This window comes from Entelurus aequoreus, linkage group LG14 (assembly GCF_033978785.1).
Source record: "Entelurus aequoreus isolate RoL-2023_Sb linkage group LG14, RoL_Eaeq_v1.1, whole genome shotgun sequence".
NCBI classification, from domain to species: domain Eukaryota; kingdom Metazoa; phylum Chordata; class Actinopteri; order Syngnathiformes; family Syngnathidae; genus Entelurus; species Entelurus aequoreus.
In genome coordinates this window covers 29,711,729-29,783,817 of record NC_084744.1, presented here as the reverse complement: position 1 = coordinate 29,783,817, position 72,089 = coordinate 29,711,729, and the positions used below count along the sequence as shown (strand labels likewise).

Genomic DNA, 72,089 nt, shown 5'->3' with positions numbered 1-72,089 from the left:
TTCCAGTTAAAAAAACAACTTAATTTTTTGTCTTGATTAAGAAGAATGTTTTGTCGGTGCAACGGTTGAAATGCGTTAAAAAATTTGGAAGGAGTAGTCGCCAGAAAAAAGGGTGGAAATAGGGCTTTGGAAAAGCAGGAATTCCGGGAAATCCTGGAATTTTTTTGGACTTGAAAAAATGACCGTTTGAATTTCCAGAACGGTGGAATATGTTGAAGGTGGGATGCTTCGAATAGGTTGGAAAATGTGGAAATGGTGAAAGTTTGAAAAATGGCCAATTCATTTTGAATGGGGAAAATGCAAAAAAATAATAATTATGGGAAACCCGGGATTTTTTTTTACAATTGTTGAAGTAGAGCCCACAATTTCTGAACAGGCTGACTATTAAGAAGTTGGAACAGTTTAAAATAGATGAAAAATGTGGAAGTTGTGGAACTTTGAAGAATGTCCCATTGATTTCAATGGGAATTTCAGAAAAAATTGGGAATTTCGGGAAAAGCGGGAATTTTATTGAAAATGGTAAAATGGGCTGAATTGGTTGAAATGGTTGGTGTTGGAATTTTTCAAATCGGTCGAGAAATGCGGAAGTAGTAACATGTTGAATTGAGAAATGGTATTACGGAATTCCTGGAATTTTGGGAAAACTGGGAATTTTTCCAGTTAAAAAAACAACTTAGTTTTTTGTCTTGATTAAGAGGAATGTTTTGACGGTGGAACGGTTGAAATGCGTTGAAAAATGTGGAAGGAGTAGTCGCCAGAAAAAAGGGTGGAAATAGGGCTTTAGAAAAGCAGGAATTCTGGAAAATCCTGGAATTTTTTTGGACTTGAAAAAATGACTGTTTGAATTTCCAGAATGGGGAAATGTGTTGAAGGTGGAATACTTTGAATAGGTTGAAAAATGTGGAAATGGTGAAAGTTTGAAAAATGGCCAATTCATTTTGAATGGGGAAAATGCAAAAAGAAAATTTATTATGGTAAATCCGGGATTTTTTTTTTTATAATTGTTTAAGTAGAGCCCACAATTTTTGAACAGGTGGACTATTAAGAAGTTGGAACATTTTAAAATAGAAGAAACATGTGGAAGTCGTGGAGCTTTGAAGAATGTCCCATTGATTTCAATGGGAATTTCAGAAAAAATTTGGAATTTCGGGAAAAGCAGGAATTTTATTGAAAATGGTAAAATGGGCTGAATAAGTTGAAATGGTTGGTGTTGGAATTTTTCAAATCGGTCAAGAAATGTTGAAGCAGTAACATGTTGAATTGAGAAATGGTATTACGGAATTCCTGGAATTTCGGGAAAACTGGGAATTTTTCCAGTTAAAAAAACAACTTAATTTTTTGCCTTGATGAAGAAGAATGTTTTGACGGTGGAACGGTTGAAATGCGTTGAAAAATGTGGAAGGAGTAGTCGCCAGAAAAAAGGGTGGAAATAGGGCTTTGGAAAAGCAGGAATTCTGGAAAATCCTGGAATTTTTTTGGACTTGAAAAAATGACCGTTTGAATTTCCAGAACGGTGGAATGTGTTGAAGGTGGAATGTTTAGAATAGGTTGGAAAAATGTGGAAATGGTGAAAGCTTGAAAAATGGCCAATTCATTTTGAATGGGGAAAATGCAACAAAAAAAAATTCATTGTGGGAAACCCAGGAATTTTTTTTTACAATTGTTGAAGTAGAGCACACCATTTCTGAACAGGCTGACTCTTTAGAAGTTGGAACAGTTTAAAATAGAGGAAAAATGTGGAAGTTGTGGAACTTTGAAGAATGTCCCATTGATTTCAATGGGAATTTCAGAAAAAATTTATAATTTCGGGAAAAGCGAGATTTTTATTGAAAATGGTAAAAAAAAAACAAAAAAAACTTGAATGGGCTGAATGAGTTGGAATTTTTCAAATCGGTCGAGAAATGTTGAAGTAGTAACATGTTGAATTAAGAAATGGTATTACGGAATTCCTGGAATTTCGGGAAAACTGGGAATTTTTCCAGTTAAAAAAACAACTTAGATTTTTGTCTTTATTAAGAAGAATGTTTTGACGGTGGAACGGTTGAAATGCGTTGAAAAATGTGGAAGGAGTAGTTGCCAGAAAAAAGGGTGGAAATAGGGCTTTGGAAAAGCAGGAATTCTGGAAAATCCTGGAATTTTTTTTAACTTGGAAAAAATTATCGTTTGAATTTCTAGAACGGTGGAATGTGTTGAAGGTGGAATGCTTCGAATGGGTTGAAAAATGTGGAAATGGTGAAAGTTTGAAAAATGGCCAATTCATTTTCCATCCATCCATTTTCTACCGCTTGTCCCTTTTGGGGTCGCGGAGGGTCCTGGAGCCTATCTCAGCTGCATTTGGGCGGAAGGCAGGGTACACCCTGGACAAGTCGCCACCTCATCGCGGGGCCAACCAACACAGATAGACAGACAACATTCACACTCACATTCACACACTAGGGCCAATTTAGTGTTGCCAATCAACCTATCCCCAGGTGCATGTCTTTGGAGGTGGGAGGGGCCTATCCCCAGGTGCATGTCCTTGGAGGTGGGAGGGGCCTATCCCCAGGTTCATGTCTTTGGAGGTGGGAGGGGCCTATCCCCAGGTGCATGTCCTTGGAGGTGGGAGGGGCCTATCCCCAGGTTCATGTCTTTGGAGGTGGGAGGAAGCTGGAGTACCCGGAGGGAACCCACGCAGTCACGGGTAGAACATGCAAACTCCACACAGAAAGATCCCGAGTCCGGAATTGAACTCAGGACCTTTGTATTGTGAGGCACATGCACTAACCCCTGTTCCACCGTGCTGCCTGGCCAATTAATTTTAAATGGGAAAAATGTCCAGGAAATCTGGGAATTTTTGGAACTTGTCAATGGAAAGCTCATGATTCCCGAATAGGCTGAACAGTTTGAAGTTGGACCATACCATGAATTGATTAACGTGGATCCCGACTTAAACAAGTTGAAAAACGTATTCGGGTGTTACCATGTTGTGGTCAATTGTACGGAATATGTACTGTACTGTGCAATCTACTAATAAAAGTTTCAATCAATCAAATGGAACGGTTTGAATCGGGTGAAAAATGTGCAAGGTAGAGCGCGCCAAAATCTGGAGAAGAAGAAGTTGTTGAATAGCTAAATTTTGGTGTAGAAAACCATATGTGTGAATGCTTTGGAGTACCACTACCCGGTCTTTTCACTTTGTGCGGAACCCCCCCCCCAGAAAAGATGAATAAGCACAATTAATAAATATATGAGAAAGTGCCACTACCACCAGTAGATGTTGTGGATCGGCCGTCTCCAGATGGTGGCTTGACTTCTCTGACTGTGGACACCAAAAAACAGGAGTCAAATACAAGTGTCATATTCATATGTCTCATAACTTACGGCAGTCTGGGGCCGCCGTCCAGTTGCCCCCGATGCAAAAGATGGCCTTCTTGATGTCTCGTCCTTGTACGTTGTACCCGTGTTCACACTCATACAGCAGCTCCGTATCAGAAGCATACACTTCCTGCTTCGGGTTCTGATTCACGATGACAGCATGGGGAATTCTTGGGGGTTCATCGCACGCTTTGGGGCTTCCTGCAACGGCACATCAAAAAGACGAGTCGAAGAAGCACTGTAGATCACCAAGAATCCGACTTACTGTCACAGACTGGCAGCGAGCGCCATGTTCCGTTTTCACAGCGAGCTGTAGCGTCGTAGTTTCTGTCCATGTATCCCGGGTCGCATGTTAGCCTTTTTGTGTAGTGGTTCTTGTACCAGCCCACTGGGCTTGGCGTGTGTGAAGAATGCGGGACGGTTGGCGGGATGCAATCCTTGACGTCTGAGGGACAACCAACAACGGATTCAGACGTCAGAGTCGAGATCTTGGGACACAAGGATAAGAACTGTCTATGGCCGTCCTCATTCATCCAGGTCATTGTAATCTCAGGGGCATTCAATCGATCGCAACCGGACTAGTCTGACCAATCGAAGCCTAAGACTAGATCTGACCAATCTACAAACCGAGACCAGTGAAGTTGGCACGTTGTGTAAATCCATCCATCCATCTTCAACCGCTTATCCGGAATCGGGTCGCGGGGACAACAGCTCCAGCAGAGACCCCCAGACTTCCCTCTCCAGAGCAACATTAGCGACTTCCTCCTGGGGAATCCCGAAGCGTTCCTAGGCCAGAGAGGAGATGTTATCCCCCCATCTGGTCCTTGGCCTGCCACGGGGTCTCCTCCCAGTGGGACGTGCAACGAGGACCTCCCTAGGGAGACGCTCGTGAGGCATCCGCACGAGATGCCCGAACCACCTAAACTGGCTCCTTTCCAAGCGAAGGAGCAGCAGCTCTACTCCGAGTCTCTCTCGGGTGACTGAACTTCTCACCCTATCTCTAAGGGAGATGCCAGCCACCCTTCTGAGGAAACTCATTTCGGCCGCTTGTATCCGCGATCTTATTCTTTCGGTCATTACCCACACTTCATGACCATAGGTGAGAGTAGGAATGTAGATAGCTCGGTAGACCGAGAGCTTTGCCTTCTGGCTCAGCTCTCGTTGTGTAAATCGTAAATAAAAACAGAATACAATGATTTGCAAATTCAATTGAATGTGCTGCAAAGACAAGATATTGAAATGATGAAGCCTACGTGGATGAGAGGTGAAACGTCTTCTAAGACAAACCAAACAGTCCAGTCACGTTTGATTGAAGGCCCCGAGAAGGGTAAGAAAATACTGATTTCTTGAATAAACATCATGAGGCCAAACAACTGATGTTGGGATTTCTATCTCAGCATTTCTGTTCTAGTTCCTCCCAAAGGTGTTTGATGGGGTCCATGTTAGAGTTCTGTGCCAGTTCATCCACACCAAATTCATATGGTCCAACTTGGAGTCTTCAATGAACCTAAAAACGCAAAAGTGCTCCTGTTGTATAGAGGACTCTGGACCACTGTAATTACATTGGCAGATCCTTGCATTGACATCTTGCAAGTGTAGTGTCTGCTACACTACTAAATAACATGTTGTTTTTTTTCAATATAGTCATACTTGCCAACCCTCCCGTTTTTAGCGGGAGACTCCCGGTATTCAGCGCCTCTCCCGATAACCTCCCGGCAGAAATTTTCTCGCGACAAACTCCCGGTATTCAGCCGGAGCTGGAGGCCACGCCCCCTCCAGCTCAATGCGGACCTGAGTGGACCTGTTCTCACGTCCGCTTTCCCACAATATAAACAGCTTGCCTGCCCAATGGCGTCATAACATCTACGGCTTTTAGAGAGTAGAGTGCACAACTGCGTTCACAACAAGGAGACGAAGCAGAAGAACGAGGAAGTTACAGGCATGGCGACGCCGTCGACGAGCAAGATGAAGAAATACACTTGCAAGTTCCAAAACGAATGGAAACAAGAATTTCAGTTCATCCAGGACAGTTCGAAGGGGAAGGGGTATGTTGCCTGTACATTTTGTAGAACAGACTTCTCCATTGAACACGGTGGCCGAAATGATATACTCATTCATGAACGGAGAAGTTAAACAGGACAATGCTGCCATCTACTGGATAGCCTCTGGGACACAGAAATTCAAGTATTTATTTTATTGATATGTATAATAAGATATATATATATATATATATATATATATATATATATATATATATATATATATATATATATATATATATATATATATATATATATATATATATATGAAATACTTAAGTTGGTGAATTCTAGCTGTAAATATACTCTCCTCTTAACCACGCCCTAGGCTTAGTAAGTCTAGGCAGTTCTCTAGGAGCACCAGTCTCCATGCTTAGAGTATGTCAAGGATTAGTTATGACAAAAAGTCAGACTCTTATATACTTATATACAAACGTGCCTTTACATGGATGGGCCTGATGGAGTCAACTTCGGTACAATGAACCTAAAGACCGGAGATGAAAATATTTCGAGCTTTAAGAATTGGCTGCCTGGCTGTCTGAGACCAGGGGCGCCGCTAGGGATTTTGGGCCCCATGAAAATAATCTTTACAGGGCCCCCATTATTTTTTCTGTATTGTAATTTCATCATCATTAGGGGCCTCTCTGGGCCCCCCTCCATCATGGGCACCTAGAATCCGTCTCCTTTACCCCCCCCCCCCTTTTTGGCGCCCCTGTCTGAAACTGCAGCACCTGTTGTGACGTTTGCTTGTCAACAACCAGACTTTGTTCAACGTTCATCACCGTCGTCTCCCTGAACCCCGTCACACACCAATGCCACCCTTCTGCCAGCTGCACACCACACAATCATACAACACTGACGGTCCAAACTTGTGATTTACATAACTGAGGCGTTTCTGTCTCTGTTTAATTCCTTGCTTCTTTGTTTGTTTGATAGATGTCATCAGTGTTTTGAACCTGACATCTTCTTGGTCCTTCGAGCCGGATTCCAACACGTCTGACGATTCCAGCAGGGTGAGTTAAACCAGAGGACCATGACAAACATTTCCTGATTGAGGAACTGCTTTTCTTCACTCCGGCTGGAATCTGAAGATTGACGGAAAACCGAGGACAAGAACTGGTGCTTTTTCAAATGTTCTTGTAATCAGACATTATTTTAGTTTTTTTAGATATCAGATGGTACAAAATTCCATCTAATATACCGAAAATATGGTCTGATTACAAGAAAATTGGAAAAAGTATTCAAATAAGAAGACATAATGAACCTTTTTGAGCAATATTTAACTGGTGGCCCGTGAGTTCAGTTTAAACAAACTTTGCAGTAGACTTGAGACGCTCCTCTTTGTTTTGGTCACTGTTTACTTGTAAATTATTCCAAAATGCAATACAATAAGGATGTACAGTAGAGATGTAAAGAGCCTACTTGCCAACCTTGAGACCTCCGATACCGGGAGGTGGGGGGTGGGGGGCGTGGTCGGGGGTGTAGGGGCGTGGTTGGGGCGTGGTTAAGAGGGGAATATATTTAAGCTAGAATTCACCAACTCAAGTATTTTATATATATAAATATATATATATATATATGAATATGAATATGAATATGTATATATATATATGCATATGTATGAAATACTTGACTTTCAGTGAATTCTAGCTATATATATATATATATTTATTTTATTATACATATAAATAAAAGAAATACTTGAATTTCAGTGTTCTGGAGGCTATCCAGTAGATGGCAGTATTGTCCTGTTTAAGAGTGTCACAACATTGCTGTTTACGGCAGAAGAACTGCTTTACGGTAGACTAAACGTGACTGCTGTTGTTATGTGTTGTTACCGCGCTGGGAGGACGTTAATGAAACTGCCTAACAATAAACTCACATAAGAAACCAAGAACTCGCCCTCGATCATTCTACAGTTATGACGTCATTGGGCAGGCACGCTGTTTATATCGTGGGAAAGCGGACGTGAGAACAGGCTGTCCCCACTCAGGTCCGCATTGAGCTGGAGGGGGCGTGGCCTCCAGCTCCGGCTGAATACCGGGAGTTTGTCGGGAGAACATTTCTGCAGGGAGGTTATCGGGAGAGGCGCTGAATACCGGGAGTCTCCCGCTAAAAATGGGAGGGTTGGCAAGTATGGTAAAGAGGGGCCACCTAATAGAATTCTGCTTCAGGCCCCAATTTTGTCGGGAGCGGCCCTGAACTTCATAGAACTAGAATGAGATGTTAATACCTATCCAAACGAAAACTTTTTCATCAGGCAAAAACGGCTTTCATAATCCCAGCAATTTATTTTCTAAAGCTGTTGAATAACAGCCACAGTTAAAAACAAAACATGCTTCTAAATATGATGCAATAATAATGTTTCTATTTTTTTTTTCTTTTAAACCTATTTTTCACTCACACTAATTGTACTGTACTATTTTTTTCATTGTAGTGGAGAGAAATTGTAAGTGTTTAACACATATTTTGAATCATATTACCGTATTTTCCGGACTATAGGGCGCACCGGATTATAAGGCGCACTGCTAATGTGCGGGTCTAGTCAGGTCTATTTTCATACAAAAGACGCACAGGATTATAAGGTGCATTAAAGGGCTCATATTATGATTTTTTTTCTAAATGTAAAACACCTTGTGGTCTACATAACATGTAATGGTGGTTCTTTGGTCAAAATGTTGCATAGATGATGTTTTACAGATCATCTTCAAGTCGCTTTCTGATAGTCTCTTCAGGATGCGCCGTTTTGTGGGCGCTCTTATTTACGGGGCTCACCTTGGACAGCGTCTTCTCCCCGCCATCTTTGTTGTAGCGGTGTAGCGTGCAAGGACGGGAGTGGAAGAAGTGTCAAAAGATGGCGCTAACTGTTTTAATGACATTCAGACTTTACTTAAACTAATAACAGGGCAGCATCTCCTCATCCGTGGCTCACTAGTGCAACAACAACGCCGGAAATGTGTCCCGTGAAAAACCGTCCGACCGGAACTCTCTAATAACTAAAGTTCCTTGGGTGAATAATGTAAACTCACTACACCGGTATGTTTTAATGCTTTAATGGTGAGTTTACTGCCAGATATAAGTAAGAACTTTATACTACTTTATATTAGAAATGGCAACAGCGGAGGATGAATGTCCCATAACAAGTAGATAGAGTAAAAGAAGCTTATCAACTACGGTGTCATCACGGACTACATAGGCCGATTCGTGCAAATTTTCAGGACTTATGCAGATCCCAAATACAGATCAGCAGGTACCAGGAGGTAAGAAAAGTTGCTTTTGCATAATATTGCAAAACAAGACGCCAGATAATATGTCTTACCTTATACACACACCATAATAATAATTGTATGTTGAAGCACAGTACAATCCATCAAGCGGTGCGGCTTCATAGCTTACCAAAGTCGTACTAAAACATTTTGATAGATTTTTGAGCGCCGTGTGTAATGTTCTACAAACCCCGTTTCCATATGAGTTGGGAAATTGTGTTAGATGTAAATATAAACGGAATACAATGATTTGCAAATCCTTTTCAACCCATATTCAATTGAATGCACTACAAAGACAACATATTTAATGTTCAAACTCATTAACTTTATTTTTTTTTGGCAAATAATAATTAACTTAGAATTTCATGGCTGCAACACGTACCAAAGTAGTTGGGAAAAGGCATGTTCACCACTGTGTTACATGGCCTTTCCTTTTAACAACACTCAGTAAACGTTTGGGAACTGAGGAGACACATTTTTGAAGCTTCTCAGGTGGAATTCTTTCCCATTCTTGCTTGATGTACAGCTTAAGTTGTTCAACAGTCCGGGGGTCTCCGTTGTGCTATTTTAGGCTTCAATGGAAGACAGGTCTGGACTACAGGCAGGCCAGTCTAGTACCCGCACTCTTTTACTATGAAGCCACGCTGATGTAACACATGGCTTGGCATTGTCTTACTGAAATAAGCAGGGGCGTCCATGGTAACGTTGTTTGGATGGCAACATATGTTGCTCCAAAACCTGTATGTACCTTTCAGCATTAATGGCGCCTTCACAGATGTGTAAGTTACCCATGTCTTGGGCACTAATACACCCCCATACCATCACACATGCTGGCTTTTCCACTTTGCGCCTATAACAATCCGGATGATTCTTTTCCTCTTTGGTCCGGAGGACACAACGTCCACAGTTTCCAAAAACAATTTGAAATGTGGACTCTTCAGACCACAGAACACTTTTCCACTTTGTATCAGTCCATCTTAGATGAGCTCAGGCCCAGCGAAGCCGACGGCGTTTCTGGGTGTTGTTGATAAACGGTTTTCGCCTTGCATAGGAGAATTTTAACTTGCACTTACAGATGTAGCGACCAACTGTAGTTACTGGCAGTGGGTCTCTGAAGTGTTCCTGAGCCCATGTGGTGATATCCTTTATACACTGCTGTCGCTTGTTGATGCAGTACAGCCTGAGGGATGGAAGGTCACGGGCTTAGCTGCTTACGTGCAGTGATTTCTCCAGATTCTCTGAACCCTTTGATGATATTACAGACCGTAGATGTTGAAATCCCTAAATTCCTTGCAATAGCTGGTTGAGAAAGGTTTTTCTTAAACTGTTCAACAATTTGCTCACACATTTGTTGACAAAGTGGTGACCCTCGCCCCATCCTTGTTTGTGAATGACTGAGAATTTCATGGAATCTACTTTTATACCCAATCATGGCACCCACCTGTTCCCAATTTGCCTGTTCACCTGTGGGATGTTCCAAATAAGTGTTTGATGAGCATTCCTCCACTTTATCAGTATTTATTGCCACCTTTCCCAACTTCTTTGTCACGTGTTGCTGGCATTAAATTCTAAAGTTAATGATCATTTGCACAAAAATAAAATGTTTATCAGTTTGAACATCAAATATGTTGTCTTTGTAGCATATTCAACTGAATATGGGTTGAAAATGATTTGCAAATCATTGTATTCCGTTTATATTTACATCTAACACAATTTCCCAACTCATATGGAAACGGGGTTTGTATATATATATGCATATATATATATATATATATATATATATATATATATATATACATTATTATTATTACATGTATGCCTTTTTTATTTCATTACCTAAGAGTAGGTACACGTTTTTACGGCCTGATAAAGATGAATGTGGTGACTTATGTTCATGTTTCCAATTGTCCTGTAAGGGCTTCTCTAAGCGTATGAAATGAGGTCAAACAAACACAATAACTTACTGTACCTATGCATTGTGGTGGAGTGGACCATTCACCGTCCTGACACGTTGTTGTCGCCCACCAGTCCTCCGCGGCCGGCTTCAGTCCATTTTCACATGCGTAGAACAACGTGTCTCCATTGGAATACGTGTCTTGTTGAGGGACTACATAACCGCCATCCAGTGTCGGCGCGGGACACAAACGACTCGCTGAAACAGAAATCAGGAAAGTGAACCCAAGATAAATCTTCCAAGATGTTCCCGTTTGTGGCATGACTAAAAGCTTTTCGGCGTGGAATTCCGTCGGCAGAATGAAGGTGACTTTGGAGCCTGGATGTGTCCCACAAATAAAGCGCTGACCTTTCGTCACATCAGCTATGAGGAAATAGTAAACATTAGTGTCAATAAATGGTTGCTGGGAATTTAACACACAAATACGCAAACAGGCAATGTTCACTTTATTGTGTGACTCAAATCAGACGGGAATGCCCAGTTACTCATTAGTCCTTAGCGTGGGACACGTTGTTCAATGTCCCTCCCAAAATCAATGCATGTGGAAAGTCTACATTCTGGACTTCAACATGGCTACCCAGAGAGTTGTGATCAAAACAGAAGAGGCATTCACAAACAAGGTACTCCTTATTTAAGTATGACAACAACTGAAAAGGAATCACACAGACCGAAACTTTTTTCACCAAGTACCACCTTAGAAAACACTTTCCTCTCCAAGTCCCACCATAATAACCAACATTAAAATACAGTAGCATAATAGGCCCAGGTATTTATTTAAAAACATCAAAAAGGTACTGTTAAAATTTGGGCGACTGAACTGCCAGGATTTTTTACAGTAAAATCTAAAGATTTTTTTTGTACAGTGTACGTAAAAAAAACTACATAATAATCAAATGCTTGGGCAATTATATACATGTATTATATATGCATTTATATTCACATATTATTCTCTGTTACAAGTCATCATCGTGAAGATGGCAATGATGTTGGAAGCTTATCAGCTGTCTTTCTTCAAATTCCAATTTGCTCTGTGAATAAGAGGGCGTGTCAAAGATTTTCTTTTATGTACAGTATATATATATATATATATATATATATATATATATATATATATATATATATATATATATATATATATATATATATATATATATACATGTATATATACACACGAAGTTGGGTTTGTGGTCCTTCAATGTGATGAAGGCTTCCTTGTTGGCTGTAGTGTCCACCCTGTCCTCGATGTCCAGTTCAGCCGCGATCCACGCGATCATCATCCACGCAAAGAACTCCATACTCATCCGCAACGGTACACCATGGCAAAAAAAGAACAATTCGACGTCACTATGGGGAGTTTTGACGGAGCAGAAACGTGCAAACTTGTTGGGAGTTTCCTCCTCTCCCAGCTCGCTAGCCTCAACCTGAACCTTGGTATTTACCGTGATGACGGACTGGCAGTGTGTCGCGCCTCGCCAAGGAGCAGCGAGAATACCAAGAAGCGTATATGCCAAATCTTCAAAGAGAACGGCCTACGGATCACGATTGAAGCCAACAAGCAAACCGTCAACTTCCTCGACGTCACTTTCAACCTGAGGAATAACAGCTACCAACCATTCATGAAACCCAACACAACACTTCAATACGTGCACCATGACAGCAACCACCCACCCACCACCACGAAAAGAATACCTACCGGAATTAATAAGACTATTGATGCTGTCATCTAGCAAAGCTGAATTCGACAAAGCAACCCCCCCGTACCAAAAAGCACTTGATGAAAGCGGATACAACTTCACCCTCACCTACGAACCCACGCCAGGAAACCAACCAAAAAGGAGCAGAAAATGAAACAACATTATCTGGTACAACCCCCCATACAGCAAAAACGTCTCAACTAATATTGGCCACAAATTCCTCACCCTGATCGACAAACATTTCCCCAAAGGCAACACCCTAAGAAAAGTATTCAACAAGAACAACATTAAATTGAGCTACAGCTGCATGAACAACATGCGACAAATCATTTCAAACCACAATAAAGCAATTGAAAAGGAGCCGACCACCACCAGGCAGAATGACTCCAAAACCGACAAAGGCTGTAACTGCCACAAGAAACCTGATTGCCCTCTCAACGGGGGGTGCTTACAACCATCAGTCGTTTACCAAGCAAAGGTAACACGCAAGGACATTAACACATCCGACACAAATGTAGGATTAACTGAGGGAGAATTCAAAACCAGATGGAACAATCACAAGGCCTCTTTCAGATGCAAAAGCTTGCGGAACACTACAGAACTCAGCAAACACATTTGGAATCTCAAAGACAATAATGTTGAATATTCAATAACATGGCAAATTCTTGCATCCAGCACACCTTACAACAGTGGTAATAAAAGATGCAACCTATGCTTAAAAGAGAAACTGTTTATTATATACCGTCCAGACTTGTCATCCCTCAACAAGCGCAGCGAAATTGTATCAGCATGCCGTCACAGAAGGAAACACCTCCTAGGTAACACATGAGCCAATCACCACGCCCCCACGCCTGCCTGTACCAAACCGCTCTGTGTCCTATATAAACCATGGTATGTGAATGCTTCCATTAAAATCTCCTGAGGATTGAGGAAACCCCTCATGAAACAGGCCTGTAGAGATGAAATAGTCTTGTGATTTTTTCCCCACATATATATATATATATATATATATATATATATATATATATATATATATATATATATATATATATATATATATATATATATATATATATATATATATATATATATATATATATATATATATATATATGTATATATATATATATATATATATATATATATATGTGTATGTATGTATGTATGTATGTATGTATATGTAGGAGCCAAATAGAGGCCATACTTGAATCCATGTTTATTTTATTATTTTTGAGTGATTGATTTGTGTATGTCAGTGTGCACCCTTTGCAGGTGGTGAAAAGTTCCCACGCAGGCCTATAAGGGGCAGGAGTGCGCTGGGCGCGTGATTGACAGTCGGGCACCAGCATACCGTCTTTGACCTCACCTGTCTGTAGACCTCACCTGTCTGTAGACCTCAGCTTTATATAAGCTACCATTTATTTTGTTTCCCAAATATTCTGTTACTTGATTATTGTAAATAAAACAATCTTCAATTGCGCTGCTGGATCAGTTTGAATTAGTGGATGGAAAGCGGGAAAAGGAAGAATACGTGACAAGGAAGGCTGTGTATGGTGTGAGTCAGACAAGATGCCCGCGCCACAAGTGGAACAAACATTTGAAACAAAGGGGTTATAGGAACAATCACTTTCAGTGTTTTATGCCACTTCAAGTTGTCAAAGACGTGCTGTGGAAGTACAGCCGACAGGATTGCGCACCAAGCAGGAAGCAAGGCCAAAGCGCATGGTGCAGGAACAAAGGACTTCTTTAATTAAGGTTTGTGATAAACCATCAAACTCATTCGTTAAAAGGACTCTATAGTAATATCAAGTGAGTTTTTCTGGACATTATCATGCAAGAAATTTTTATTTTTGGGACCGCGATCACCGCGTAATGATTTTAAAAAGTTGCATTACAAACATTTGGTGATGGGCTTGCGCGCGCGCGCCCGACGGCCCGTGAACAGACATTTAATTCCCAAAAAGGATAAAGACTATTTTTGGAACCTTTTATATTCACTTGGAAGTGTAAACATTTTTTGATGTACCAAGTGAAGGATTTTTGTTGATTAAAAGAGGAAAATGTCAACTAATAATTCAGCCGAAGGAGGGGAAATGACGACGATTGCGCAGGAGGCTTCTCGTGTGCGCGCCGCCAGAATAGGCAACATGTCACACATAACAAGGCGAATGAACATTGTGCGCAATTTGATGGTGGATGCAGAGGCTTTAAAAGAAGTGAAAATAAATATGAGCAAGTTTAATGAGTTCCTAATGGAGTTTAAATCTCTGCACAGATCATATTCTGAAGGTTTAGAGCCAGACGAGCGAAGGGCTGATGACCAAACATGGTATCAGCCTAAAATTGCTCTAATAGATGCCTTTGAAGCTGAGGTGTCCCGATGGATATCAGATCTTGAAAACCCCTCAACCCACACCTGTGCTCCTCCACCCGACGACATTGATATATTTAAAGACAGTGATTTAATAACTGGTCATTTTAAGGACAATTTAGAGGAAGCGGACAGCCTATATAGGCATGAACTAACTGGTCACCCAGGCATAGTGTCAAGCAGGGAAGCATCAGTCAAGTCCTTCAGTTCAGGACAGTCATCCAATAATTCCTCTTCATCATTGCGGATTAGAGCTGAGGCGGAAAAGGCTGCTTTGACAGCCAGGGCAGCAAGGTTGCAGGAAAAGCATTATATCTTGGAGCAGGAGTTAATGTGCAGGGAAAAAGAGTTAATGTGCAGGAAAAAAGAGAGGCTTTGGAGTTAAAAACAGAAATAGAGGCGGCTAATGCTAAAATTGACTACTTGAGGGAAGTAGAAGGTTTAGAGGTGCATGGCGCAGATCAGAGAGCAGCAGTTACAGGGGTAGCATTTGATCCATCAAAGTGTGGTTTACCTGTGGGAGGCCCAGTGGTTAGGCCCAAGGAAGGAGTTCAGATGCAGTTCCCCACTACTCTGTTCGATGCATCTATACCCCAAGTTCCACCTGCCAGCTTCCAACCTCAACAGGCCCCAATTCAGCATGCCAGCCTCCAACTCCAACCCCAACCTCAGCAGGTCCCAACTCAACCACAGCAGGTCCCAGTTCTACCTCTGCAGGCCCCCAGTCAGCCTGCCGGTCTCTATCCCCAGCAGGCCCCCGTTCACCAAGCTGTGCCTGCCAGTTTCCAGTTCCAAACTCAACAAGGCACCCCCAGCTCAACACAGAACAATCAGCTGATCAAAATTCTGGAAGCCCAAAATGAACTGACTAAGATTCTTGTGAAACAGCAGCTTCTTGATGGAAAAATCTTGGCGTACAAGTCATTCATCCATTCCTTTGAACACATGGTCGAAAGTAAAACGGACAATGACAGGGACAGGTTGCAGTTTCTCATCCAGTACACAAAGGGCCATGCTCAAAAGCTAATCAAAAGTTGTGAAAATATGTCACCAGACAGAGGCTACCAGAAAGCCAAAAGGTTATTAAAAGAGAACTTTGGTCATGACTTTAAAATTGCCTGTGCTTACCTAGATAAGGTCCAGACCTGGCCTCAAATTAAGGCAGAGGATTCCAAATCCTTGCAGGAGTACGCCATGTTCCTCAGGAGCTGCTGTAATGCCATGGAGGAGACGGAGTACATGGACGAACTGGACACAGTGGCCAATATGAGAAACATTGCGTTTAAGTTGCCCTTCAAGCTGAAGGAGAAATGGCGCAACAAAGCTTATGAGCAGCAGGAAGAGCACAACCACAGGGTAAGGGTTTTAGACCTGGTTAGCTTTATAGAAAAGCAAGCTCGTGTGGCAGCCCATCCAGTCTTTGGAGAGCTAAGGGTACAGGAGCAGTCAGCCATAGGAAAGGCTAACACTAGACCCTCTGTAAAGCCACAACACTCAAAGTCAGCTGGTAGTAGTTTTGCACGAGTATTACTATTAGCCCAATGGAATCCAAGCCAGAGTCTGACTCAGAGCCCATTTGTCCACTTTGTAAAAACAAACACCCACTAGAGTTGTGTAGACTGTTCATTAAGAAGAAGCACAGAGACAAGCTTAGTTTCCTAAAGAGCCAGGGCATGTGCTTTGCCTGTCTTTTAATAGGGCACATGAGTTCTGTTTGTCCAAGTCGTCAGACATGTAGACTGTGTAAAAAAATCTCACCCAAGTGTCTTACATTATGATAGGAAAGACAAAATATCGAAAGAGGTAGAAAAGCACTCTAGAAATGTAAGCAGCGCAGGACCAGAGCTATGTGGCCATATAGGGGCCGGGGACCAAGAGAGTGTTCTGTCCATTGTCCCAGTCAAAGTTAAGGCCGGGAAGGGCAGCCAGGTCCTCTCAGTTTATGCTCTCCTTGACCCTGGATCCTCCGCTAGCTTCTGTTCTGAACAGCTTATGTCCCAGTTGAACATAAAGGGAGTAAAGACCCATATCCTACTAAGGACCATGAATCAGGAAAAGTCTGTCCCAACTCACATGGTAGCAGGGCTGGAAGTTTCTGCACTGGACAGCAATCATTTCCTACCTCTTCCTGTTGTCTTCACACAGAAAGAAATGCCAGTCACCACAAGCAGCATCCCCAAACAGGAAGACATAGCACCATGGCCATATTTAGGTAACGTTATACTCCCGAGCATCAGTTCAAAGGTGGAGCTGTTGATAGGCACAAATGCTCCAAAACTGTTAGAGCCATGGGAGGTTATAAATAGTCATGGTGGGGGTCCACATGCAGTGAGAACATTATTGGGATGGGTGGTTAATGGGCCATTTAGAGGGGGGAATAGTGAGGCAGTGAGTGCAACTGTGAACAGAATTTCAGTTGCAAATCTGGAGGAGCTTCTGATTTCCCAGTATAATCTGGAGTTCAGTGAGGTAGTGTCAGAAGAAAAGACTGAGCTGTCAGTAGAAGACAAACAGTTTTTAGAGATAGCCAAAGAGGCAGTCCTACAGGACGGACACTACAGCCTGAAATTACCCTTCAGAAAGCTCACGGTCAACCTGCCCAACAATCGTCCAAGTGCCAAACAGCGCCTCCAAAGCTTGAAAAGAAAAATGGAAAGGAACCAGCAATTCAAACAGGAGTACATTGCATATCTCAATGACATTCTGCAAAACAACTATGCTGAGGAGGTGCCAGAGGAGGAACTCAGCCAGACAAATGTTTGGTACATACCACACCACGGAGTGTACCACCCCAAAAAGAAGAAACTCAGGGTGGTCTTTGACTGTGCAGCCACCTACAAAGGTGTGTCCCTCAACACAGAGCTACTGCAGGGTCCTGACCTGACAAACTCTTTGATAGGTGTCCTTTTAAGATTCAGGAAGGAACCCATTGGGGTCATGGCGGACATCAAGTCGATGTTCTATCAGGTCAGAGTCGACAGGTCTCAGGTAGATTACTTGCGCTTCTTGTGGTGGCCACAAGGAGACACTAGTCTGAGCCCAAAGGAGTACCGTATGTTAGTGCACATATTTGGGGCAGTGTCCTCCCCAAGTTGTGCAAGTTATGCCTTAAGAAAGACTGCCAATGACCACCAAGATAGTTTTCCTCCTCAGATAGCTGACACCATCCGACACAACTTTTATGTAGATGACTGTGTAAAGTCAGTGTCCACAGAACCAGAAGCTAAACAGCTGGTGAAAGACCTTACTGCATTATGCAGTAAGGGGGGGTTTCAGCTTACCCAGTGGGCTAGCAACAATAGAGCAGTCCTAGCTTCCATTCCCCAAGAGCAGAAGGCTAGGGAAGTTAGAACTCTAGACCTCGACAAGGATAGCCTCCCCATAGAAAGGGCTTTGGGTTTACAGTGGTGTGTGAACTCTGACACCTTCCAGTTCAACATCAACATCATGGACAAGCCACACACCCGCAGAGGTATCCTTTCTGTTGTGAGCTCCATATATGACCCACTCGGCTTTCTGGCCCCTCTAATCCTCCCAGCCAAGCAGTTGCTACAGGTGCTCTGTCAAAAGCGCTTTAGATGGGACGAGCCCTTACCCCAAGATCTGAGGGATAAGTGGGTGGATTGGACCAAAAGCCTGGAGGGCCTCAAATGTTTTAGCGTGACACGTTGCTTTAAGCCTATGGCCTGGGGAACACCTACATCTGTTCAACTGCATCATTTCGCAGATGCCAGTGAAGGGGGCTATGGCACAGTGAGCTACATTAGGCAGGTCGGCCCTCAGAGAGTTGTGCATGTTGCATTTCTTCTCGGAAAGTCCAGAGTCCCCCCACTTAAACAAATCACAATCCCACGACTAGAGCTGGCTGCTGCTGTACTCTCTGTAAAGGTGGACAAAATGCTCAGGAAGGAATTACACCCAGGCCTGCAGCCCTCCATCTTCTGGACAGACAGTCAAACTGTCCTCAAGTACCTCCAAAATGACCAGGCACGGTTTAAGACCTACGTGGCCAACAGAGTCTCACTCATTCGTGACAACACAGACCTGTCTCAATGGAAGTATGTGGGCAGTAAGGACAATCCAGCTGACGATGCCTCCAGAGGACTGAGTACTGGCAGGTTCATGCAGCAAAGGAGATGGATACATGCTCCTGACTTCTTATGGAAAGCAGAGGAAAGTTGGCCTGCACAGGAAGCATGGGGCTCCAAGTCAGTGTTACAGGATGACCCAGAAGTCAGAAAGAACACTACTGTCTTCACTACAGTGGTAAACACTGAAACCCCCACAAACCAGCTGCTTTCCTCCTTTTCAAACTGGAAAAAGCTCCGTAGAGCAGTGGCATGGTATCTGAAGATGAAGAACATTCTAAGCTTGTTTGCTAAAAGGAAAAAGGAACTCCTCTCAGGTCAAACTGCCACCCGTTCACACAGCTACAACGTGAACAAGGAACTCAAAACTTTCAGGTCCACACTTGGTGGACAGCGCCTCACAGTGGAAGATGTCTCGCAGGCCGAAAAGTCAGTGATCATCCATGTCCAAAGACAATCATTCCCTGTGGAGATGGCAACACTCAAAACGGCTTCATCTAGTGTTCGTAAGAGCAGCAACATCAGCAGGTTAGATCCCATGCTAGATGAAGGCATGTTAAGGGTAGGTGGTAGGTTGCATAGATCTGCAATGCCTGAGGAAGCCAAGCACCCCTGTATCCTCCCCAAAGATGCTCATATCTCAACTCTCATCCTGAGACACATTCACGAACACACTGGACACAGTGGCAGGAACCACATGCTTTCTGAGCTCCGAAAGAAATACTGGGTGGTAAAGGGAAACTCCGCAGCCAGAAAGGTGATTTCAAAGTGTGTTGTGTGTCGACGTGTGAGAGGAAAAACAGGAGAGCAAAAAATGGCAAGTTTACCCCAAGAGAGAATCCTCCCTGACCTCCCTCCCTTTACTAATGTCGGGTTAGACTACTTTGGCCCAATCACAGTTAAAAGAGGGAGGAGCCTAGTCAAAAGGTATGGGGCCCTCTTTACTTGTATGAGCAGTAGAGCGGTGCATTTGGAGGTAGCCTACACACTAGATACTGACTCATGCATCCATGCTATAAGGAGGTTTGTCTGTAGGAGAGGACAAGTTAAGCACATTCGATCCGACAATGGCACTAACCTGGTGGGAGCTCAAGCTGAGCTCAAAAAGGCCCTGAGTTCACTAGATGACAGGAAAATCCAAGGCTCCCTTCTCTCTGAGGGAATTCAGTGGACATTCAATCCACCCGCAGCCTCCCGCCACGGTGGAGTCTGGGAGAGGCTCATCAGGTCTGTCAGACAGGTACTCAACTCTACTCTCCACCAACAAATCATTGATGATGAGGGCCTGCACACCATCTTTTGCGAGGCAGAGGCAATCCTCAACAGTCGTCCCCTCTCCACAGTCTCCCCAGATCCACAGGACTTAGAGCCGCTGACCCCAAACCACATTCTCCTTCTAAAAACTCAACCCATCATTCCCCCTGGCACCTTCGAGAAAAGGGATCTCTACGCCAGGCGCCGCTGGAAACAGGTCCAGTATATGGCTGACCTTTTCTGGCACAGATGGACAAGGGAGTATCTGGCGCTTCTGCAGGAAAGACAGAAATGGACCCAAGTGAGGAACAACCTTCAGCCAGGAGATGTGGTCCTGGTGGTCGACCCCACAGCCCCACGGGGCTCCTGGCCATTGGGCAGAATACTGGAGACTCGGCCAGATGGAGGAGGCCTGGTCCGGTCAGTCAAGCTCCAAACAAAGACTTCAGTCATCGAAAGGCCTATCACCAAGCTGTGCCGCGTCCTGGAGGCTGAGGGCTGACTGGTCAGTCATGGAGACCAGACCACAAGACACGCACAAGGGACGTAATGTATATACTTTATTTTCTATCAAAGCTTTGCCTTTTGTTTGTTTATTATGGAATAGGCTCCTTTTTTCATTAAATTAATGGATGTGATTGAGTCTGTAAAGATCAATCAGGGGCCGGTGTGTAGGAGCCAAATAGAGGCCATACTTGAATCCATGTTTATTTTATTATTTTTGAGTGATTGATTTGTGTATGTCAGTGTGCACCCTTTGCAGGTGGTGAAAAGTTCCCACGCAGGCCTATAAGGGGCAGGAGTGTGCTGGGCGCGTGATTGACAGTCGGGCACCAGCATACCGTCTTTGACCTCACCTGTCTTTGACCTCACCTGTCTGTAGACCTCAGCTTTATATAAGCTACGATTTATTTTGTTTCCCAAATATTCTGTTACTTGATTATTGTAAATAAAACAATCTTCAATTGCGCTGCTGGATCAGTTTGAATTAGTGGATGGAAAGCGGGAAAAGGAAGAATACGTGACAAGGAAGGCTGTGTATGGTGTGAGTCAGACAAGATGCCCGCGCCACAAGTGGAACAAACATTTGAAACAAAGGGGTTATAGGAACAATCACTTTCAGTGTTTTATGCCACTTCAATATATATATATATATATATATATATATATATATATATATATATATATATATATATATATATATATATATATATATATTGTTGCGTTGACCAGCTCTTCCTCCAATGGGGAATTCAAATTGCTAGTCTCTCCCAGATTCTTTGAATGACACATAAGCTGGAGTTAAATTGAACACCAGGCAGTAGTTGGTATTTTGTGGTTTATTCTCAAAGCTTAGAGGACAAACGTGAGACCAATCCAGGACACCAGTGTTCCCTCGCCCAGTCTAGATCGGTCTCCCCTCAAACCCATGGCAGTGCCATGATCCTCTCCTTCCTCCTCCCCACCTGCTGTCCCCCAGCCCAGCACCGCGCTGTGCCCTTATCTCTATTCTGGCAGTCTCAACAGAGAGAATATTCAACGCTCTGACTCTCTCATCAAGGACACTCGAATGCAAGCACTTTGTACCAGACGAGACATTAGCTGATGAAAATATGACTATAGGAGTTTAGAAAGAAGTAACACTTAAATATGGATATGGTTCTGATCTGGTTCCAACAAGTCCCCCTTCAAGATCTTTTAATAAGATCTTAATTACTTGTACAACACCACTAAAACACGCCCCACATTAAAGTAGGTGCTGTTTTTTTTGTTTTGTTTTTTTAGCAAGCTAGCAATAAAACAACATATCTACATGGGAGATGGATGGAGGGAGTCCACGTCAATGTCGTCATGGTCAGGGAAGGAAGCCAACAATTCTCGAAAGTCTAAAAGTTACCACTTTGCTATACCCCCTTCAGTGACACTTAGCACAAGGGGCGATAAAGCAACCGCATGAGGCTATGATGGCCAAAACACTTCCAATGGAGACCAAGACAGACTTAATTAGGTCAGTCCACCTGCCAAATGTGCTTTGAAGCCAATCTTTGAAGGGGTCAGAGACCCCTGAAACTTCAGTAGTTCCCTAGACAGGGCCTGGAGGCCCTCTGAACTGAGCCATCGGGGGCAGTGTTGTTAGGAATGAAGGTACAGCATTGGTCACCAAACATTGCACACACACCTTCTTCCTTGGCTAGGATGCGGTCAAGGGCTATGCGGATCTGAACGGCCATGAGGGAGGTCGGGGAAAGTTGTTCAGCAAGTCCCTCAATGACGTCACGAGTCAGGTTGGTCAGTCAACTTAAAAGGGGCGGGTTAAGTGTGGGGAAAGGGACGTCCAGCGGAAGAAGCAACACAGTCACCCAGGTTTTGGCATCCACCTGAGCCACAGGTTGTCTGCACCCGCTCCTAAGGTCAAAGTTACCAGGCCTTCGGTGGTGATGTCATTAGCACGCACAGATATGAGAGCCTTTGAAACACCACCGAGGTGGGGTGGTACTTTAGGTGCTACAGAGGGTGTAGAGGTAGTTAACGCCCTCTCAAGGACATTCATTTGAATAATTCCTTTAGAGTCTGTATCAGTCAGGTCAACCCCCAAAACAACATAAAAGGGACGATGGGCACCACTTACCAGAGTATGTTGTCTGCATCCGACACCAATGGTTCAGGGTTGAGTCGTAACAAATATAGAGGTTATTACCACGGTAATAGCTATTGTGTCCCCCGTAATTAATCACACTGCACAGGTCAAAAAATAAGTCTTGCTATCCCCTTTGACCCAGTCTATTTAAAGTCCGCTGTATGTTCTAAGACACTTGTCAGTCACTGTCGTCAGAAAGGAAGAACTGAGACACAAAGACAGAACACGCCCAAGAACCAGTCCGTCAGGGAATACTACCGGGTGTAACATCCTGCCTTTCGTCTATCAATATCAGAGTAATTTAGGTAACAAAACGGGGATAAACATCAAACTTTTCACTTAATGTAACGACACATATAGTTATGCTGAAAACAAGCAAGAAAAACTAAGAAACTTTTAGCATACTGGATTGGTCTCACACAAGGATATACAATATAGAAGTTGAAAAGAGTAATGTAGGTAGAAAATCTCTCTCGTCTCCTGGGCTGAGGGGCAGATGTTGTGGCGATGTCAGCAATGACATCCGATGGTGATCTGTCAGGTTCTTCAGCAGGAGTGCAGAGGGAGAGGTGGTACCATGTGTCCCCTTTACCAGCCAGTCGAAGGGCGTGGGACGTCCGTTCCATGACCTTGAAGGGACCAGTCCACCTGGGCTCCGTCCACTTGCGTTTGATGACCTTGATCTTGACCCTCTCAGCGGCCGGAAGGGAATCTGTACAGAAGAACTGGCACACAAATTCTGCAATTTTTTGTGTAAAATACCATTTTGGTTTTACGCTGATTCCTCCTTCCATGGGGCTGCTGGTCCTGGGAAGGGCTGACTTATATGCAGCTCATAGGGTGAAAAACTCAAAGGGCGGTAAAACAGTTTTATTCACGGACCTTTGAATGATCATTAACGCTAATTGCAACATGTCAATCCAATTAAATTTGGTCTGTGCACAGATTTTAGCCAATTAGTTTTTGATGTTCTGGTCCATCCTTCAACCTTACCTTGGGACTGAATATGGTACCCCAAACCTGTGTTCTAGTCCGAAAGCCTTTTCGACCAAGGTTAAGTGAGTATTTTTTTAAATGGTTGCCGTTGTCTGACCTAATCTTTTTGGGGAAACCATGTCGGGGTACTAGGTCATTCACAAGTCATTTAATTACTGATATTGCATCCCCTTTTGAGGTTGTTGTTGATTCCGGCCAACCACTGTGATTGTCAACACAAGTCATTACGTACCTTTTCCCTTGTACTGTATTGATCATATCAGTGAAATCAAAGACTATACATGGTTCACCCTCACCTCCTCCATATTCTAAATTTGATCTACTAAACTACTATCGATGTGTAAAATCGTTATTTTCAAATTAAAATTAGTTATAACTTCTTACCCACGGGAAAAATGTTAAAACTATGGAATGTGTCAAAGTCGGATTATTGTCGATTTTGTTCCAAGGAGTCTGTTTCTGAAAAAAGGACTGTGTTAGTCATACTATCACTTTCAGAAACATCTCAGAAAAAGGTCAGCTAATAGTCAAGTAGCGGAGGGCAGGTCATGTTTGAGGTCAATGATTGTCTCTTTAGCCTCTATGGTCCACTGGGGGGTGGTGTTAGGGTAGGGGACCCCTTAGCAATATCACAAATAACTCAAACTCAACTAAACCCTAACTTTTATGTAACTTATTCAATATGGTGAAAGTAACAAAATATGCTTATATTTATATTGTCACCAATACTAGAAAAATACTACCCTTATGGCGGATGCTTTAGCAATAGTATTTTGAAATGTTACCACACCTGGTGGCCCCAATAATTCATTAAGTCAAGCTCATGTTGTAGAAAGTTGAATGATGCGGACACGTTTGTTACTGAATACTTTCTATCAGACTTCTGTCTTGACGACTATGTGTATGTAATGAGCAACTATAATTATTTGATATGCTTAAATGTGTAATGTGTCGTTTTAGCTCAGCTGTTGTGTAGCTGCTAGCTCCTCGTAGCCTACAGGTGTCTAAAGTGCAGCCCATAGTTATGTGTTTAACATAACTATGGGCTAAACCTAAACAATTGAAAATGTGGTATTTGGGTGTCGGTGTAATGTATGGCAGCTACGCCGTGTCTTATCATTGGACCTAAGTTCTTTGGTTTTGTAGGCGAGACAGAGAGCAAGGGAACAATGTGGGACATCAATTGTGTCCATCTTATACCATGCTTGTTGTTGCAAAGATAGGTCAACATGAGCAGCCACACCTTGAGTTACAACATATATAAATATAAAAAGGAGTCAAAGGTCTCCTGGTATGAGTGTCTAACTGGTGTTCATAACATCTGGCGAGTCGGGTGGCAGAACACACGGAAGTATCTCAGTCAGCCAGGGTTTTCACTGTTAAGAGCAGTTGGATGTCAGCCATTCCTGTTGTTTCAGGCTGTGGTATGAGCTCATGGAGGAGCCTTGGTAGTGGTGTCGCAGCTGGGTGGTTGAGCCGTCAGGTAACACCAGGAAGGTTCCTTCTGTGCAATTTGAATGTCAGGGTACAGTCTGTAAAGGAGGTCCAGCAATCTGAACCGGAAGTGGTTGGGTGACAGGTAACCTTCTTGTGACCCCAGCGAAGCCTTTTACCTTTAAAGAGGAAGCACACAGTTTTTTTTGGTACCTCTGCATTCAGAATCGAATGGGTGGCTAATAACATTGTCCGTTGACACTCATGTCCAGCAGGGGTCCTGTCGGTACTTCCTGCTGGGGATCCTGATGTGGGCGTCCTCTGCCACGCCCTCGTGTTTGTTTGTTGGCACGACGGAACCTTTCCTGTTCGGAAATGTTCGGACAGCCACGACTCCAGTGACCAGGCTGGTCACAGCCGAAACAGTTTCTACCCCAGACTGGCTTTGAAGCATTGTGTTGTCCACCACCCAAGTCCAACCGTCTGGTCGCACGTCTGTTGAGGATTCTTTCCTCCACCTGTTGGAACTCAAAAGCAAGGTCACCCACTGCTGAATATACCCTAGCTGATCTTTGACCTTTTGGTTCTTTTAACTTTTTATCTTCAGCGATCTGTAATTTAAGTAGTCGTTTCCTTGTTGCTCTGTCATCAGCCCAATTTTGCATGGGATGACTAAAATGTCCCTGCCATATGTTGTTTTTGGCACCGTGTATATCAGGGTTAACTTTGTCCAAAGTGTTTGGCCAAAGGTTCCCTCCCTGAGGTACAGGTGGGAAAGCAAGGTCAACAATGGCTTGCATGTATGCTACGACTTATATTGAAGTAGGCCCCTATTGTTAATGTCATGTGTCAAAAATATCAGCCGGAGGAAAATGGTCAGACGTGTAGAAGGGGTTAATTTTCGGAGGCAAGATTAATCTTAGAGGGGGCGTGTGAGTACCTCCTTCGCTTGTCACTGGAGTAGGGGGCGGTGGCCTAGTCAAAGTCTGGGCGGATCGTTTGAACTGTCTTACGCATGCGCGGCAGGCAAAAAACCAGTCCATCCATTTTATCTCTTCTTTTGCTGCATTTCGTTTTTCCACGTAATCCCCACTTACTTTTATCATACGCCAAACTCTTAAATTCTCGAGCACCAACTTTCTCCCTGATTCTCTTTTTTCTCTCCCTGCGTGTTCCATTTTCACCAGCACACACACACACACACGAGCACTCAGCAGCACACACACGAGCACACACACACATGCAAGCTCTCTCTCTGCGTGTTCCATTTTCACTGCACACGCACACACACACACACACACACACACACGCTAGCACTCCCGCACACGCACACACACGAGCACGCGCTGGCACTCCCGCACACGCACACACACACACGCACACACGAGCACTCTCTCTGCGTTTCACTTTACCATAAAACTTCCAGTTACTTTTTTATTTGTATTTTTTATTTTACCAGACGTTTGAGTTCACGACTTTACGAGTGTTGTAAACTCCCTCTTAACCCTTTCAAGGAATGTTCTCTTTTTTTTCTTTTTAATCTCTACCTGCTAATTCCATTGTCAACAACAGTGCATTCAATTGATCATTAAACAGTAATGATTCATCACATTCCTCCCCGACCGCCATCACATTCCTGTCTGTCACACTCAGTGGCCATTGTGTCTATTTTTTTTCAGAAGGGCCTCGAACCCCTGAAGGCCTTTAACCCCCAAACCATACGGAGGCCTCTAACCCCGTTAAATTTATCGTACCATACGAAGGCCTTTAACCCGTTGCTCTTTTAGGCGGCGACCAACTACCCAGGGTGAGCCACACCCCACTATTAGTTCACTCGTCAATGAAACTGCCCGTCACGGTAATCGAGACACAATGGCGTGAGTTGACCACTTATTTACAATTTTAATGCAATGGCAGGCTCGGCAAAAATGCAATCAATCTATCAAAATCACCACTCTGTGCCTGGGATTACAAAACAGTGTTTGACTTACAGACTTCAGGACGGACTCCTAAAGCAGATTTTTTTTAAAAGGCTCTGCTTACCTTGTTGGCCAATTGAGTCTGTCCAGAAGATTGCAAGAAGTCATCAATCAACAGCATGCCATCCCGGACGAGCCCCCAAATTGTTGCGTTGACCAGCTCTTCCTCCAATGGGGAATTCAAATTGCTAGTCTCTCCCAGATTCTTTGAATGACACATAAGCTGGAGTTAAATTGAACACCAGGCAGTAGTTGGTATTTTGTGGTTTATTCTCAAAGCTTAGAGGACAAACGTGAGACCAATCCAGTACACCAGCGTTCCCTCGCCCAGTCTAGATCGGTCTCCCCTCAAACCCACGGCAGTGCCGTGATCCTCTCCTTCCTCCTCCCCACCTGCTGTCCCCCAGCCCAGCACCACGCTGTGCCCTTATCTCAGGAATGTTCTGGCAGTCTCAACAGAGAGAATATTCAACGCTCTGACTCTCTCATCAAGGACACTGGAATGCAAGCACTTTGTACCAGACGAGACATTAGCTGATGAAAATATGACTATAGGAGTTTAGAAAGAAGTAACACTTAAATATGGATATGGTTCTGATCTGGTTCCAACTATATATATATATATATATATATTTATATATATATATATATATATTTATATATATATATATATATATATATATATATATATATATATGAATATATATATATATATATATATATGCATATATATATATATATATATATATATATATATATATATATATATATGCATATAAGCCATTATTCGTGGAAGAGAGATGTTTGACATGCATTGTCAGTCTCTTAAGGAAAATATTTAGTTGAAGTCACTGTATGGTTTGAAAATAAATTTGGCACTTAAAGGCCTACTGAAACCCACTACTACCGACCACGCAGTCTGATAGTTTATATATCAATGATGAAATCTTAACATTGAAACACATGCCAATACGGCTGGGTTAACTTATAAAGTGCAATTTTAAAATTCCCGCCACACTTCCGGTTGAAAATCTCCTTTGGATATGATTTATGCGCGTGACGTCATAAAATGCACGGAAGTGTTTGGGCCCTATTGGACACAATACACAAAGCTCTGTTTTCTTCGACAAAATTCCACAATATTCTGGACATCTGTGTTGGTGAATCTTTTGCAATTTGTTTAATGAACAATGTAGGCTGCAAAGAAGAACGTTGTAGGTGGGATCGATCTGTGTATTAGCGGCTAAGTACAATACTTACAGCAACACAACAAGGACTACTTACCCTGATAGAAGACGCCGAGCTGATGCTTGCCGCCAAACCCACGGATGAAGTCCTTCGTCGCGCCGTTGATCGCTGGAACGCAGGTGAGCACGGCTGTTGATGGGAAGATGAGGGCTGGCTGGCGTAGGTGGAGCGCTAATGTTTTATCATAGTTCTGTGAGTTCCGGCTGCTAAGTTGCTAAATTAGCCTTAGCGTCGTTAGCAACAGCATTGTTAAGCCTTACCAGGCTGAGAATTTTTAACCGTGTAGTTACATGTACATGGTTTAATAGTATTTTTGCTCTTCTGTCTATCCTTCCAGTCAGGGGTTTATTTATTTTGTTTCTATCTTCATTTGAGAACGATGCTAGCCCGTTAGCTCAGTAGCTAAGTGTGTCACCGATGTATTGTCTTGGAGATAAAAGTCACTTTAAATGTCCATTTCGCATGCTCGACTCTCATTTTCAAGAGGATATAGTATCCGAGGTGGTTTAAAATACAGATCCGTGATACACCATAGAAAAAGGAGAGAGTACATAGTTATGTGAGTTCCGATTGCTAAGTTGCTAAATTAGCCTTAGTGTCGTTAGCAACAGCATTGTTAAGCCTTACCAGGCTGAGAATTTTTAACCGTGTAGTTACATGTACATGGTTTAATTGTATTTTTGCTCTTCTGTCTATCCTTCCAGTCAGGGGTTTATTTATTTTGTTTCTATCTTCATTTGAGAACGATGCTAGCACGTTAGCTCAGTAGCTAAGTGTGTCACCGATGTATTGTCTTGGAGATAAAAGTCACTTTAAATGTCCATTTCGCGTGCTCGACTCTCATTTTCAAGAGGATATAGTATCTGAGGTGGTTTAAAATACAAATCCGTGATCTACAATAGAAAAAGGAGAGAGTGTGGAATCCAATGAGCCAGCTTGTACCTAAGTTACGGTCAGAGCGAAAAAAGATACGTCCATCACTGCCTCTCAAGTCCTTCACTGTAACGTTCCTCATCTAGGAATCTTTCATCCTCGCTCATATTAATGGGGTAATCGTCGCTTTCTCGGTCCGAATCGCTCTCGCTGCTGGTGTAAACAATGTGGAAATGTGAGGAGGCTTTCAACCTGTGACGTCACGCTACTTCCGGTACAGGCAAGGCTTTTTTTATCAGCGAGCAAAAGCTGTGAACTTTATCGTCGATTTTCTCTACTAAATCCTTTCAGCAAAAATATGGCAATATCGCGAAATGATCAAATATGACACATAGAATGGATCTGCTATTCCCGTTTAAATAAAAAAAAATCATTTCAGTAGGCCTTTAATTCACTGCAGTTTTTCCATGTTAGCCATAACTACTCATTTGATATAATGCATTACCTTCTTGAAGGTGTGGCTCAATGTGAGATCAAATTGCTTTTTGGGCATGTCACACAACACTTGATATCAGAACAAGACCTGCTTTCAAGCATTTATGGTTTTGATTTTGGATTTTTAGAAAGAAAAAACCGGCCCACTAAAATCATATTGGATGGTGCTGGCAATGGCATCGGCTTGAACTCTATCCAAACATTCTGTATTGTGAAAAACATACCACTCTTGCTTGGTGGTATTATTCCTCCAGGGAACAGACACTGGAATGTGTTACTGTTGTTACTTCAAATAACGAACATTGTTTTTTCACCAAACACAAAATCCTTCAAAATAATAAGTCTTTAAATTGTCTGTCAAATTATAAAAAGAAAACTCCATTTGTTTTTGGGCTTTCACCGAACCCTCCATTACCTGTATGTGTACTATATTGCATTTTTGCATCTGTGATGTCACATCCTTTGTTAATAAGTGGTGATTGCATCATACCTTATAGTTGTTCAGCAAACATTCTAAGTTACGATTTGGTAATTAACATGAGCAGCGATTGCATCATACCTTATTTATGTCCAGCCTACCTAAGGCACCCTTGGAAATAATGATTTTTTTTGTGGGTGCAATTGCGGCAGAAGTCCATAGGAGGGCTCCAACTCCCCGCTGTCTATTTTAGATTTCATGTTGCCTTTTCTTTCCCAGCTCACCTGTCAGTCATCCTCAGGGCCTTTTTGACCTTTGCCCCATGTCGGATCTCCCTGAGCCTTGCCCAAGTCACTCACAGAGAGGGAATTTTAAATTTGTTTGGCTTTTTCCCCCCACATTTTGGGTCTGTTGCAGCCGGTTGACCTTTTGGCTTCTGGGCCTGCTAGAAGGCCTTGCCTACCACTGTGAGTCATCCGGGGGGGGGGTATTTTCCACCGTTGTCACATTTTTGCTACACCGGGGACTTGTGGAACTCATTATTATTATTGACCATTTTTGTCATTTTGGGCCGTTTTTTCCCTTTTTCTTCCCAGGTCACCTGTCAGTCATCCTGGGGGCCTTTTTGACCTTTGCCCCATGTCGGCTCTCCCTGGACTTTGCCCAAGTCACTTACAGGGAGGGAATTTTCTTTTTTAATTCGGCTTTTTTCCCCACGTTTGGGTCTGTTGTTACCTTTTGGCCTTTGGGGCTTATTTAGGCCTTCCCTACTGCTGCGAGTCATCCGGGGGAGTATTTTTTTAAACGTTAGTCCACAAGAGGGCTCCAACTCCCCGGTAACAAATGCTGGACTCCTCTGCCTCACCAAAATACGCCAAACTGTTTAAAAAGTTTCCCAGCAAGAGGGCTCCACCTCCCCAGGAACACCTGCTGGAATCCTCTGCCTCACACAAATACGCCAAACTGTTTAAAAAGTCGAACCCCAAAGGCCTCCAATTCCCAGAAATTACCTGCTGGACTCCTCTGGCTCACACAAATACGCCAAACTGTTTAAAAAGATGCACCCCAAAGGCCTCCAATTCCCAGAAATTACCTGCTGGACTCCTCTGCCTCACACAAATACGCCAAACTGTTTAAAAAGATGCACCCCAAAGGCCTCCAATTCCCAGAAAATACCTGCTGGACTCCTCTGCCTCACACAAATACGCCAAACTGTTTAAAAAGATGCACCCCAAAGGCCTCCAATTCCCAGAAAATACCTGCTGGACTCCTCTGCCTCACACAAATACGCCAAACTGTTTAAAAAGATGCACCCCAAAGGCCTCCAATTCCCAGAAATTACCTGCTGGACTCCTCTGCCTCACACAAATACGCCAAACTGTTTAAAAAGATGCACCCCAAAGGCCTCTAATTCCCAGAAATTACCTGCTGGACACCTCTGGCTCACACAAATACGCCAAACTGTTTAAAAAGATGCACCCCAAAGGCCTCCAATTCCCAGAAATTACCTGCTGGACTCCTCTGGCTCACACAAATACGCCAAACTGCTTAAAAAGATGCACCCCAAAGGCCTCCAATTCCCAGAAATTACCTGCTGGACTCCTCTGGCTCACACAAATACGCCAAACTGTTTAAAAAGATGCACCCCAAAGGCCTCCAATTCCCAGAAATTACCTGCTGGACTCCTCTGCCTCACACAAATACGCCAAACTGTTTAAAAAGATGCACCCCAAAGGCCTCCAATTCCCAGAAAATACCTGCTGGACTCCTCTGCCTCACACAAATACGCCAAACTGTTTAAAAAGATGCACCCCAAAGGCCTCCAATTCCCAGAAAATACCTGCTGGACTCCTCTGCCTCACACAAATACGCCAAACTGTTTAAAAAGATGCACCCCAAAGGCCTCCAATTCCCAGAAATTACCTGCTGGACTCCTCTGCCTCACACAAATACGCCAAACTGTTTAAAAAGATGCACCCCAAAGGCCTCTAATTCCCAGAAATTACCTGCTGGACACCTCTGGCTCACACAAATACGCCAAACTGTTTAAAAAGATGCACCCCAAAGGCCTCCAATTCCCAGAAATTACCTGCTGGACTCCTCTGGCTCACACAAATACGCCAAACTGCTTAAAAAGATGCACCCCAAAGGCCTCCAATTCCCAGAAATTACCTGCTGGACTCCTCTGGCTCACACAAATACGCCAAACTGTTTAAAAAGATGCACCCCAAAGGCCTCCAATTCCCAGAAATTACCTGCTGGACTCCTCTGCCTCACACAAATACGCCAAACTGTTTAAAAAGATGCACCCCAAAGGCCTCCAATTCCCAGAAATTACCTGCTGGACTTCTCTGGCTCACACAAATACGCCAAACTGTTTAAAAAGATGCACTCCAAAGGCCTCCAATTCCCAGAAATTACCTGCTGGACTTCTCTGGCTCACACAAATACGCCAAACTGTTTAAAAAGATGCACCCCAAAGGCCTCCAATTCCCAGAAATTACCTGCTGGACTCCTCTGCCTCACACAAATATGCCAAACTGTTTAAAAAGATGCACCCCAAAGGCCTCCAATTCCCAGAAATTACCTGCTGGACTCCTCTGGCTCACACAAATACGCCAAACTGTTTAAAAAGTTTCCCAGCAAGAGGGCTCCACCTCCCCAGGAACACCTGCTGGACTCCTCTGCTTCACACAAATACGCCAAACTGTTTAAAAAGATGCACCCCAAAGGCCTCCAATTCCCAGAAATTACCTGCTGGACTCCTCTGGCTCACACAAATACGCCAAACTGTTTAAAAAGTTTCCCAGCAAGAGGGCTCCACCTCCCCAGGAACACCTGCTGGACTCCTCTGCTTCACACAAATACGCCAAACTGTTTAAAAAGATGCACCCCAAAGGCATCCAATTCCCAGAAATTACCTGCTGGACTCCTCTGCCTCACACAAATACGCCAAACTGTCTGAAAGTAGGCCCCTAAAAGGCCTCCCATTCCCCGGGAGCACCTGCTGGAACCCTCTGCCCCACCAAAATACGCCAAACTGTCTGGAACTTGTGGGACTTGAACCCGGGTACCGTATTTTAAACAAAATTGGGACTTTTGAACATTTTGGCCGCCTTTGCCCCTCTTCTTCCCCGCCTCCCTGTGCGTCTTTTCTGGGTGAATAAAAAATATGTTACGGTAATGCGTTAATAATTTCACACATAAGTCATGAGTATAAGTCGCACCCCCGGCCAAACTATGAAAAAACTGCGACTTAAAGTCCGAAAAATACGGTAGTTATTTTAAACAAAATTGGGACTTTTGAACATTTTGGCCGCCTTTGACCCTCTTCTTCCCCGCCTTCCTGTGCGTCTTTTCTGGGTGTATTTTGGATATTTTGCGCATCCCAGCTGCCGGCGGGACTTGTGGGACTTGAACCCGGGTAGTTATTTTAAACCAGCGGTCCCCAACCGGTCCGCGGACCCATTGGTACCGGGCCGCGCAAGAAATCTTTACTTTTTTTATTTTTTTAAAATTAAATCAACATAAAAAACACAATATATACATTAAATATCAATATAGATCAATACAGTCTGCAGGGATACAGTCCGTAAGCACACATGATTGTATTTATTTATGAAAAAAAAAAAACAATTTAAAAAAAAAACCAAAAAAAAAAACCACACCAAACAAGAATGACAAACACATTTCGGGAGAACACCCGCACCGTAACACAACATAAACACAACAGAACAAATACCCAGAACCCCTTGCAGCACTAACTCTTCCGGGACGCTACAATATACACCCCCCCAACCCCGCCCACCTCAACCTCCTCATGCTCTCTCAAGGTGAGCATGTCCCAAATTCCAAGCTGCTGTTTTGAGGCATGTTAAAAAAAATAATGCACTTTGTGACTTCAATAATAAATATGGCAGTGCCATGGTGGCATTTTTTTTCCATAACTTGAGTTGATTTATTTTGGAAAACCTTGTTACATTGTTTAATCACATAACAACAAAATTAGGCATAACAATGTGTTAATTCCACGACTGTATATATCGGTATCGGTTGATATCGGAATCGGTAATTAAGAGTTGGACAATATCGGAATATCGTCAAAAAAGCCATTATCGGACATCTCTAATTCAAATTAACTCATTCCACTCATCCTGGACATTCAAACTAACACTTTCCCAAAGTTCCAAACCAAATTCCGGTTTTCCTGGAAATTCAAACCATTCCATCATTCAAGCTATCTTTACACTCATACTACATTCTGTCAGCATTTCAGTTCAACTTCAGCATTGGAGCATTCACACGCAATTCCTTCAGGAATTGCCTCATCTAGTTTTACATGAATTTATTCCTGGAGGTAACGATGGAATTCAGTGGATGCCTATTAAAAAAAAAGGAATTGGGTACTGACGGAGGAGATATATATATACATATTTAAGAGTTGTTTCTTTCTATAGTCTTATTTGAAATATCTAGTGTTCTCCATTTTTACTCTTTCTATTTTTTCTCCATTTCATGTCCGGTGCACTGGGAGTTACCTTGAGCTTGGGAGAGTAGAAGTACTCCTTTTTTTTTTATCTCATCCTGAGTAGAACAATGAACTTGTGTATTCCTTCTGAAGGGTGGGGGCTATTGGCATATTGAAGAAAAGGGCACTTACGTAATTGTGTTAGATCTACAACGCAGATTGAATGTGTTGTTTTTAGGTTGGTCTCACAAAGCTTTGGAATAAATTGCAAAATACCTATTCTGTTGGGGTCATCATTCATACTCAGCTTATACACTACCGTTCAAAAGTTTGGGGTCACATTGAAATGTCCTTATTTTTGAAGGAAAAGCACTGTACTTTTCAATGAAGATAACTTTAAACTAGTCTTAACTTTAAAGAAATACACTCTATACATTGCTAATGTGGTAAATGACTATTCTAGCTGCAAATGTCTGTTTTTTGGTGCAATATCTACATAGGTGTATAGAGGCCCATTTCCAGCAACTATCACTCCAGTGTTCTAATGGTACAATGTGTTTGCTCATTGGCTCAGAAGGCTAATTGATGATTAGAAAACCCTTGTGCAATCATGTTCACACATCTGAAAACAGTTTAGCTCGTTACAGAAGCTACAAAACGGACCTTCCTTTGAGCAGATTGAGTTTCTGGAGCATCACATTTATGGGGTCAATTAAACGCTCAAAATGGCCAGAAAAAGAGAATGTTCATCTAAAAATTCGACAGTCTATTCTTGTTCTTAGAAATGAAGGCTATTCCACAAAATTGTTTGGGTGACCCCCAAATTTTTGAACGGTAGTGTATGTCATTCGAAATAATTTGGGATTGACCAGTAACTTAAATTCCCTTGGAGGAAGAACTGGTCCAAACGCAACAGTACCCACTCCTAGTGATACGGAGTACTTATTTCATAAGAACCACACTTACCGTATTTTTCGGACTATAAGTCGCAGTTTTTTTCATAGTTTGGCCGACTTATACTCAGGAGCGACTTATGTGTGAAATGATTAACACATTAGCGTAAAATATCAAATAATATTATTTATCTCATTCACGTAAGAGACTAGACGTATAAGATTTCATGGGATTTAGCGATTAGGAGTGACAGATTGTTTGGTAAACGTATAGCATGTTCTATATGTTATAGTTATTTGAATGACTCTTACCATAATATGTTACGTTAACATACCAGTTGGTTATTTATGCCTTATATAACGTACACTTATTCAGCCTGTTGTTCACTATTCTTTATTTATTTTAAATTGCCTTTCAAATGTCTATTCTTGGTGTTGGCTTTTATCAAATACATTTCCCCCCCAAAATGCGATTTATACTCCAGTGTGACTCCTGTGTCAATCTTGTGGGATCATTCTGTTACGTCACTTACTGCCCCACTGTGGATTATACGTGTAATGCATCTGATCTGATACGACAGGCTTCTTTGTGGAAAAACTGATGACCCTTCTTTATTATGCATTTTCAGCCGGTGCGACTTATACTCCGGAGCGACTTATACTCCGAAAAATACGGTATATTAATAATATATATATATTTATATGTATATAGAAGTAAGTGTGTGTGTTTACATAACATGTCAAAACTGAGCCAAAGTTTTTTTTTCTGGACTGGAAATGACACAAGAAAGTAGCAAAGACATGTTAGGGGCCCAAATTAAAAAAAATTTGCCATATCTATTTTAATAATCATTTAAATCTCCCTGAGAGCCAGTGTCCTCTGCAGTGGACATTGTTTTTTTAGAGATACACATTTTGGGAAGAGAAAAAAATTGCCTCTTAGGCAAAACACAAATGTCTACTGCAGTGGACACACAAACATCCCTTTGGTCTAAGGTTTCATGTCAATTGTTCTTAGTTTCTATTGCAATTCATACATTGCGTAAAATGCATTCTGTAAACCAAACAAAAACCTTTAGTGTGTTGTTTATTATTTATTTTAATAATATAAGGGGGGAATAAAATGTGTCTATTGATTGTGATTTGGAGCTCACTTTTTAACTCGGGCAGACAGAAATAAGACAACTGTAGAATTTGTCAGAGATTTTTTATGTTCCAACTGGTATACAAAATGAAAATTTTGCAGAGAGCAATCGTAATCAACACCTAGATCAGTGGTTCTTAACCTGGGTTCGATGGAACCCTACGGGTTCGGTGAGTCGGCCTCAGGGGTTCGGCGGAGGTCAAAACACACCCGACTCATCGTGTAAATACAAACTTCTCCCTATCGGCGTATTACGGATACGGCAACAGCTGACTGATTTGCAGGTGTGTAATTTGTTGTGAGTTTATGCACTGTGTTGGTGTTGTTCTTTGAACAAGGTGATGTTCATGCACGGGTCATTTTGTGCACCAGTAAAAAAACATGGTAACACTTTAGTATGGGGAACATATTCACCATTAATTAGTTGCTTATTAACATGCAAATTAGTAACATATTGGCTCTTAACTAGTCATTATTAAGTACTTATTAAGGCCTTATTCGGCATGGCCTTATTATAACCCTAACCCTCTAACCCTGGCCCTAACCCAAACCAAATAACTCTAAATTAAGTCTTTATTACTTAGAATATGTTCCCTAGTGTCCAAATAACTCTACATTAAGTCTTTGTTACTTAGAATATGTTCCTCTAGTGTCCAAATAACTCTAAATTAAGTCTTTGTTACTTAGAATATGTTCCCCTAGTGTCCAAATAACTCTAAATTAAGTCTTTGTTACTTAGAATATGTTCCCCCAGTGTCCAAATAACTCTAAATTTAGTCTTTGCTACTTAGAATATGTTCCCCTAGTGTCCAAATAACTCTAAATTAAGTCTTTGTTACTTAGAATATGTTCCCCTAGTGTCCAAATAACTCTAAATTAAGTCTATGTTACTTAGAATATGTTCCCTGAGTGTCCAAATAACTCTAAATTAAGTATTTGTTACTTAAAATATGTTCCCCTAGTGTCCAAATAACTTTAAATTTAGTCTTTGTTATTTAGAATAAGTTCCCCTAGTGTCCAAATAACTCTAAATTAAGTCTTTATTACTTAGAATATGTTCCACTAGTGTCCAAATAACTCAAAATGTAGTCTTTGCTACTTAGAATATGTTCCCCTAGTGTCCAAATAATTCTACATTAAGTCTTTGTTACTTAGAATATGTTCCCCTAGTGTCCAAATAACTCTAAATTAAGTCTTTGTTGCTTAGAAAATGTTCCCCTAGGGTCCAAATGACCCTACATTAAGTCTTTGTTACTTAGAATATGTTCCCCTAGTGTCCAAATAACTCTAAATTTAGTCTTTGTTAATTAGAATATTTTCCCCTGGTGTCCAAATAAATCTAAATTTAGTCTTTGTTACTTAGAATATGTTCCCCTAGTGTCCAAATAACTTTAAATTTTGTCTTTGTTACTTAGAATATGTTCCCCTAGGGTCCAAATAACTCTAAATTGAGTCTTTGTTACTTAGAATATGTTCCCTGAGTGTCCAAATAACTCTAAATTGAGTCTTTGTTACTTAGAATATGTTCCCCTAGTGTCCAAATAACTCTAATCTAAGTCTTTGTTACTTAGAATATGTTCCCCTAGTGTCCAAATAACTCTAAAATGAGTCTTTGTTACTTAGAATATGTTCCCCTAGTGTCCAAATAACTCTAAATTTAGTCTTTGTTAATTAGAATATTTTCCCAGATTGTCCAAATAAATCTAAATTTAGTCTTTGTTACTTAGAATATGTTCCCCTAGTGTCCAAATAACTTTAAATTTTGTCTTTGTTACTTAGAATATGTTCCCCTAGTGTCCAAATAACTCTAAATTTAGTCTTTGTTACTTAGAATATGTTCCCCTAGTGTCCAAATAACTCTAAATTTAGTCTTTGTTACTTAGAATATGTTCCCCTAGTGTCCAAATAACTCTAAATTTAGTCTTTGTTACTTAGAATATGTTCCCCTAGTGTCCAAATAACTCTAAATTTATGTCTTTGTTACTAAGAATATGTTCCCCTAGTGTCCAAATAACTCAAAATTAAGTCTTTGTTACTTAGAATATGTTCCCCTAGTGTCCAAATAACTCTAAATGTAGTCTTTGTTACTTAGAATATGTTCCCCTAGTGTCCAAATAACTCTAAATTTAGTCTTTGTTACTTAGAATATGTTCCCCTAGTGTCCAAATAACTCTAAATTTAGTCTTTGTTACTTAGAATATGTTCCCCTAGTGTCCAAATAACTCTAAATTTATGTCTTTGTTACTTAGAATATGTTCCCCTAGTGTCCAAATAACTCTAAATTTAGTCTTTGTTACTTAGAATATGTTCCCCTAGTGTCCAAATAACTCTAAATTTATGTCTTTGTTACTTAGAATATGTTCCCCTAGTGTCCAAATAACTCTAAATTTAGTCTTTGTTACTTAGAATATGTTCCCCTAGTGTCCAAATAACTCTAAATTTAGTCTTTGTTACTTAGAATATGTTCCCCTAGTGTCCAAATAACTCTAAATTTATGTCTTTGTTACTTAGAATATGTTCCCCTAGTGTCCAAATAACTCTAAATTTAGTCTTTGTTACTTAGAATATGTTCCCCTAGTGTCCAAATAACTCTAAATTTATGTCTTTGTTACTTAGAATATGTTCCCCTAGTGTCCAAATAACTCTAAATTTATGTCTTTGTTACTTAGAATATGTTCCCCTAGTGTCCAAATAACTCTAAATTTATGTCTTTGTTACTTAGAATATGTTCCCCTAGTGTCCAAATAACTCTAAATTTATGTCTTTGTTACTTAGAATATGTTCCCCTAGTGTCCAAATAACTCTAAATTTAGTCTTTGTTACTTAGAATATGTTCCCCTAGTGTCCAAATAACTCTAAATTTATGTCTTTGTTACTTAGAATATGTTCCCCTAGTGTCCAAATAACTCTAAATTTAGTCTTTGTTACTTAGAATATGTTCCCCTAGTGTCCAAATAACTCTAAATTTATGTTTTTGTTACTTAGAATATGTTCCCCTAGTGTCCAAATAACTCTAAATTTAGTCTTTGTTACTTAGAATATGTTCCCCTAGTGTCCAAATAACTCTAAATTTAGTCTTTGTTACTTAGAATATGTTCCCCTAGTGTCCAAATAACTCTAAATTTATGTCTTTGATACTTAGAATATGTTCCCCATACTAAAGTGTTACCAAAAACATATAACTTTGTCTTGAATTTAAAAAATAAAAAAAATAAAAAAAAATTCACTAAAGAAGGGTTCGGTGAATGCGCATATGAAACTGGTGGGGTTCGGTACCTCCAACAAGGTTAAGAACCACTGACCTAGATGTACCACACATGAATCCATTGAACATGCTAAGAGACTGGTATAGATGAGTAAAATGTGCTTATAGTGCCATGTTGTTTAGATTAGTTGTAATTATTTATTGCTAAGCGTAAATTAGTACTGATGGTGTGCATTTTTAATCCATTTCCTTCACGTACCAGTCGGGCAGGAAAGAATAGGATGAGTTCCTGTGAACAGAGTAGGTCACATTGGAGTCCTTTTCCCTGGAGAATAGATATACCACACTGCAATAGAGAGAAATCCTGTTAACAGGCTAAAGTTGTATCTTTTTTAACAAAAGGTCTCACCAGGGATCGTCTTCGGTCGCCACCTTCTTGACAAAAGACAGGAATTTGCTGCAGAAGTTCATGCAGACGTTTGGCTTCCAGAATTTGACCTCACGCTGCTCAAAAGATACAAATAAAGTTACTCTTTGTTTCCCATTGCAATGACATCTAACAACAACAACAACAACAGTGTACCTCAGCAATCTTAGGAATATCGCTGACTTCAAAAGTCTTCACAGACTCAACAATTCCGTCGTCATTACGGAAGCCTGTGACGATGCGAGAGACTCCGAGAAGGTAGGACTGTGCCCACCAATGGTTGAGCTTATACCTGAGAAGAAATCAAATGAGTCAGAGAACAAAGCGAAATAAGATCTACTAGGCTGCATCCACATTTTTGTTTTGGTACTCTAGTATGGACCAAAAAATTTAAAAGATTGGTTGTTCTGCCTTGTTTGTTGAATTTATTAATAATATATGTAAAACCAGTGTTTAAGTTCACTTTGGAATTCAACAGTGAGGTGCACTTCCTCCTTTAGACAGCAGGAGGCCGCATTGCCTAGTTTACAGTAATGTCCATAATAGCAGGGAACAAGAAGGAGTTCCTTTCAAGTAGACTTTAAGCTAGTTCAGTGACGATCGCAAACGTTTTCATCTGCTCGAATCTCATGCCAAACAAAGTATCATCGGTATGTATTGTTGAGTAGTATGCTAATATTTGATGGAGTTGTATTATTTGTTGGTGTGATGTAATTTGGGACGTTTTATGGCCAAAAGTCAGTCATGCTAATTTTCGGAATTCATACAGTGAAGTAAATGTTAGCATAGTAAGCTAGTTTGCTATAAAGCACTTATATTACATATTTTGTGGCATTTATTTGTCCATTTAAGTTCAATACACAGCATAATGCACGTTTTATCGTAATGGGATTGTGTGTGTGTAATAAGGCTGTGTGTGCATGTCTGTAATGTAAGCATCCTTTCTGCTTGTATGCTTTCAGTTTTACCCTTTTTAGGGTCAATAAACCTGTGGACAAGAAGACGTTTTTCAGAGTGTTTTATCAAGAAAAGGTGTTAGGGTAAAGCCAAGATATTTCTACATATCGAGGGCGGCACAGTAAAACGATGTCTTTAACGCAGAAGATAAGACCGCATACACGAGAACAAACAATGGATTGCACAGAAAGCTCATTACGGACAAAATCTACCACTTCACGTGCTTCAACGAGGTCAAAAGCTTCCTCCACCGAGGCTGCAGCTACCAAAGCACGCGCAAAAGCAGAGGCAGCCAAAGTACGTCTGTCTTTTGCACAAAAAGAAATGACACTCAAAGTGGAAAAAGCACAACTGGACGTGGAAAAAGCACAACTAGAAGCTAAGATGGACATGCTCTTACTGGAGCAGGACGCAGCAGCTGCACTCGCCAAAGCGGAGGTCTTGGAAGCCGCTGTGGAAGGAAGTGATCGAAGCAGCTCCTATCTTCACATCAAGCAGTTGTTTGAACATTCAGTTGACACATTAGAGCGCACAAAAGAATACATAGCCACTCAGGCCCAAGAGCCAAGTCAAATAAAAGTTGAATCACTACACCAACAGCCATCGTCATGGAGTGAAACACAACATTATAAACCACCAGATGTGAACTCCATTCAACACTCACATCTCCAGACAGAGCACAATAAACACAGAGTTGGGTTTGTTTCTACCCTACAACAAATGACGACACCTTCACAGCCAGAAGTCATCAGTCATCAGTCCATCTTCAAACAACATACAAGACAATCACCAAGATTACAAGTCAAGCTACAGTTCTCCTTTGCATTCAAAGTCCAGCCGTACACCTTGTCAGCCTGTCTACGATCAAGGGAATGTGGCAGACTTCGCAAGATATCTAGCTCACCGTGAGCTAGTAACAAAGAGTCTGATAAAGTTCAGCGACCAGCCATGCAGTTACAGGGCATGGAAACAGTCCTTTGTGAACACAGTCAGAGGCCTCAACATAACGTCCAGCGAAGAAATGGATTTGTTGGTCACGTGGCTAGGGAAGGAGTCAGCTGAGCACGCAAAACGCATCAGGGCTGTCCATGTCAACTCCCCAGACAAAGGCCTAAAAAGGATATGGGACAGACTGGAAACCTGTTACGGCGCACCCGAAATGGTGGAGGATTCCCTCTTTAAAAGGATCCACGGCTTCCCTAAAATCATCAACAGAGACTATTCAAAGCTCCATGAGTTGAGTGATTTTCTCATAGAATTGGAGGCAGCCAAGGAAGATGGAGACCTGCCTGGCCTAGCATATTTGGACACAGCGCGTGGGATAAACCCATTAGTTCAAAAGTTACCATTCAACCTTCAAGAAAAGTGGCTCAACGTTGGCACAAACTACAAATTACAACACAATGTAACATTTCCCCCTTTTATGTTTTTGTTGACTTCATTGGAAAACAAGCTATAATTAGGAATGACCCAGGCTTCAAGTTTGCAGGTCAAATTGACACCTCAAAAGCAGACAGAGTCCAATGGAAGCAAATCCAAAATAGAGAAGTCTCAGTTCATAAGATCGATTTCCAGTCTACTGCCCCTCCTATTAATGACAAGCAACACTTTGAAGCTGATGATCCTGAGAAACAATGCCCTATTCATAAAAAACCTCACATGCTCCATAAATGTCGGGCCTTCCGTGCAATGCCGTTGGAACAACGCAAGGAATTCCTGAAAGAGAATGGCATATGTTTTAAGTGTTGCACATCCACTCAACATATAGCAAAAAACTGTAAATGTATTACTAAGTGCACTGAGTGTGAGAGCGCAAAGCACATTTCTGCACTTCATCCTGGACCTGCACCATGGATCCAGGTCCCAACCCCCCTGACACAGCTTGGCGGGGAGCAAGACTCAGGACCTTCAACTGAGGTCAGTGCTCGATGTACAGATGTATGTGGTGGCGATCAAAGCTACAAATCCTGCTCAAAGATCTGCCTTGTTAAAATATATCCTAGCGGCCGTCCTGAGAAATCACTGAAAGTTTATGCAATCATCGACGAGCAGAGTAACAAGTCCCTTGCTCGTTCAGAGTTCTTTGAGATCTTCAACATTCAAAGTCCTTCATCTCCATACACACTCCGAACCTGCTCTGGAGTGACGGAAACCACTGGGAGAAGAGCTTCAGGCTACAACGTTGAATCCATGGATGGAAAAGTGTGCCTCTCTTTACCAAGCCTCCTGGAATGTGATGATCTACCTAACAACAGATCAGAAATCCCAACACCTAATGCTGCAGCCAACCATACTCACCTCAAATCAGTTGCTAACCTCATCCCAGAGCTGGATCCTAACGCGTCCATCATGCTTCTCCTTGGGAGAGACATCATCTCTGTCCACAAAGTGCGCAAGCAGGTTGATGGGCCACGCGATGGTCCCTATGCTCAAAAACTTGACCTGGGATGGGTGATCGTTGGAAATGTATGCTTGGGAGGTGTTCACAAGCCGACCACAGTGAATAACTTCAACACCATTACATTTGAACAAAGGCGTCCCACAGTCTTTACACCTTGTCCTAACATATTTCAAGTCAAGGAGAGACATGGCCAGTTTCAAAGCCCTGAATACTCAAAGGTAACCTTCACAAAGAAATGTAAGCAAGATGACGTGGGCGCTACAGTGTTTCGGCAGACCAAAGATGACAACAAAGTCGGTCCATCCATTGATGACATCGCCTTCCTGCAAATCATGGAGAGGGATTTGAAAAAGGACATAACAAACAGCTGGGTAGCTCCGCTGCCATTTAAGACTCCAAGGCCCAAGCTTCCTGACAACAAAGTTCAAGCCTTAAAGCGTTTTTCCTCTTTGAGACGCAACTTCGAAAGAAAACCAGTGATGAAAGAGCACTTTTTTAGCTTCATGGAAAATATCTTTCAAAATGAACATGCTGAAATAGCCCCTCCACTCACATCTAATGAAGAAAGATGGTATTTACCAGCCTTTGGTGTTTACCATCCAAAGAAACCTGGGAACATCCGTGTGGTGTTTGACTTCAGCGCCCAATACAATGGTGTGTCACTAAACGACGTGCTGTTAACTGGACCCGACCTCAACAACACCCTTATAGGGGTACTCCTCAGGTTTCGCAAAGAAGCTGTAGCCATAACAGCAGACATTCAGCAGATGTACCACTGTTTCTTAGTCAGAGAAGAAGACCGCAATTATCTCAGGTTTTTATGGTTCAGAAACAACAACTCATCTGAAGACATCATGGAATACAGAATGAGGGTCCATGTCTTTGGAAATTGTCCCTCTCCCGCAGTGGCCATCTACTGTTTAAGACAGTCAGTGAAAAATGCAGAGCCCGTTGTAAAGCAGTTTGTCAACCGTAACTTTTATGTAGGTGACGGGCTAACGTCACTTCCCTCCGTCGAAGCTGCAGTGAAGCTGCTCAAGAGGACGCAAGAGGTTCTGTCAGACTCAAACTTGAGGCTTCACAAAATCGCCTCAAATAAAGGAGAAGTTATGAACGCATTCCCATCTCAGGACCATGCCATCAACTTAAAGGACCTGGACTTCACTTCAGATATCTTGCCCATGCAACGTAGTCTGGGACTTAACTGGGATCTAATGTCAGACACATTTACCTTTCAAGTAGCTGATGAGCAAAAGCCTTTCACCCGCAGAGGTGTCTTGTCAACTGTCAACAGCATCTATGATCCCCTAGGATTTCTTGCCCCTGTCACCATACAAGGCAAACTGATCCTGCGTGAGCTCATGGAGAACAACGGAGATTGGGATGCACCTCTTCCTCAAGAAATGGAAGAGACATGGTCAACGTGGCGATGCTCATTGAAAGATCTCAGCAATCTCCACATCCCAAGAGTTTACACACAGGCCTCTCCTACAGCGGTGTCAAAAAGAGAGATAGTCATCTTTTGTGACGCTTCCACAAAGGCAATTGCAGCAGTTGCATACTTAAAACTAACAGAGAAAAATGGAACCAACCACGTGGGCTTTCTCATGGGAAAAGCCAAGCTTACACCCTTGTCAGAACAAACTGTCCCTAGACTTGAGCTTTGTTCTGCAGTATCAGCGGTGGAGCTTGCCGAGCTCATCACCTCAGAGATGGACATGGAGGTTGACATCACTTTCTACAGTGACAGCAAGGTCGTTCTTGGTGCCATCATCAATGCCAGACCTCTTGTACCAGTGTCCACCGACCCAGATGACCCGCAAATACTCTCACCAGCAACACTCCTCACACAAAAGGTCAGTCCTTCAACTGCTCCCGTAGGCGACTGGGTAAAAAATCTCCACAAGCAACAGTGGCGTCAAATCCAGCATTTGGCTCAAACCTTTTGGGACAAATGGAAGAAGCAATACCTATCCACACTTCAGCCACGGAGGAAGTGGCATTCACCCCACCCTAACCTCCTGCCTGGAAGTGTAGTGCTCCTCAAAGATGACCAACTGAAGAGAAACCATTGGCCTTTAGGACTAATTACACAAGTCTTCCCAAGCAAAGATGGCAGAGTTCGCAAAGTGGAGATAAAAGTCTCCAGAAAGGATGGGACCAAAGTGTTCCTGCGGCCGGTCACAGAGACAATCCTGCTTATGGCACCAGAGAAGCCACAGTATCCTTTGGGACAGTTTGGTAGTGGCGGTTTAATCCGCCAGGCGGGGAGTGTTCTGCCTTGTTTGTTGAATTTATTAATAATATATGTAAAACCAGTGTTTAAGTTCACTTTGGAATTCAACAGTGAGGTGCACTTCCTCCTTTAGACAGCAGGAGGCAGCATTGCCTAGTTTACAGTAATGTCTATGATAGCAGGGCACAACAAGGAGTTCCTTTCAAGTAGACTTTAAGCTAGTTCAGTGACGATCGCAAACATTTTCATCTGCTCGAATCTCATGCCAAACAAAGTATCATCGGTATGTATTGTTGAGTAGTATGCTAATATTTAATTGAGTTGTATAATTTGTTGGTTGTGATGTAATTTGGGACGTTTTATGGCCAAAAGTCAGTCATGCTAATTTTCGGAATTCATACAGTGAAGTGAATGTTAGCATAGTAAGCTGGTTTGCTATAAAGCACTTATATTACATATTTTGTGGCATTTATTTGTCCATTTAAGTTCAATACACAGCATAATGCACGTTTTATCGTAATGGGATTGTGTGTGTGTAATAAGGCTGTGTGTGCATGTCTGTAATGTAAGCATCCTTTCTGCTTGTATGCTTTCAGTTTTACCCTTTTTAGGGTCAATAAACCTGTGGACAAGAAGATGTTTTTCAGAGTGTTTGATCAAGAAAAGGTGTTAGGGTAAAGCCAATATATTTCTACATATCGAGGGCGGCACAGGTTTTGGTACTTATCGCTTATACTGGTATTTTTTTTAATCATTGGACGAAATTAATAATTTTTGGCTGGTAGAGCCATGAAACAAAAAGGTGGCTCCGCTGTAGTGGCTGGTGACCGCAGGAGCTCAGGGCTCTTGTCTTTCCCCCTTTGTGTTTGTGGTGTTTCCCTCTTGTTTTTTCTATGTTTCTTGAATCGGCCCTCTTCAGGACTGTGCAACAAGGGGTGACACTTTCGTGGCTTCTGCCCTGCTTTTTGGTGCTTTTTTGGGAACTTTAGGATGCGCCTCAGGGGAAGCCGTGGCTTTGTTTGCGCCAGAGACAGGCTGCTGGAGCCCGCGTGTAGAAACCGGAAGAGATGCGCAGGAGGAGACAGGGCTGCGGCGCTAGTAGCGTTGGGCGTCGGGATAGACTAGCTTCACGGAACCCTGGCTGAGTGGGCATGTATCGGACACTTCTGTCTCTTTGGATCGGGATAGACGAGCTTCACTGAACCCTGGCTGAGTGGGCATGTATCGGACACTTCTGTCTCTTTGGATCGGGATAGACGAGCTTCACTGAACCCTGGCTGAGTGGGCATGTATCGGACACTTCTGTCTCTTTGGATCGGGATAGACGAGCTTCACTGAACCCTGGCTGAAGTGGGCATGTATCGGACACTTCTGTCTCTTTGGATCGGGATAGACGAGCTTCACTGAACCCTGGCTGAGTGGGCATGTATCGGACACTTCTGTCTCTTTGGATCGGGATAGACGAGCATCACGGAACCCTGGCTGAGTGGGCATGTATCTGACAATTCTGTCTCTATGGATCGGGATAGACGAGCTTCACTGAACCCTGGCTGAGTGGGCATGTATCGGACACTTCTGTCTCTTTGGATCGGGATAGACGAGCTTCACGGAACCCTGGCTGAGTGGGCATGTATCGGACACTTCTGTCTCTTTGGATCGGGATAGACGAGCTTCACTGAACCCTGGCTGAGTGGGCATGTATCGGACACTTCTGTCTCTTTGGATCGGGATGGACGAGCTTCACTGAACCCTGGCTGAGTGGGCATGTATCGGACACTTCTGTCTCTTTGGATCGGGATAGACGAGCTTCACTGAACCCTGGCTGAGTGGGCATGTATCGGACACTTCTGTCTCTTTGGATCGGGATAGACGAGCTTCACTGAACCCTGGCTGAGTGGGCATGTATCGGACACTTCTGTCTCTTTGGATCGGGAAAGACGAGCTTCACGGAACCCTGGCTGAGTGGGCATGTATCGGACACTTCTGTCTCTTTGGATCAGGATAGACGAGCTTCACTGAACCCTGGCTGAGTGGGCATGTATCGGACACTTCTGTCTCTTTGGATCGGGATAGACGAGCTTCACGGAACCCTTGCTGAGTGGGCATGTATCGGACAATTCTGTCTCTTTGGATCGGGATAGACGAGCTCCACTGAACCCTGGCTGAGTGGGCATGTATCGGACACTTCTGTCTCTTTGGATCGGGATAGACGGGCTTCACGGAACCCTGGCTGAGTGGGCATGTAACGGACACTTCTGTCTCTTTGGATCGGGATAGACTGGCTTCACGGAACCCTTGCTGAGTGGGCATGTATCGGACACTTCTGTCTCTTTGGATCGGGATAGACGGGCTTCACTGAACTCTGGCTGAGTGGGCATGTATCGGACACTTTTGTCTCTTTGGATCGGGAAAGACGAGCTTCACGGAACCCTGGCTGAGTGGGCATGTATCGGACACTTCTGTCTCTTTGGATCGGGATAGACGGGCTTCACTGAACCCTGGCTGAGTGGGCATGTATCGGACAATTCTGTCTCTTTGGATCGGGAAAGACGGGCTTCACGGAACCCTGGCTGAGTGGGCATGTATCGGACACTTCTGTCTCTTTGGATCGGGATAGACGAGCCTCACGGAACCCTGGCTGAGTGGGCATGTATCGGACACTTCTGTCTCTTTGGATCGGGATAGACGCGCTTCACGGAACCCTGGCTGAGTGGGCATGTATCGGACACTTCTGTCTCTTTGGATCGGGATAGACGAGCCTCACGGAACCCTGGCTGAGTGGGCATGTATCGGACACTTCTGTCTCTTTGGATCGGGATAGACGAGCTTCACGGAACCCTGGCTGAGTGGGCATGTATCGGACACTTCTGTCTCTTTGGATCGGGATAGACGAGCTTCACGGAACCCTGGCTGAGTGGGCATGTATCGGACACTTCTGTCTCTTTGGATCGGGATAGACGAGCTTCACGGAACCCTGGCTGAGTGGGCATGTATCGGACACTTCTGTCTCTTTGGATGGATTCTCGCTAATATGTGTGGACTGGACATTGGCCAAGAGCTTGTGGTGGGCAGCCTAGGACGAAGTCGGCTCTCTTGGTTGCTTTGTTGATGTGACGATCTGTCACATCACATCTTATGTTTCCTTAGTTTGTGTTTATTTCCTGTGTTGCGCTCTTATTTCTGGTTCCTTTTCCTGCATGACTCTTTCCCCTCACCTGCCGCTGATTGGCAGCCTGGCCACACCGGGTAGTGGTTGTCAATTAGCCGGCTTCTATAAATGCCTGCACGGCCCTTTGTCAGGGCTCGAGGATTGTTTCTGTTACTGTTAGCTGCACGCTGTGTGCATGACTGCTCATCCTGCGTTGAATATAATGATATACTTGTCTTACCTGCACGTCATCCTCCTGTCTCATGCTTCTTGGGGTCACGACTATCGCAGCCATGCGAGTATGTGACAGAATGTTCGAGACAAAGTGACTTTGCGAAAACGCCTGTCGGCAACATGGAGCTGCGGTTTTGGACCGCACATGTCTTGGAGTACATGAAGCCAGGTTTATGCGGTTCCAACCCACGGCAAGCTCGCTCCTTCTCCCTTCGGCACGGCCGCCGCATCCTGCGCTGTGCCCGGCTCGGCCGCCGCCTCCCGCACAGCGCCCGGTTCGGCCACCACCTCCCACTCTTCCAGTGGGACTTCCAACGTCGCTTCCTGCCTCATCTCAAGTGGGTCTGCCGACACAACCATCTGCTTCGTTTCATGTGGGTCCTCCGACGCCACCATCTGCCTTGTCTCAAGTGAGTCTACCGATGACGCCACGTCCAGCTCGTACCCCAGCCCGGCCTCTTCCTGCTAGTCCAGTGATGGCTCGTCTGGAGCCCACCGCGTTCCCTGGCTTCTACAGCGGGGGACGTCACCAACCAACAGCTCCTGGAAGCGTCTGGCATCTGCTTCGTGAGGGAGGGGGGCTACTACTAACAGCTGTGCAGCGGAAGACTCACAGCTCTGCTCATCATCGCAGACGTATAGGATAAAAAACACGGCAATTTCAATAGGGTCCTTGCGGTGCTCTGCATCGCCCTTGCGAGGCTTGCTCCGCTGCTCGGTTCCTAAAAATCACTGTACATAAGTATTCACAGTACTTTGTTGATGAACCTTTGGCAGCAAGTACAGACTCAAGTCTTTTTGAATACAATGCCACAAGCTTGGCAAACCTATCTTTGGGCAGTTTCGCCCATTCCTCTTTGCAGCATGTATAGAGACATCCTGGATGAAAACCAACGCTTCCCATTCAACTTGATGGAGCTTGACACCAGACGGTCTATTTGATCCGTGCAGCGTTCACACTTGTCATGTTTGGATCGGTTAAAGCAAAGTGTGAATTGATACCGATACTCAACTGCACCTATATTTGTATTCATTTGGTGGTAATTTGTTTAAAAATTATTTTATTTAATATTTTTTACACAAGATAATGATGCACTTTTTACACTTCTAAATCTCATTTGCATGTATGCATTCATTTCAGTTTGTCCAAAGGTGTGTTTCCATAACCAGGAAGTAGTCTGTAGGCATTGAGTTAAATATGCCAGTCTTTACAGATTTTTTATACACTGAATTTTAAAACATTGAATTTATGTTTAATAAAATTTCAGCATAATTTGATGTAAAAAAATATGCAAAAGCAAAAAATTAAGTTACATAAATTCAATGTAAAACAAAAAGCTTTCTTAAAGACACAAATTAAAGGCCTACTGAAAGCCACTACTACCGACCACGCAGTCTGATAGTTTATACATCAATGATGAAATCTTAACATTGCAACACATGCCAATACGGCCGGGTTAACTTATAAAGTGCAATTTTAAATTCCCCGGAGAACTTCCGGTTGAAAACGTCTAGATATGATGACGTTTGCGCGTGACGTCAATGGTTGAAACGGAAGTATTGGTACCCCATTGTATCCAATACAAAAAGCTCTGTTTTCATCGCAAAATTCCACAGTATTCTGGACATCTGTGTTGGTGAATCTTTTGCAATTTGTTTAATGAACAATGAAGATTGCAAAGAAGAAAGCTGTAGGTGGAAACGGTGTATTAGCAGATGGCTGCAGCAACACAACCAGGAGGACTTGGATTTGGATAGCAGACGCGCTATCCGATGCTAGCCGCCGACCACATCAGTGATCGGGTGAAGTCCTTCGTCGCACCGTCGATCGCTGGAACGCAGGTGAGCACGGGTGTTGATGAGCAGATGAGGGCTGGCGTAGGTGGATAGCTAATGTTTTTAGCATAGCTCCATGAGGTCCCGTAGCTAAGTTTGCTTCAATGGCGTTGTTAGCAACAGCATTGTTAAGCTTCGCCAGGCTGGAAAACATTAACTGTGTATTTACATGTCCATGGTTTAATAGTATTGTTGATTTTCTGTCTATCCTTCCAGTCAGGGGCTTATTTATTTTATTTCTATATGCAGTTAAGCTCGATGCTATCACGTTAGCTCCATAGCCAAAGTGCTTCACCGATGTATTGTCGTGGAGATAAAAGTCACTGTGAATGTCCATTTCGCGTTCTCGACTCTCATTTTCAAGAGGATATAGTATCCGAGGTGGTTTAAAATACAAATCCGTGATCCACAAAAGAAAAAGGATAAAGTGTGGAATCCAATGAGCCCTTGTACCTAAGTTACGGTCAGAGCGAAAAAAGATACGTCCTGCACTGCACTCTAGTCCTTCACTCTCACGTTCCTCATCCACAAATCTTTCATCCTGGCTCAAATTAATGGGGTAATCGTCGCTTTCTCGGTCCGAATCGCTCTCGCTGCTGGTGTAAACAATGGGGAAATGTGAGGAGCCTTTCAACCTGTGACGTCACGCTACTTCCGGTACAGGCAAGACTTTTTTTTAAATCAGCGACCAAAAGTTGCGAACTTTATCGTCGATGTTCTCTACTAAATCCTTTCAGCAAAAATATGGCAATATCGCGAAATGATCAAGTATGACACAGATTGGATCTGCTATCCCCGTTTAAATAAAATAATGTCATTTCAGTAGGCCTTTAACCTCAATTAATGCTGGCTGGAAAATTGCAACATTACCTAAAGGCAGTCTTCTGCGAGTGTTTGAGCCACTACAGAGTCTGCAACCAGACATACAGTAATACCACGTGGAACAAATGTATGGAAATATGGTACCCTTTGACTTTACGTGAATCGTACCTGGTACTACCAACGTAATTCAGTCAGTATCTGTAAAAGTAACAAATTTGGTACCCATTCCTAAGCATTGCCAACCTGTAGAATTTGTCACGCAGATATTCAGCATTGAGACATTTTGTTGTCTTCAGCTCAATGTAGCAGGCTGGAGGATCCGGGGCATTAGGATCTTTATCTCGGCAATCCACTTCACCAGAGAACAGGAGACTGTGATCTGCGAGACGGGTTTGGACCACGACGTAGAAGGCCTCAATAGCGTTGACCACGCCACTTGTATCCGGTAAACCGTCAATGGTATCTTCAGGGAAAAATAGTATATCAATTGTAACAGAACAAAACCCGAGTACAAAACAATCGAATAGACCAGGGATTTAAAATAAATAAATAAATACAGGGTTTCCCCCTGTATGTACAAACCCCGTTTCCATATGAGTTGGGAAATTGTGTTAGATGTAAATATAAACGGAATACAATGATTTGCAAATCCTTTTCAACCCATATTCAGTTGAATGCGCTACAAAGACAAGATATTTGATGTTTAAACTCATAAACTTTTTTTTTTTTTTGCAAATAATAATTGACTTAGAATTTCATGGCTGCAACACGTGCCAAAGTAGTTGGGAAAGGGCATGTTCACCACTGTGTTACATTGCCTTTCCTTTTAACAACACTCAGTAAACGTTTGGGAACTGAGGAGACACATTTTTGAAGCTTCTCAGGTGGAATTCTTTCCCATTCTTGCTTGATGTACAGCTTAAGTTGTTCAACAGTCCGGGGGTCTCCCTTGTGCTATTTTAGGCTTCATAATGCGCCACACATTTTCAATGGGAGACAGGTCTGGACTGCAGGCAGGCCAGTCTAGTACCCGCACTCCTTTACTATGAAGCCATGTTGTCCTTGCTGAAATAAGCAGGGGCGTCCTTGGTAACGTTGTTTGGATGGCAACATATGTTTCTCCAAAACCTGTATGTACCTTTCATTATTAATGGCGCCTTCACAGATGTGTAAGTTACCCATGTCTTGGGCACTAATACACCCCCATACCATCACACATGCTGGCTTTTCAACTTTGCGCCTATAACAATCCGGATGGTTCTTTTCCTCTTTGGTCCGGAGGACACAACGTCCACAGTTTCCAAAACCAATTTGAAATGTGGACTCGTCAGACCACAGAACACTTTTCCACTTTGTATCAGTCCATCTTAGATGAGCTCAGGCCCAGCGAAGCCGACAGCGTTTCTGGGTGTTGTTGATAAACGGTTTTCGCCTTGCATAGGAGAGTTTTAACTTGCACTTACAGATGTAGCGACCAACTGTAGTTACTGACAGTGGGTTTCTGCAGTGTTCCTGAGCCCATGTGGTGATATCCTTTACACACTGATGTCGCTTGTTGATGCAGTACAGCCTGAGGGACGGAAGGTCACGGGCTTAGCTGCTTACGTGCAGTGATTTCTCCAGATTCTCTGAACCTTTTGATGATATTACGGAGCGTAGATGGTGAAATCCCTAAATTCCTTGCAATAGCTGGTTGAGAAAGGTTTTTCTTAAACTGTTCAACAATTTGCTCACGCATTTGTTGACAAAGTGGTGACCCTCGCCCCATCCTTGTTTGTGAATGACTGAGCATTTCATGGAATCTACTTTTATACCCAATCATGGCACCCACCTGTTCCCAATTTGCCTGTTCACCTGTGGGATGTTCCAAATAAGTGTTTGATGAGCATTCCTCAACTTTATCAGTATTTATTGCCACCTTTCCCAACTTCTTTGTCACGTGTTGCTGGCATCAAATTCTAAAGTTAATGATTATTTACAAAAAAAATTTTTATCAATTTGAACATCAAATATGTTGTCTTTGTAGCATATTCAACTGAATATGGGTTGAAAATGATTTGCAAATCATTGTATTCCGTTTATATTAACATCTAACACAATTTCCCAACTCATATGGAAACGGGGTTTGTATTATTTTGTGTATGCATTTCATTGAATAAATGCGTAGGATGTGTTTTACTTTGTTTTAGAATCAGCTACTATGTGTTTCATTGATGTGGGAGCTTCACAGTGCTGCAGCCAAACGAGACAATCATTGGATGAATACTCGACGTTGAGCGAATGAATAAGAGTGATCGAAAGGGGGTCACCGAGCTTTCGTGTAATGATTGGATTACCTGTCCGGGCTGAATCCCTTTTTGATTGACAGCAAAATGAGCGAATCAGCTATCTTGAAATATAAAACACTGCCAAAGCATTTTTCAATTTAATTCATTTGTTCCTGTTGATATGGAGATATTTATCGTTGGCCAAACAGCTCCATTTTTGTTTCATCTGACCACAGAAATTTCCTCCAGATCGTCTTATCTTTGTCCATGTGATGTCAGATGAAACAACAATTGAGCTGTTTGGCCACATTACCCAGCAAAATGTTTGGAGGAGGCCTTTAATCCCAGGAACACCATACCTACCGTCAAGCATGGTGGTGGTAGTATTATGCTCTGGGCCTGTTTTGCTGCCAATGGAACTGGTGCTTTACAGAGAGTTAGACATGACGTTCTTTACAAGTGTATGTCAACTTTTGACCACGACTGTAGATGCCCATGTCTGTTGTCCACATTTACTTTACAAAAGATAATTGTGGGATGTTTTTCTTGTTGCCCCACTTAAGTTTGATTCTATGAAATGTTTGGATATATTTAGTGTTTAGTGCAAGAAGAAGAAAAAACAAGAAGACAGAGAGGGGAATTGTGGGGACCCCTGAAATAGACCCTCCTACCTGAACACATGTACTGCTCAAACTTGTACCCCCAGTATATGTTCTCTTCATGTCTGCCAATGCAAGGGGCTTTACGTTGGCGAGCAGCTTCTGTTTCTACTTCATTGATGTAAAGCGTTCCTCGGAACTTGGTGACGGCCAGCGACCAGATTGAATATTTTTGATATGGTGTCGTCAACAAGTGTGTCAAGCGGCCACGGGTCGTCACAAAGTCAAAATCCAAAGCTCTGAGGAGAGAGAAAAAGTTAAGATGCATTAAGTGTATCATGTAACCAAGTGGTCCCCAACCACCGGGCCACGGCCCGGTACCGGTCCGCGGACCGATTGGTACCGCGCAATAATTTTTTTTAATTTCATTTTTTTTAAATTAAATCAACATAAAAAACACAATATACACATTATATATCAATATTAGGGATGTCCGATAATGGCTTTTTGCCAATAAAAAAACCCGATACTGATAATAAAAAAAAACCGATACCGATAATTTCCGATATTACATTTTAACGCATTTATCGGTCGATAATATCGGCAGACCGATATTATCGGACATCTCTAATCAATATAGATCAATACAGTCTTCAGGGATACAGTCCGTAAGCACAGATGATTGTATTTTTTTATGAAAAAATTAATAAATATAAAAAAATTAAAATAAACCCGGGGGGGGGGGGGATTATTTCTTGCCGTGACCCGCCATTTTTCCTATATGCCGCCTCCGGAAATGACGTTTTGGATGTTTCGGATTGGCTAAAATGGTCTTAAGTCCTAGGCTACAGCGCCCCCAGTATTTTGGCATGCGTATGACACTCAGTGTATGCGTTTGCTTGGGGACAGAGATAGTTTATTAAATGCGCACGTGTGGCTGGAGATCTTGTTAAGACCTTAGTTTAGGCCAGGGGTGTCCAAACTTTTTCCACTGAGGGCCGCACACGGAAAAATTAAAGCATGTGGGGGCCATTTTGATATTTTAAATTTTTAAATCAGAACAAAATATATGGATTTTTTATTTTATTTTACCTTTAGGGGTCCCGGGACCATAAAGGGTCTCAGTCATTAAATTGTTAAAAATAAGTCCAATTATTATTACTTTTTATTTATTTACAGTAAATCTCTATATCAACTTCAAGTTGATATAAAGTAATAAAAAAATAGGTTTTATGGCTTTTATGTCAAAAACAACTTTGTTGTTTATAGTAAAACTGAAATATGCAGTATTTAGTAATTAGAGCCAAAAAAGATCAATAATGCATTGATTTTAATTCCTTAATATTTTTGAGTAATCACAGTGAAAAGATAAATAAAATACCACTAAATATATTTGGGATCCAAAAGGTGCCCCACTCATAAAGTGATACATTTTTATTAGGTGTTTCTTTTACTTTCAACACTTAAGTTAGGAGATCAACTTCAGATATATCTGTCCATTTTACATTTCGTCAAAGAAAACTTTGATGTTTTTATATATGCATATTTATTTATAAATACACAATATATGCAATATTTACCACTTAAAACATTTTAAAGTGAAATATTTGAAGTAATTGGAGCCTTAAAAATAATTTTTTATTACATGGATTTGTTGTCTTTTTTTTTTTTTTTGAGCAATGGTAAAAAAAAGAAAAATAAAGAAAGACAAAATAAAAAAAACTGCCCGCATGGCAGCTTTTGTGTCAACATTGCAACTTTTCTCGTTAGATTTTACCTCATTCATTTTTATTTTTGCAATAACATTTACAGAATGAGTGGCGGGCCAGTAAACAATTAGCTGCGGGCCGCAAATGGCCCCCGGGCCGCACTTTGGACACCCCTGGTTTAGGCGGTGGCTCTTTGTTGCTAAGGCGGCCACCTTAACAACAAAGCACTGCGGGAAACCCTGGTGTGTAGAATTTAAAATAAAAGATATCACAATGTAAAATATCAAAATGGCCCCGGCAGGCTTTGATTTTTTTTAGTGTGCGGCCCTCGGTGGAAAAAGTTTGGACACCTGTGGGTTACATCAGTGAAAACAGTTTAGCTCGTTACAGAAGCTACAAAACTGACCTTCCTTTGAGCAGATTGAGTTTCTGGAGCATCACATTTGTGAGGTCAATTAAACGCTCAAAATGGCCAGAAAAAGAGAACTTTCACCTGAAACTCGACAGTCTATTCTTGTTCTTAGAAATGAAGGCTATTCCACAAAATTGTTTGGGTGACCCCAAACTTTTGAACGGTAGTGTATATACTATGCACATATAAAAAAGGTTGTTGTGATAAAATAAGTTGGAATTTCACAAGAAAAAGGTCACAATTTCACAAGAAAAACTTGTAATTTTGGCAGAATTATAATAAAAGTCGTCATTTTACTCAACGCAAGTCAAAATGTTACAAGAAAATCTGAACATTTGTGCAATGTTATGATATAAATTGGAATTTTACTCAATAACAGTGGCAATTTTACGAGAAAAGCTTAAAATGTTGGAAATTTTTATGAAAAGAGTCGTAATTTTACTCGACAAAAGTCACAATTTTATAAGAAAACTTTCAAATTTTGGCAATAATAATAGTCGGAATTTTGCTCGGCAAAATTATCACAAAAGTCATTTTATTCCTGCGATGAGGTGGCGACTTCGAAGGGAATAAGCGGTAGAAAATGGATGGATGGATGACAGAGAAGTAGAGCTACTTTTAAGCATCATTTTGGAGTTTAAAGTTAACAAAACTCAACAAAGTGTTGACTGGGAAACTTGCCAGTCCAAGTACGGTGACATTCTTACCCTATTTTTGGAGCAGTACGGACTTGGAGGGACGTCTGAGGAATTTCCTCACCGGAAAGAGGACATCTCAAAAACAACTATCGACACTAAACTGAAAGCGTTTCGTGGAAAGTACAGACAAGCAGTCGACGCAGGTGGAAGAAGTGGTTACGGTAGAGTTGTTTTGCTGTACTTCCAACTATGCCAGCAGATCATACTTGCCAACCTTGAGACCTCCGATACCGGGAGGTGGGGGTGGGGGGTGGGGGTGGGGGTCGTGTCGGGGGTGGAGCGGGGGCGTGGTTAAGATGGGAATATATTTAAGCTAGAATTCACCAACTCAAGTATTTCATATATATATACTAATATATATATATATGTATATATAATACTTGACTTTCAGTGAATTCTAGCTATATATATATATATATTTATTTTATTATACATATAAATAAATAAAAATACTTGAATTTCAGTGTTCTGTAGGCTATCCAGTAGATGGCAGTATTGTCCTGTTTAAGAGTGTCACAACATTGCTGTTTACGGCAGAAGAACTGCTTTATGGTAGACTAAACGTGACTGCTGTTGTTGTGTGTTGTTACCGCGCTGGGAGGACGTTAATGAAACTGCCTAACAATAAACCCACATAAGAAACCAAGAACTCGCCCTCGATCATTCTACAGTTATGATGTCATTGGGCAGGCAAGCTGTTTATATTGTGGGAAAGCGGACGTGAGAGCTGTCCCCACTCAGGTCCGGCTGAATACCGGGAGTTTGTCGGGAGAAAATTTCTGCCGGGAGGCGCTGAATACCGGGAGTCTCCCGCTAAAAACGGGAGGGTTGGCAAGTATGCAGCAGATCTGGGGCGCTTCTCCATCAACTACATTTATTCCATTTGGAATAGAAACATCAGATATTGACACAAGCTCTCACGAGAGTTGGGATTCTCCATTCATCCTTGACAGCCTGGTCACAGACAAAGATATGCCCAATGATGTACAAGAGCAGCAAGATTCCAATGGGAGCAATTCACAATCTTCTGTGGTGAAAGAGAGAAGAGCTCTACTTCAGGTATGTGGGCGCTAACTTCATTGCTAGGAAGTAATATTGTTAAAAGGCAGATGTTGTATATCTGGGCATGGAAATATTTTTACATGAACTGCACTGCAATTGCAAATGCTCTCAGATGAGCAGAAGAAATACTTGCTTTGGAATCAGAAGTCAAGATGGCAAGCCTATATTAAAGTTCAGCTTTTTATTGATTGATTGAAACTTTTATTAGTAGATTGCACAGTACAGTACATATTCCGTACAATTGACCACTAAATGGTAACACCCGAATAAGTTTTTCAACTTGTTTAAAGGCCTACTGAAAGCCACTACTACCGACCACGCAGTCTGATAGTTTATATATCAATGATGAAATCTTAACATTGCAACACATGCCAATTAACTTATAAAGTGCAATTTTAAATTTCCCGCTAAACTTCCAGTTGAAAACGTCTATGTATGATGACGTATGCGCGTGACGTCAATCGTTGAAACGGAAGTATTTGGACGCCATTGAATCCAATACAAAAAGCTCTGTTTTCATCTCAAAATTCCACAGTATTCTGGACATCTGTGTTGGTGAATCTTTTGCAATTTGTTTAATGAACAATGAAGACTGCAAAGAAGAAAGTTGTAGGTGGGATCGGTGTATTAGCGGCGGGCTGCAGCAACACAAGCAGGAGGACTTTGAGGTGGATAGCAGATGTGCTATCCGACGCTAGCCGCCGACCGCATCAGTGATCGGGTGAAGTCCTTCGTCGCACCGTCGATCGCTGGAACGCAGGTGAGCACGGGTGTTGATGAGCAGATGAGGGCTGGCGTAGGTGGATAGCTAATGTTTTTAGCATAGCTCTGTGAGGTCCCGTTGCTAAGTTAGCTTCAATGGCGTCGTTAGCAACAGCATTGTTAAGCTTCGTCAGGCTGGAAAGCATTAACCATGTAGTTACAGGTCCATGGTTTAATAATATTGTTGATTTTCTGTCTATCCTTCCAGTCGAGGGGTTTATTTCTTTTGTTTCTATATGCAGTTAAGCCCGATGCTATCACGTTAGCTCTGTAGCTAAAGTGTTTTGCCGATGTATTGTCGTGGAGATAAAAGTCACTGTGAATGTCCATTTCGCGTTCTTGACTCTCATTTTCAAGAGGATATAGTATCCGAGGTGGTTTAAAATACAAATCCGTGATCCACAATAGAAAAAGGAGAGAGTGTGGAATCCAATGAGCCAGTTTGTACGTAAGTTACAGTCAGAGCGAAAAAAGATGCGTCCTGCACTGCACTCTAGTCCTTCACTCTCACGTTCCTCATCCACAAATCTTTCATCCTGGCTCAAATTAATGAGGTAATCGTCGCTTTCTCGGTCCGAATCGCTCTCGCTGCATTGAAAACAATGGGGAAATGTGAGGAGCCTTTCAACCTGTGACGTCACGCTACTTCCGGTACAGGCAAGGCTTTTTTTATCAGCGACCAAAAGTTGCAAACTTTATCGTCGATGTTCTCTACACAATCCTTTCAGCAAAAATATGGCAATATCGCGAAATGATCAAGTATGACACATAGAATGGATCTGCTATCCCCGTTTGAATTTAAAAAAATTCATTTCAGTAGGCCTTTAAGTTACCGTATTTTCGGACTGTAAATCGCAGTTTTTTTCATAGTTTGGCCAGGGGTGCGACTTATACTCAGGAGCGACTTATGTGTGAAATTATTAACACATTACCGTAAAATATTAAATAATATTATTTAGCTCATTCACGTAAGAGACTAAACCAGTGGTTCTTAACCTTGTTGGAGGTACCGAACCCCACCAGTTTCATATGCACATTCACCGAACCCTTCTTTAGTGACAAATACAATTTTTTGTTTTTTCAAATTCAAGACAAAGTTATATGTTTTTTTTTACTAGTGGACAAAATGAACCTTGCATGAACATCACCTTGTTCAAAGAACAAAACCAACACAGTGCATAAACTCACAAAAAATTACACACCTGCAAATCAGATGGAAAATTAGAGGGAACATTGTTTGGGGGTATCCATAATACTTAGACTTCTTTTTTATTGTCATTCAAATTTTAATCAATCAATTTTTGAGTCTGGTGTGTCTTGACCGCTGCGGCGGAGGCTCTGCCAAACCCCTGAGGCCGACTCACCGAACCCCTAGGGTTCGATCGAACCCAGGTTAAGAACCACTGGACTAGACTTATAAGATTTCATGGGATTTAGCGATTAGGAGTGACAGATTGTTTGGTAAACGTATAGCATGTTCTATATGTTATAGTTATTTGAATGACTCTTACCATAATATGTTACGTTAACATACCAGTTGGTTATTTATGCCTCATATAACGTACACTTATTCAGCCTGTTGTTCACTATTCTTTATTTATTTTAAATTGCCTTTCAAATGTCTATTCTTGGTGTTGGCTTTTATCAAATACATTTCCCCAAAAAAATGCGACTTATACTCCAGTGCGACTTATATATGTTTTTTTCCTTCTTTATTATGCATTTTCGGCAGGTGCGACTTATACTCCGGTGCGACTTATACTTCGAAAAATACGGTAATCAATTCATGGTACAAATATATACTATCAGCATAATACAGTCATCACACAAGTTTGTGTGATGACAAGCTGATTTAGATGTATTTAAATAGGGTTGTATTAAAAATGCTTTGAGTAGTTTCTTGTAATAAATAATATTGACTTAAGTAAAACTGCAGTTGCATTAAATATAATTTTTTTCTGTCAAAATTAAAATACCTCGATGAAGTGCTTTATTGACACACATTGTTTCCCGACGATGTTGAGGGCAATTTGACATGTTGTAAATAACATGTCAATCAATCAATCAATGTTTATTTATATAGCCCTAAATCACAAGCGTCTCAAAGGGCTGCACAAGCCACAACGACATCCTCGGTACAGAGCCCACATACGGGCAAGGAAAAACTCACCCCAGTGGGACATCAATGTGAATGACTATGAGAAACCTTGGAGAGGACCGCATATGTGGGTAACACCCTTATTAAAGAAATTCATAAAGTCATCTGCAGAGTGGGTGGAGCTACTGGGAGGAGTCCCTTGTTGGGTTAGCGATGCTACTGTACTAAACAAAAATGTAGGATCATTTTTGTTCAGGTGGATGAGATTTGAGTAATATTTCGCTTTAGCTGAGGTAAGCATGCGTTTATAAGTTATTAAACTATCACACCATGCTTGATGGAAAACCTCAAGTTTAGTCGCGCGCCATTTACGTTCCAGCTTTCTACATGATAATTTATGGGCTTTGGTTTCTTCTGTATCTTACACCTGTGCTAAAGTGGGTTTATCCCCAATAATGAAGGGAATAAGCGGTAGAAAATGGATGGATGGATGTATTCATGATTATTGAATGTTATTGTGTAAAAATCCTTATAAAAAATGTTTTTTTTTTCCACTGGGCAAAACTCAACAGCCACAAGCAGGACAGACTAAAACGAAAACTTCCAATGGAGACAAAGTCGCTGAATGCAGTAGAAGAAGACGTCCAGTTAAAGAAGAGACTTCTAGACATGATGGAGACATCAGAGAAGCGATCGTCTGACAATCTAGACAAACTAACATCAAGCGATGAGTAGGGCTGCAACTAACGATTAATTTGATAATCGGTTAATCTGTCGATTATTACTTCGATTAATAATCGGATAAAAGAGAAAAACTACATTTCTATCCTATCCAGTATTTTATGGGAAAAAAAACAGCATACTGGCACCATACTTATTTTGATTATTTTTTCTCAGCTGTTTGTACATGTTGCAGTTTATAAATAAAGGTTTGTAAAAAATAAAAATAAATACAAAATAAAAAATTGCCTCTGCGCATGCGCATATCATAGATCCAACGAATCGATGACTAAATTAATCGCCAACTATTTTTATAATCGATTAGTTGTTTCAGCCCTAGCGATGAGGTGGAGACGTGATGGCGACAGGCCGAGTTACACTGTTCCTTACACCCACCCACCCCTTCCCCGTCCTGCCGCCCAGGGCCGGCCCGTGGCATAGGCCGTATAGGCAAATGCTAAGGGCGCCGTCCATCAGGGGGCGCCACGCCAGTGCCACAAATGTTGGAGGAAAGAAAAAAAAAAAAGAAAAAAAAGTTGGTACTATTATTTCTTAATACAAAAATAATCCCACGTTAATTAAAATGCAAAGTAAAGCCTACTTAATAAAAAATATTATTTGTTACAACATTATACCCCCTCCCGTCCCTCCGCACGGTGCGCCCCCTCCCTTCCCGTATCATGACTCTTTTTGGACGTCACCACATCAAAAAATCAACGCAAGATGTCAAAACGGCCAAAACTGTCAGGTGCCCAGGGAAGAAAAAAGAGAAAAGAAGAAGAGGAGGAGAAACGAGAAAAAGACAGAGGTAGCAGGTAGGTAACGTTAGCCTACATGAAATTATTTGTCTGCTACAGAATGTGATAGTAACCTGGCTTTTTAGCATTAAGCTAATGTTACATGATTCGGCAATTGCTAATCAATAAATAGCTAGTTCTGTTTTAACGTCGGGTTATTATTGTGGAGGGGGCTAAATTGTTATGGAAAATAATAATGTAACGTTAGGTAATTACAGTACTCCCACCTTACATTCCTCAGGGATATTTGTATTAGATCTTTTAAGCAGGTGTTTTCTGTTTACATTGTTATTGCCTTCTGGTTAGCTAATGTTTGCCCTGCAGGTAATAGTCACTTTTCCACCCCTTTATATATTAGGTATAGTTGTAAGCCTAGTTGTTAAAGTGCACATCATTAATGTTAATTAAGCAATATCACATGAGAGGGAATGCTGTTTTTTAATTTGAGCACTGCTGTGATTTGGTTAAAGATAATCATAACATAACATTCTCATATAATATATTATACTGTTACTTTGCATTCTGCTATTCAGCATTTCACTGTAATGATGACAATAAATTGAATCTAATCTAATTTGCATATCAGTTAACATCATACATATATCTCCTTGGTTTTTCATCTATATTATATCATTTCATTTTATTCCTGGAATCATATGTTTTTATTATTAGACTGTAATACTTCACTGCCGATGTGGGGGGGCGCCTCCTAAAATCTTGCCTAGGGCGCCAGATTGGTTAGGGCCGGGCCTGCTGCCGCCTGTCCCAGGAGACGCCCCCTTCCCATGGAGAGACACTACTTTAGCTCACAAATTTTCTGGGGGATACACTGTATACACTATATAATTATTTTAACATTTAGGGCTCATGTTTGGGCCCAGGCACCCGCAAGGGTCTCACTCAGAGAAATGAATGTCATATATTAATATTTTCTATTATTCAATGCTTAAATCTCTCTAGATCAACTTCAGTTTCATCTGTCAATAGAAAGTTTTTTTTTAAATGTTGTATGCCCTTTTTGTCAAAACCCGTTTCATGGCATAAACACAAAATGTGCAATATTCCCCCCAACCCAACCCTCCAAAAAAATGTCCAAGTGGAATATTTGATGTAAAGTAATTTGAGCCCTAAATAAGTCAATAATTCATTACAACATTCATCCATCCATCCATTTTCTACCGCTTGTCCCTTTTGAGGTCGCGGGGGGGTGCAACATTGACTTTAATTTGTTAGTTTTTTAACATTAAGAATTAAAAAAAAACATCCCAATATAATTATTGGGGATCCAAAAAGTGCCCACTCATACAAGTGTGAAAATTAAGTCATACATTTATTTTGAAACTTTCAATTGCTTTAGATTAACTTTAGATCTGTCGATTATTTGTTTTTATTTGTTATTTGTTTTTGTTTATTTTTATGACCTTTGTTTTTCATATGGCGCAAACAAAATATACAATATTTTCCCCAAAAAAATTATTTCAAAGTGGAATTTTTGATGTTGAGTAATTTGAGCCTTGAATAGGTCAACAATTCATAACATTGATTTTGATTCATAAGTTTTTTTTTGAGCAATGACAGTTTTAAATTAAGAACAAACACTGCATGGCAGATTTGTGTTATTAGAGTCAACATTTCTTGTTACATTTACCTATATGCTCTATTAGTTCACTTTAAAAAGAATATTTATTTTTTTAACTAGTATATTTAGAACAGTGGTTCTTAACCTTGTTGGAGGTACCGAACCCCACCAGTTTCATATGCGCCTTCACCGAACCCTTCTTTAGTGAAAAATAAAATGTTTAGTTTTTTTCAAATTCAAGACAAAGCTATGTTTTTTTACTGGTGCACAAAATGAACCGTGCATGAACATCACCTTGTTCAAAGAACAAAACCAACACAGTGCATGAACTCACAACAAATTACACTCCCGCAAATCAGTCTGACTTCTGCTTTTGCCGTATCCGTAATACGCCGATAGGGAGAAGTTGTTATTTACACGATGAGTCGGGTGTGTCTTGACCTCTGCCGAACCCCTGAGCCCGACTCACCGAACCCCTAGGGTTCGATCGAACCCAGGTTAAGAACCACTGATTTAGAATGTCTAATGGGCCGCGAAAACATTAGGTGTGGGTCCCAAATGGCCCCCCTGCCACACTTTGGACACCCCTGATCTAACGAAAATATTGGTTAGTGTAGTATTCTTACGATGAAGACGAGGATGACAACACCTTCTGTTTGAGGTTTGACTTGTTGGCTAAGATCCAATGGAGGATGTGGTCCATACGTTTCTCCAAACTGTCATCTTTCTTCACATAGCGGTCCTTGTAGCCGTCATTCAGATCAAATTGCGGGGCTTGGTGAGGTTCCACATAGTATCTCATCCGACTCTTGTCATTGATGACTCTCTGGTCTGAGTCGCAGGAAAATGAACCCACCTCAACTCGTCGATTGAATAGAGGGGCTTCATTTACATAATCCCAGTACTGGGTACTCAGAGACATTGTTCTAAAAAAGGAGACAGGGAGAGAAGTTAAAACAATTGAGGTAAAAGTAGCATAAAAAGCCCTCAAAAACTCACCTAAACCGGCTGAAGTGTCAAGCTGCTGATACCACTGTGTAGTCCTCCAGCTATGTTGCCTTGCACTGGTTTTGTTTTCCTGGGTATGTGTAGCTTTCACTTTCGTTTGTCAGACTGAGTTTTACATTTCAAAGGAAGTCCATGGTCACCTGATAAACTCCACGCAGGAGAGGGGGCAGAGCAGAAAAGGGAGACAGCAGATCAACTGGTCTAAAAAGGGGTCTATTTAAACCAGGGGTCTCAAACTCAATTTACCTGGGGGCCACTGGATGCAAAAACTGGGTGAGGCTGGGCCGCAAGAAAAGATTTCTTTAAAAAAATCTAACATGCCCTTTTTAATGAATTCACCTTCTTTGAATGGCTTTCCCGCCCTCGCAACCATCTCACTCACCATGTAGCTAGCTTTGACTGCTGCATCGCTCTTTTCGCTTGCTTTCTTGAATAAATCTTGTTGCCTCAGTAGACTGGTTTTAAAATGTGCAACCCGGTTCACTCTCTCATCTCCCTGGTATTTTGCATACTCCTCAGCATGTCTAGTTGTGTAATGACGTTTCAAATTGTATTCCTTGTGCACCGCAACTTTCTCTGTGCAAATAAGACACACCCCTGTGCTCAACAAAGAAATATTGCATTTCCTACTTTTCCTGGAATTGTCTTTGCTCATCACTAACCTTTCTCTTCACTGCACGCTTTGAAAAAGACATGTTTGGGGTTGTGGAATATATTTGTATTTAGCCGACGCACGGAGAATAATGTTATTTCCGCAATGTGTGTCGTTCGTCTTTTCCTCCCTACAGCAACACGGCGGTCGGCGGAAAGCACCGGGATCGCGAGCGCAAAAAAGTGACGGCTCCCGGAGTGTTATCCGGCGTCATATAAAAATATATGTAGTGTTCATCGTGTGAGGCAACGCAAATTAAACAATAAAAAAAAACAAATAATGGTTTGAATTGGTCCCGGTTATCAGGGACTTTATTACTGACGGACAGGTGTCACGGTGTGTTGGGGTAGCGGGGGTGTTTTTGTAGCCCGGAAGAGTTAGGACTACAAAGGGTTCTGGGTATTTGTTCTGTTGTGTTTATGTTGTTTATGTTGTGTTACGGTGCGGATGTTCTCCCGAAATGTGTTTGTCATTCTTGTTGGGTGTGGGTTCACAGTGTGGCGCATATTTGTAAAGTTGTTTATATGACCACCCTCAGTGTGACCTGTATGGCTGTTGGTCAAGTAAGTCTTGCAGTCACTTGTGTGTGCTTACAGAAGCCGCATACAACATGTGACTGGGCCAGCACGCTGTTTGTATGGAGAAAAAGACGGCGCGATGACAGGTTCTGGAGGACACTAAAGGCAGTGCCATCACGGCATGCCCTCAATATTGTCGAGAGCCATATACCACACCGTGATTGGTAGATTCCTTCAGCTCCGCACACAACGCTGTCAAGCGCCATTCACTTAAAACTCGCGGGCCGCACTAACATTAAACTTTCATATTAAGGTGGGGGCCGCAAAATAACGTCTCGCGGGCCGCAATTGGCCCGCGAGCCGCGTGCCTGAGACCCCTGAAGGCTAGAGCAGGGGTGTCAAACTCAAATACAGAGTGGGCCAAAATTTAAAACTGAACAAAGCCGCGGGCCAAGGTTGAACAAATTAACCTTTTAATAGGGACCCAAACAAGTTTTGCATTGAATATTGAACAAGCAAGGCTTATATAACTTTATAGTGACATGCAAAATCGAGTTTCAAATAATAATAATAATAATTAAAAAATATCAATGGCATATCAAATACAATTTAAATAAAAATTGAATGCCTCTTTTCTATTTGCAACCTTCTGAGGTAAATATCAACATTAACTTTTTCCACAGGCTAATAAATTAGAAAATAAAATAACAATGAATAAACCAACCATTCAGGACTTTAAACTGCTCAGTTTGCAACACACTGATCTAATCAGATGTGCCCAAGCCAGATACCTGCCATCTTTTCTTGGATGCTAGTTCATTAATGTCAGGGCTCAGGCTTTGAGCTGAGGCAACCTTCATTATCCAACGAAGGTGTTCATCAGTCATCATATCTCTTAGTCCACCCGGACCACAGTCTTGGGGGCGTGCTTTAAATACACTGCCTTTAACGTCCTTTACGAGCTGTCGTCACGTCTGCTTTTCATCCATTCTAACAACGTGCTGACCCTGTCACAGGATATGTGCAGCTTCTGTGAGCACACACACACACAAGTGAATGCAACGCATATTTGATCTTCATTGATACAGGTTACACTGAGGGTGCCCGTAAAAAAATAACTTTAACACTGTTAGAAATATACGCCACACTGTGAATCCACACCAAACAAGAACGACAAACACATTTCGAGAGAACATCCGCACCGGAGCACAACATAAACACAACAAAACAAACACCCAGAATTCCATGCAGCCCTAACTCTTCCGGGCTGCAATATACACCCCCGCTACCACCAAACTCCCCCCCCAATATACGCCACACTGTGAATCCACACCAAACAGGGGGGCGATAGATAACAGCCAGATGGAGAGGTAGCAGTGTGACAGACCTTATAGTAAGCACCTCAAATTATTTATATTTATTACTTAGGTTAGGGGTGGTATGTGGGCTTGTATTAAGCCTCAGGGAGTTGAACGCCCCTGCCTTACATAGTTCCGGGTCACCCTTGGGCAAGGTGTAGCACCCGAATGCCCCCCCCCCCCCCCCCATCAGGGTTACGATACCCCCCATGAACTACACTAAAAGAGGATACGTTACCCGGCCCGGAGGAAGCCCGGGGCCCTCCTCCGGAGCTAGGTCCGGAGGTAGGGCTCGTCAGCGAGCGCCTGGTGGCCGGGCTAGCCATGGAGCCCGGCCGGGCACAGCCCGAAGAAACTACGTGGACACACCATCTTCTCCGCCACGTGGGCCCACCACCCGCGGTCGGAACCAGTGGGGTCGGGTGCGCTGCCAAGTGGATGGCAGTGAAAGTGGAGGCTCCAGACAGACCAATTCAGGGCAGCAGAGGCTGACTTTCGGGACGTGGAACGTCTCTACGCTGGTGGAGAAGGAGCCTGAGCTGGTGCGAGAGGTGGAGCGCTACCGGTTGGATCTGGTGGGGCTTACCTCTACGCATAGCAAGGGCTCTGAAACCACACTTCTGGACAAGGGATGGACCTTGTTCACTTCTGGAGTTGCTCAGGGTGTGAGGGCACAGGCGGGTGTGGGGATACTCACGAGTCCCCGGCTGAGTGCCTGTACGTTGGAGTTCACCCCGGTGGACAAGAGGGTCGCCTCCCTTCACCTTAGGGTTGGAGGGGGGAAAACTCTGACTGTTGTTTGTGCATACGCACCAAACAAGAGTTCAGAGTATTCGGCCTTCTTGGATACCTTGCATGGGGTCCTGTATGGGGCGCCGGCAGGGGATTCCATAGTCTTGCTGGGGGACTTCAACGCGCACGTGGGCAATGACAGTGATACTTGGACTGGCGTGATTGGGAGGAACGGTCTCCCTGATCTGAACCTGAGTGGTGGATTGTTATTGGACTTCTGTGCTAGTCACGGACTTGCGATAACAAACACCATGTTCAAGCATAAGGATGCTCATAGGTGTACCTGGTACCAGAGCACCCTAGGCCAAAGATCAATGATCGATTTTGTAATCGTATCAGCTGATCTGAGGCCGTATGTTTTGGACACTCGGGTGAAGAGAGGGGCTGAACTGTCAACTGATCACCATCTGGTGGTGAGTTGGGTTAGATGGCGGGGGAACCTCTGGACAGACCTGGCAAACCCAAGCGTGTAGTGCGGGTTAACTGGGAACGTTTGGAGGAGTCCTCAGTCCGGAAGGACTTCAACTCCCACCTCAAGGCGGGACTTCTCTGCCATCCCTGTGGAGGTTGGGGACATTGAACAGGAATGGGCAATGTTCAAAGCCTCTATTGCTAAAGCTGCAGCTGCGAGCTGTGGCCAGAAGGTCTTAGGTGCCTCAAGGGGCGGTAACCCTCGAACACCCTGGTGGACAGTGGTGGTCAGGGAAGCCGTCCGACTGAAGAAGGAGTATGTTATCCCAGGGGACTCCGGAGGCAGTTGCAAGGTACAGACGGGCCCGAAGGGCAGCGGCCGTGGCTGTGGACGAGGCTAAGCAGAGGGTGTGGGAGCAGTTCGGGGAATCCATGGAGAAGGACTATCGGGGGGCACCAAAGCTGTTCTGGAAGACCATACGGCACCTCAGGAGGGGGAAGCAGGGAACCATCCAAGCTGTGTACGGCAAGGATGGGACTTTGCTGACTTCAAGTGAGGAAGTCGTAGGGCGTTGGAAAGAGCACTTTGAGGAACTCCTGAACCCAAGTACATCAGACACACCCTCCCTGATAGGAGCAGGGCCTGAGGATGATGGGGGATCGACGTCGATCTCTCGGAGTGAAGTCACTGAGGTAGTTAGACAACTCCACAGTGGCAAAGCTCCGGGGGTTGACGAGATCCGTCCAGAAATGCTGAAGGCTCTGGGTGTTGATGGGCTGTCTTGGTTGATACGCCCTTTCAACATTGCGTGGAAGTCTGGGACAGTTCCGAGGGAGTGGCAGACTGGGGTGGTGGTTCCCCTTTTCAAAAAGGGAGACCAGAGGGTGTGGGCTAATTACAGGGGTATCACACTACTCAGCCTCCCTCCCTCCTGGAAAGGAGGGTCCGGCCGATAGTCGAACCTCAGATTCAAGAGGAGCAATGTGGATTCCGTCCTGGTCGTGGAACAACTGACCAACTCTTTACGCTTGCGGGAATCCTGGAGAAGGCCTGGGAGTATGCCTATCCAGTCTACATGTGTTTTGTGGATTTGGAGAAGGCGTATGACCGCGTCCCCCGGGAGATCTTGAGGGAGGTGCTGAGGGAGTACGGAGTGAGGGGAACCCTGCTGAGGGCCATCCAATCTCTGTACAACCAAAGCTAGAGTTGTGTCCGGGTGCTTGGATGTAAGTCGGATCCGTTTCCAGTGGGGGTTGGTCTCCGCCAGGGCTGCGCTCTGTCACCTATCCTGTTTGTGATTTTCATGGACAGGATTTCTAGGCGGAGTCGTGGCCATGGCGGAGAGGGTATACGTCTCGGGGGGCTAAATGTTGCGTCACTGCTGTTTGCAGATGATGTGGTCCTGATGGCACCTTCGGTTCGTGACCTTCAGCTCTCACTGGATCGGTTCGCAGCCGAGTGTTCAGCGGCTGGAATGAGGATCAGCATCTCCAAATCTGAGGCCATGGTTCTCAGCAGGAAACCGATGGTTTGTACAGTCCGGGTAGGGGACAAGACTCTGTCCCAGGTGGAGGAGTTTAAGTATCTCGGGGTCTTGTTCACGAGTGAGGGAAAGATGGAGAAGGAAATCAGCCGGAGAATCGGAGCAGCTGGGGCAGTATTGCAGTCTCTCTGCCGCACTGTTGTGACGAAACGAGAGCTGAGCCAGAAGGCAAAGCTCTCGGTCTACCGAGCTATCTACATTCCTACTCTCACCTATGGTCATGAAGTGTGGGTCATGACCGAAAGAATAAGATCGCGGATACAAGCGGCCGAAATGAGTTTCCTCAGAAGGGTGGCTGGCATCTCCCTTAGAGATAGGTTGAGAAGTTCAGTCACCCGAGAGAGACTTGGAGTAGGGCCGCTGCTCCTTCGCTTGGAAAGGAGCCAGCTTAGGTGGTTCCGGCATCTCGTGCGGATGCCTCACGAGCGTCTCCCTAGGGAGGTCCTTGTTGCACGTCCCACTGGGAGGAGGCCCCGCGGCAGGCCAAGGACCAGATGGGGGGATTACATCTCCTCTCTGGCCTGGGAACGCTTCGGGATTCCCCAGGAGGAAGTCGCAAATGTTGCTCTGGAGAGGGAAGTCTGGGGGTCTCTGCTGGAGCTGTTGTCCCCGTGACCCGATTCCGGATAAGCGGTTGAAGATGGATGGACTTAGGTTAGGGGTAAGGTTAAGGTTTTCATTGGATATTAGTGTGACTCCTCTACCCCTGTTAAGGGAACGGGCAACATGTGCACTCGTATAGTTAGGAGGAGATGCCTTGTTAAGTGGGAAAAATTCATCGGATTTTAGCCAAGTTTCGCTGAAACCAATGACATTAAGATTGTTGTCTCTAATGACTTCATTAACTAATAACGTTTTGGGAGACAATGATCTAATGTTTAAAAAGCCCATATTATAGGTAGTGGGCTGTTTTGAGAATATGTTGTTAATGTTATCCAGAGTACTGATTTTAATAACGTTGTGTTTATTTTGTGTAGTGCGCCTTAAATAATTTTGATTATATCTAGGAATTGATATGATGGGGATCTTGAGATCATTTGCTTGGTGCTGCGATAGATTGAACGCGTCATCATTTGCCACCTCAGTAGAATGCATGTTCACCTCTGGCACAGTCACTACAGAAAAAACATTATGTGAGTTGTGTATTATTATAGGAGAAATGCTATGTGTGCAGGAATTTTCCAGCCTGGCGCTGGTTAGTTCTAGCTTAACTGACACCTCACCCGGGCTA

At 42.7% G+C, this 72,089-nt stretch overlaps 2 protein-coding genes across 5 annotated transcripts in view; both read right to left on the bottom strand.

Moving 5' to 3' along the window:
- The window catches only part of LOC133664715 (complement factor H-like), a 15,902-nt gene extending 4,822 nt beyond the window's left edge, over positions 1 to 11,080 (bottom strand). Inside the window, exons 1-4 of one of the 3 annotated variants that reach the window (XM_062069563.1) lie at positions 10,629 to 11,080; positions 3,620 to 3,799; positions 3,361 to 3,555; positions 3,248 to 3,298 (exon numbers count right to left, since the gene is read on the bottom strand). In XM_062069563.1, the coding sequence (XP_061925547.1) occupies positions 3,248 to 3,298; positions 3,361 to 3,555; positions 3,620 to 3,799; positions 10,629 to 10,875 (673 nt within the window). In that variant the 5' untranslated portion in view covers positions 10,876 to 11,080. Of the gene's footprint in view, positions 1 to 3,244; positions 3,299 to 3,360; positions 3,556 to 3,619; positions 3,843 to 10,628 lie in introns of all 3 variants that reach the window. The other 2 variants (XM_062069562.1, XM_062069564.1) reach the window with 2 other exon arrangements.
- Positions 11,081 to 36,666: 25,586 nt separating this feature from the next.
- Positions 36,667 to 65,727, bottom strand: LOC133664714 (decapping and exoribonuclease protein-like). Of its 2 annotated transcripts, none has more exons than XM_062069560.1 (7): positions 65,575 to 65,727; positions 65,202 to 65,501; positions 54,811 to 55,037; positions 52,116 to 52,335; positions 40,395 to 40,530; positions 40,221 to 40,315; positions 36,667 to 40,157 (listed from the first exon to the last, which is right to left on the bottom strand). In XM_062069560.1, the coding sequence occupies exons 2-7, from the start codon at positions 65,495 to 65,497 to the stop codon at positions 40,049 to 40,051; spliced, it is 1,083 nt and encodes a 360-aa protein (XP_061925544.1). In that variant the 5' UTR covers positions 65,498 to 65,501; positions 65,575 to 65,727; the 3' UTR covers positions 36,667 to 40,048. The 2 variants fall into 2 exon arrangements, with proteins under 2 accessions (XP_061925544.1, XP_061925545.1); XM_062069561.1 differs by having other exon boundaries at positions 54,886 to 55,037.
- Positions 65,728 to 72,089: the final 6,362 nt, after the last annotated feature.

Bases quoted from the DNA above. Each gene is read 5' to 3' on its own strand.
- LOC133664714 (XM_062069560.1), bottom strand. From the start codon at position 65,497: ATGTCTCTGAGTACCCAGTACTGGGATTATGTAAATGAAGCCCCTCTA. The intron at 52,336-54,810 runs GTAGGAGGGTCT...TTTTCCCTGAAG, and splicing joins TGAGCAGTACATGTGTTCAG to ATACCATTGACGGTTTACCG. The intron at 40,531-52,115 runs GTTGGCAATGCT...ATTTCTTCTCAG, and splicing joins CTGCGTGACAAATTCTACAG to GTATAAGCTCAACCATTGGT.